General features: G+C 37.9%; 2 protein-coding genes across 2 annotated transcripts; one reads left to right on the top strand and one right to left on the bottom strand.

The window, feature by feature from the left end:
* The first annotated feature begins 51,990 nt into the window (after nucleotides 1–51,990).
* LOC145000213 (phytoene synthase 2, chloroplastic-like) lies at nucleotides 51,991–53,947 on the top strand. Its single transcript, XM_078959406.1, has 6 exons — nucleotides 51,991–52,352; nucleotides 52,434–52,484; nucleotides 52,574–52,746; nucleotides 52,822–53,057; nucleotides 53,301–53,493; nucleotides 53,596–53,947. Exons 1-6 carry the CDS (start codon nucleotides 52,055–52,057, stop codon nucleotides 53,758–53,760), a joined length of 1,116 nt encoding a protein of 371 aa, XP_078815532.1. The 5' UTR covers nucleotides 51,991–52,054; the 3' UTR covers nucleotides 53,761–53,947.
* Nucleotides 53,948–66,253: 12,306 nt separating this feature from the next.
* On the bottom strand, nucleotides 66,254–69,575 carry LOC144999970 (serine/threonine-protein phosphatase PP2A-2 catalytic subunit-like). Its single transcript, XM_078959113.1, has 11 exons — nucleotides 69,283–69,575; nucleotides 68,764–68,820; nucleotides 68,602–68,685; nucleotides 68,451–68,522; nucleotides 68,291–68,362; nucleotides 68,144–68,184; nucleotides 67,912–67,978; nucleotides 67,160–67,351; nucleotides 66,991–67,080; nucleotides 66,795–66,902; nucleotides 66,254–66,645 (listed from the first exon to the last, which is right to left on the bottom strand). The coding sequence occupies exons 1-11, from the start codon at nucleotides 69,373–69,375 to the stop codon at nucleotides 66,580–66,582; spliced, it is 942 nt and encodes a 313-aa protein (XP_078815239.1). The 5' UTR covers nucleotides 69,376–69,575; the 3' UTR covers nucleotides 66,254–66,579.
* Between the last annotated feature and the right edge of the window lie 2,514 nt (nucleotides 69,576–72,089).

Here is a 72,089-nt window from a genome sequence, read left to right as displayed (position 1 = left end):
CCTAAGCAATCCAAGATCCTCCTAGATATTAGGCTTGGATGAATTTAAGTTTCCCAAACCCTAAATTTCGTCCACCCCATTATCTATAAGGATACATAGCCCAAAACACTACTATCACACATTCGACAGTTTATGCCCCTTTATTCAATTAACCTCTTTAACTCACCAAATTAATTCTTAATTAATATATGACTTATATTAATCAAATAACATTATCAATCCTTTAATATATTATTCTCATAATATATTAACAATAATATTTCTTCTCTCTTAACAAATCATCCTGTCAAGTTGATATGGTGAAGGCAACCCAAAAGGCCCATGCACAACCGGGTCAAGTACTTACCAAATATAGTTACAGCCTTAGATAATAATCCAACAATTTCGCCCTCCACTAAAGGTTTCTTTGGCTGAATGGAACCTCCAGGCGAACCCAATGCACTCCCAAATGTGGAGTCAGAACTAAGATCAATCGGGAAGGTAGTAGTAAATGACAGGGGAGGTGACGTCGCAAAATCAGGGATCACCGCTTTATCTTTCTGGACAGATGATTCGAAATTGTTGCCAAGAAAATCCCTGATGCTTCCAAGAAGCCTGGCCATAGATACAGTCCTGTGCACTTTACGAGGATGAAGACCCACATCGTGGAATTTTGTCTCCTCATTTGACAACGGCACAACACGCAAACTTTGCCTTTTACGAACAAGAGTAGTAACTCTCCCAACTTGTACCCCCACAGGCAAACCAGAAGGGGCAGAAATCAACGGATGAGCCAGGGAAACAACCTCAATGGCCGGCTGGGAGGGCAATGCAAGCTCGCTAGAACTAGCATTTTCCCCTTCCACCAAGAGCAATCCAGCAAGCTCTCACATGCGCCTATAAGACACAGGAGGGGGAAGAGTCTCTAGAAGGTCGATCTCCCGGTGATAGAGCCTACCCCAGTAGTGACCGCGCAGGGCCATCTCCAACAAAATCTCGGCTTCAACACATATGAAAATAAAAGTTGAGTATAAGGATTCGTAAGATAATGTTGTTCTTTCTCCCTTTTTCCTTTTTCAAGAAAAAAGAGGGGAAGGGGAAGGAAAATACAAGTGTATATCGCATCTCACAACGTATAATTATACCATCTTCCCACGAGCTCACCAAGTGGCACTCATACCAACCGCTACAAGAATGGAATCCTCCCAGTTCTTTCCAACAACATTATTGTTTCCTAATCTCATGTCGAGGGTTAGGTTACTCCCGAAGAATTTGGGAATATGATCAAGAAACTCTCGTGTTTTAATAAATCCACGCCCCACAAGGTCGCGGTTAACCCAGAGCCATTTCCTTTGCCAATTTTTCTTCGGGATGTCCTGTTCAGAGATTAGTTGATGAATGCCCCACCTTTTTGACAAAGTAAGAACACTAGAATTCGTAGTTGAACAAAAGTAGAAACTAAAAACCCAGAAGGTGGGGATACAACCCAAAGATCGACAAACCAGTTCAAAACCAACGATTGAGTTGATGGCGCTCGAAGTCAACTCATCAACAGAGAAGCCATAGTGGTCCACGATCATGTTGAAGAAATTAGATGTCGGCACACGTAATCTCACTTTGAATAAAGGGATTGGAACCCCCACCTTCTCTTGAGGGCAATCGTAGATTGATACCCCCCTTTTTGGAATCATTACACCATGCTTTGGTAAGAAACCAAAATGGTCCTGCAGGAGTTGGAATTCCTCAACAGTAGGGACTCTACCATGACGATACATTGTCTGGAACATATGAATGATAGAAAAGGAAAACTCGCAGAATACTCAAGTCAAAGCATGGGAAGCAGAGATAAACAGTAAGAATGAACGGTCTTGAAAGGGGGGATACATTGATGGCACTAACAAGAGCCCGTTCAAAGTTAGAAATGATCCTAGGCATTCACATGTTGTGAAATAGGCTCGAATGTCGATGCTATCAAACCAAATCAAACGCCTACAAGCCTAAGGGACTTGTTAACATATCCCTCATAGGAAACGTCAAAAAGAGAAGTCAAAACTAGTACCGAGATTGGCATGAGCTGAAATCAGTCGGACCAAGTTCGAGGTCAAGGTCGGACCTTCGCCAACGCGAAAAATACAGACATGACAGCTATGGTGCAGAGCAACGCTATAACCTCCTCACCAAGGAATAACACATCAGCAAGCATGAGACCATTCAGAGTGTCCCACGTGCTTGTCAAACGATAGTCACGATCTCTATAATAACTAACAAATCCTCCTCTAGCCAATGAGGAGAGGATGCAAAAAGGGCGTGACGAAGGGTCTTCCAGTAGGAGCCTGCCACGTTACGAACCATGAAGGAATGTCCAACAAAATCCGTTGGATCCCACATTCCCCTCAAACCTGGTATAAAAGGAGCCTTCTTCCTCATGAAGAGGCGACATAACTCTTTTTCCTATGAATATAATTTCTCTTTTAGAACAAAGACTGATTAGATCGTCCGAGCTTCATTGTGGTAGCCCCTCCCGGACGTCGACTAACGATCTATCTTCCATTTTTGTACTGTGATATCAGGAGAAGGCGTCTACAGAAACCCACTGGCAACCTCAATACAATCATCTCCAGCATATCACAACAATAACCAACACTTTCATTAATGTCATCGCAAGGAAATAAGATAAGGCAACTACGTAAACCAAATTTCGGTTTTATTGAAGTAAATGAAAATTTGGAACTTGTCTTTACAATGCATGGAATGAAAAATTAAGTTTCTAAACGTCTTCCAAAGTAATAACAGTCTATTAAATTATCCTAACTCCCTAGTAGTAGCTCCAAATTCTGACCATCGAACCACGTGACCAAAGTCCATTTCACACGATCAGATTTAGCTCACTTTGTTTAAGCTTACTTCTTTATCTAAAATCATGCAATACCATCAAAATGTGATCATCACATTATGTATTAAGAGTCTAAGAATACGAACTTATTAAGTTAGATAATGGATGTATAGGAAGTAGAGTCATACAAATTTACTTTACCATCTTCACGATCTTTCAGCTCGTTTGGGCAGCTTCGCTTCGAAAGTCCCTTCAGTTGGTAGTAGAAACAAATGGACTCATTGGGGTCAACATGTGGAATGATCTTAGAACGAGCTTTTCTCTTTACCATACGATCAAATAGTTTGACCTTGGCCTATCTCTTTAGATTGGGAAGAGAAATATTATCTAGATTACTAATGTTACCATTGTTAATGTCCATGGAAATATTTGAATTAGACCTTATAAGCATTTTTTTCTTTAGCTTTGTTCTTAAGCATTTCTGCTTCAACAAACATCAACGTATAGGTTAGATCAATTAGGGTCATATCAAGATTCATCATATGAAAGTTCTTAACAAACTGACCATATGAATGAAAAAGAGAAAGAAGAAACAAATCATTGGCTTGCTCCTTTGGGAATACGTTACCTATTCTCTCTAATTTGCCAATGTACAATTTCAATTTCATAACATGCACACACACAGAATTTCCTTGTTTATGTTTACATGCCAATAAGGCTTGAGTTGTTTCATATCTTTCAACTTGAAAAAATGTGATGTTGGGAGAGTCATAGCAAGGAGTTGGAGTAGCTAAAGAGAGACGATGTCCAGTTTCACCATTTGCTAAGGAAGGGACAACATTTTCATCTTGCCTTGAAAGTGGAAGACCATCTCTAGAAGATTGACGAAAACCATTTCAATAAGAACGAGGAAGATCATTTCTATCTTTATAACACATCTAAAATATGGGAGAAGAAAGAATTCAATTTAGTTGATTTTAATCCTTAATTATTAACCCAAAAATTAATAAGGCTAGGATCCATATTTTCGATTTGAACTTTGAATAGGGATGTCGTAATCAAATTCAAATCTATTTTAGGTAGGTAAGGCTTTTACTAATTTTACTATTATGAATCTCCTATATCTTTTGAGATTCATTGAATCTTATCAATGACATGTTTAATCTCGATTATGCTACTACCAATTGTGACTCGGATGTCGAGGATCATAATTAAGATGTGAATAACCATGCAACCCGCTCAAACACCCTTGATCAAATTATAATCTCTCATTGATGTGCCGGTTAACGACACACGCTTAATCAACAATTATAAACACAAGTTGTTTCATCATTTCATATTTATAGTCCCAAATTAGTATGTCAGTTAACCATGTACACTCCACTAACGAATCAATAAAAAAATGATTTGTGTTTCCATGGATTAGCATACACTTCACATTTTTTCTAAAGTAACTAGAGCTGTGATTTATATAAAAAGGTTCCAGTACTTTATAGCATCATACATTTAATGAGGTTATGTCCTATCAAATCTGTTTGGGCTAACGATCATCTACTATACAAGGGAGCAGTGGATGAGAGTAGACACCCATCCAACTATTATTTTATAGGTTGTTTCCTTATCCCCCCCCCCCCTCTTATAGTATGGTTTCGTGAATGAGGCGTACTAGCGATTTAATTGGATTTTATTATATTTATAATATATTAAACATTTAATCATAAATAGCATATGTGTATTTTAAGACTTTCTAAAACACAAGGTTTAAATATTAATTATCTAAATTAATTATATAATTAACTAATCAATTTAAACCTAACATGTATTTATAATTATCTTTTAATTAGTAATATAATTAAATTTATTATTAAATCCATAAGATAACTCAAGTTAATTAATCTTATAAATAAATATTATCTTTCCAAGATTATCTCCAAATATTTAGGGTTTTATTTTAATCATCTAAGGCATCAAAAATCAAATTTGACATATTAAAAAACAGATAATTACCAAAATTAACCACACAAATCAGATTAGGCAGCAAAATCCTGAAAATCGGTTTTAGACTGGTTTCACGTCATGACAGGCCATGTGTCACGACGTGAGAACAAATTTTTCAATAAAATGATTTTGTTCAGTTCATCTAATGTAAAATCAATGTTAGACACAACATATGCTCTGATACCACTGAATGGTTTTATAGATTACACAACTAATGTGCTTGTGGAATTTAACTTAACACTTAAGGCCACATGCAACTTAAATATCTATGTCATACACTTTTAATGCAACATACTATGAACAAAAAAATCTAGTACCCTAATATAATCAAAATATAATACAAGGATTAGGGTTACATACCTTTGATTTGTTGTAATAAACAAATCACTTCAATCCTTCCTATGAAGAACATGGACAACTAGCACCAAAAGGATGATGCCTCTAATGGCTCACACTCAAACCCTAGAACTAGAAGACAATTGAGGAGAGAGAAGGAGAAGGAAATTTGATTTATATACTTCTACAAAAGAATAATAACGAAAATATAATCTGAATGGTTCCTATGTTTAGTATTAGGTAACTTAGGGACAAAGCAAGATTTGAATGAATTTAATCCCAATCCAAATTATTTCCTTATATGCATCCAAGGGGCTTCTGAAAACCCCAAGGAGGCTCCTAAAATAATCTTCCCTTGCATGATTCTATGATTGCTTTTTTTTTCAACTATTAAACAATTACAATTCGCCCTTTACACCTTTAGTTAATTTCAATTAATTCCAGATTAATTATGATTTATAATTAATCAATTCTAATTGATTTCATATTAATTTATTACTTATATAAATCAACAAATCAATTATTTAACAACTGATCTCATATTAATTTATTAACCACATATTAAACTATCATCCCAATTATCTATTTCCAATTAATATATTAATAACATAATACATTAACAAATCATTTCTCATAATTTCAAATTAGTTTATTAATCATATAATAATCTAATAAATTATCCTTTCTCAAAAAATGTCATTCTAACAAAGTTCTAGTTACGAAGGCAACCCAAAAATGATTTTGCTTCTAATTACAAGAATATACGAATTTAGTTACTAGATTAGACACATTAATCCAACACATTAATGATTATTATGGGGTATGTCATTCCTTCTCCAAGGAGAATTAAAGAAAAGATCCAACGTAGTTAGAATTCAAGATTCCATTATATGACATTTTTGCCTCATTTCCAATCTAACATTTTGATGTTGATTGATTTTTTTAGTTTGTGGTGTTCCTTGGATTTTGTAGTTTTTTGAACCTTTTCATTTGTTTTTTAACAGGGGAAGAATGAAGCTAATTATGTATTTTTTATTCATTTTTGTAACCTTGATGAGGTATCTATTCTTTTTATAGGTTTTTATATCTTTATATATACTTATATCAACCAGAGATACTAAAACCATGTTTTTGTTTCTCAGTATGCAAAGGAGCATCTTACTACACTAGCTGACAAGTTTGGTTCATCAGTAACATACATCCATGTATACAACTACTTTTTACTTCCATAAACTTGTGTTTATTATCACTCATTACACATTTCCATGTACTTTGATCAAGTATTGTAAGAACTTTTCACTATTTTAGTATCAACATCCAACTCTTTGTTCTTTTGTTCTTTCAATACTCAGTTGTCATTAAAAACCTCACAAACATCTTTCGATGTATTTGAACAAGGTATCATTGTTCTTATTAATGAATTCATAACTTTGAACGTATAGGATACTAGTTGCTTATTTGGAAATTATAGATAATAATCTTCTATAAACAAAAGTAAAAAAAAATTAAAAAATCCTGAACCACTTTTTTGTTTTAGCGTTTTTACATTTATTTTAATTATTTTTCCTATTAAAGCATTTTACCTTGAAAATTTAATATTGTGAGTGTTGGATTTTTAATAGGATTAAGCCTATCAAGGGATACTGATGTCACTTTTTACTCCCTATCGACCACTTATTCACTCACTATGACCTTCCTCACCATAGACACATACTCACAACACCATAAGATGGGGGTATATACTAATTTGTTGTTTTGTATTTATTTCATTTCAGCGGATATGGAAACTAAAATCTATAAAAGCTTTATTTTTTCCATTTCTTATCATATACAAAGCAAAGAAGGATGTAGGGAGGTACATGTACAGGGGAATAGACGCATGAAGCTTTAAGTCACTGTAGATGTAACATTCGAATCCATGTATTTTTCCTTTTATTCCTTGAAATAAAAATGTAATTGCGAAAGAGGTCCCTTCGTATGCTGGGCGTACGTCTATGTCCGCTTAGCGTACATGGGTAGGTTGGAATCGGGAATCTGAGCGAAGTGTAAGCAGCGCGTATGTAGCCAAAAGTTAAAACCCTAAATTTAGGGCATGAGCCATATTTAAACACATTTATGACATTTAGACCCTCACCCATATCAGTCTCAACTGCTATTAACGTCCCTAAAACCCTAGTTTGCCTTTGAGAGTGATATTTGAGCTTGGAAGTAACTTAAGTTGCCTTTTTGGTGTGTTTGCAAGGAGAAGAACTTGGTGATAAAGTTTTAGACGTGGTTGAGCTTCAAGATCCTGAATTTACATCATTTTAGGAAGCTTTTGAAGGTAAAAAAACTCATACCTTGTTGATCCTTTTGATAGTTAGAGTTAAGGTTTGTTTATACGCTCATTTTGGAGCCATTGGGTCCTTTTTTGGGAGTTTGGCAACTCCGGAAGCAAGAAATGCTAGATCTTAGTCCCTATGATGTGTTAAAAGCATAAAAATGTTATCTTGGTGGTTAATGTGAAACCATGAATCGATCTAGGTCCTTAATGTTAGCTTTGATGAACAAAAATTGATGTTGGACTCCCATAATACATGCTAAGGCATAAAGTTGACAACTTTTGCCCTAGGACCCCCTTAATGACTGAGATCTGGAAGTTAGATTAAGTGGTTGTATGGATTAAGCACCAAATGGCTAAAGGTGTTGAGAAGCTCAGTACACTGAGCGTACCAAGATGTACGTAGCATTTACTACATGGCGATCGAGTACAACGAACGTACTGACATTACGCCGTGCGTATGCCCCCAGTGGGATTTTGGACTTTTGTTGGGATTTGGATCATTGGGTCTTAGATGGTTTTGGGCTTTGACCTGTTTGGAGTAGGAGGGTCGTTGACTTCTGTTAATGGGCCTTAAGTGGTATAGTTGGGCCGTTTGGGCCTTAGAACCTGTTATGTCATTTGGGCCAAGAATGGTTAGACCCATCATAGGAAAGGAAAATGGCCCTTTATCTTAGGATTTTGAACGTAGGGTTTACACCCATTATTTGGGATTATGACTTAATTCTGATTAGGGATATTTGTTTGTGATAGTGTGGGACTCTCCTGTTCAGCAACCAAGTGTCTTGTTATTTCCAGCAGACTGAGGTGAGTCTTCTCTTTACGTTCATGGGTCGAAGGTACCAATACCGGTGCATTTCGTATGGAAGACCATGGGGGTAGCCCATGGCCCTTGAGTGTAAAACCAGGATTTGACCCTCGGCTTCGCAAGGAAAGACCATGGGGGTAGCCCATGGCACTCATATGTAAGACCATGACCTGGACCTCGACAATGTGAGTAAAGACTATGGGGGTAGCCCATGGCACTTGCATGATTACTTTTAGTATGTGGTATAAATCAGAAACTCACCTAGCTTTTGCTTACAGTTTATATTGTGGTTTCAGGTACTTCCGGTACTAAGGGGGAGGGCCCGACTTGATAGCGCAACATTCACTCCTCACCATTTTTCCGCATTTTGACATTTTACTCTGATGATTTAACACTATTATTATCAAATGATTTTGAAACAATGTGACTATTGTAACCTTTTGTATTGATTTAAAAATGAGATTTTTGATCCTGGTTTTTGGATTGTTACAGTATAAGGGGAGCTGCAGTGAACTATATTAGAGGTCTTTTCAGGATTTTGATGGCGAAAGGTGAACATTTTCAAATCTTTTTTATTTTTGATAACTAAAAAGTGTTTAATTTTAAGATTTCGTTGCGTTTAATACACATGTATATAATCTTGGTTAAGAAGAATGATTTAGAAATTTCCCAGCCAGGTTTATCAGCCATTAGTGGATTACATGGAAAATAACAAGGAAACCACATGACAAGTAAGAAACAAAAGTCATTCTCAATTGTTCAACTAAGGTTTAATGCAAGAAATAACAACGTATTCCCATTATTTACTTGATTATAGCATTTTACTTTCATCTTTCCTACACATCATTGTGCCTTGCAAAATCTATCGCGTTATAGCAACGCCATCCAAATATAAAGCAAATTTCACAACCATAATTTGATATATTTTCAAAAGTGTAATGTCCCTAAAAAAAATGGACCTACATTGTTGTAATTGGGTAGATATTTTTAAAGTACAATAATTTAATAAAAAAAAGTTGAAATCATGTTTGTTTGTTGAAATAGGATACAATGCAAGAAATAGAAGCATACTCCCATTATTATTTTTTTTATCATAACATCCTACTTTCATTTATCTTAACACAATGTTGTATTTTGCAAATTCTATCAAATTATAGTAATATCATCTGGTTTTAAACCAAATTTCGGTTTTATGAATGAATACATTTTTTTCAAAGTGGAAGTACACTGTTATAATTAGGTTTACATTTATGACTGGTGTATGGTATATTTGCAAATTCTAAATGCCATATTTGATTATTTCCAATCAGAATATGTGTAACATCCCAAAAATACAAATAAATTTTTTTATTTTTAAACCATCAATTTTACACATAATTTTCCAAAATTCATCATAGTAAAATGTATCACAATCATCAAAGTAAAATAACAATCATCAACGCAGAACATCACCAGGGAAAGATGCGTAGTCAAGTCGAGTCTTTCCCTTTGGAACTGGAAGTATCTGAAAATGTTTAAACCACAAAACTGTAAGCATAAAGGTTAGTGAGTTTCCCAAAATATCACATACCATACATAACATTGGTCGTAGCCCTTCATAACGGGCCCTGCCCACGTCTCGGGCCCCTCCCATTATACAAACGGTCCCGACCCAACATGCAAATGGGCCCAACCCAACATACAATGCAAGAGTCACAAAGATAACTAGCATGCTACATAGTTTAGTGAGAAGAATCACCTGTCTCATGGAATCAGATAAACCATAGCTCAATGCCCCGCAATAAGTGCTATAACAGACCTAACGAATCAAGAAGGTCCAATTTAATGAACGCAGATTCAGGCTAGTCAATTAAGATATAATAAGCAATAAAAATGACTTCTTGATAGAAGGCTATCAAGGATAAATAACCTTAACCAAATTTATTGAATATATGACAAGGATTATGTACACATAAAGAACATTGAAATTCGGCTTCGTATGAAGAAGTTATGCTTCTTTGAAGTTTTGCGATTAAACCAACATGACTCTTCGTATTGAGGAAAATAAATTTTTGATAAATTAATTTTCATCCTAAGTGATCTAAAACAATTTTGTAATACCCATAAAAATCAAGCCAATTTAAAACTTTTTAAATCATTCAAAAACCATTTAGTTATTACAAATATGTTTTTAAAATGGTTTACACATTAGAGTATCCTAGAATCAAATCATAAAAACATAAGGAGGTGCATGATCACGCATTCGCCTTCCCGCGATCGTCTGAAGTACCTGAAACAAAATCCAAAACTATAAGCCTGAAGCTTAGTAAGTTCCCCCAAAATATCAATGCCATACAATCATAATCATATCATATAAACAAACAACATGCATAATGAGCCTTCAGCCTGACTGGACTGTCTCGCACGCCTTCAGTCTATTTGGACCACTTTTCGAGCCTTCGACACGTCTGTACCGCCTTTTAGGGCCTTTAGCCTATCTACAACGCTCGACGGGCCTTCGGCTTGACTAGTATGCCCTCTCGGGTCTACAGTCTATCCGGTCCGCCCAGGGTATGTTGGCCTTCAACACAAAGCAGGTTCATCTCAACCCAACCCCCACATCAAATAATCATGTGCACATAAATATCATACGCTAGCATATATAGCAGTCAAACTGATCTAACATATCACTAATCATAGCAACATCCTATAACCAGAATCCAGACCTAACTGGTCACTAACATAGCATCATCCTATATACCAGGATACCGACCTACCATATCACTAAGCATATCACCATCCTAACTACTAGGATGCAAATCAATAAGCATATCATGCAATAAACCCGGATAGTGAGGACAACTCACCTCACAATGTCGATCGAAGCTGAAATGTCAAAACTCCAGAGATACGGCTTCAAACACCAACACCTACAACCACCCATGATCCATTTCCATAAATACCAAGTTTACCAAAAATACCCTTAGAAGTCAACTGGTCAACCTTTGGTCAAAGTCAAAGTCAATGGTTAAGGTCAACAGTCCATGTTGACCCAACTCGTCGAATGTAGATCACTGAATCGTCAAGTCCTTCTAGAACTCGAGAAATCATGAAAACCCTAGTTAACTCGCCAAGTTTCCAAACAACTCATTGAGTCGATGCGGTGTCCAAATGTCGGAAAGACCCTAAGTGGCTCCTCGATTCGCCTCACTGACTCGTCGAGTACATGCAGAAACCAAAAACGGTCAATCTTCATTCGACTCGTTGAGTTGACCCTGCAACTCGTCGAGTCCCTTAAGTCCATTTCTCATTCAGACGTTTTTAAGCCACCCCAAAGCTCCAAATTATAGATCTAGCCTTCTAAGGCATAGTTATCATGTAAAGTTGCAAACTTTACGCGCATGCAAATTCTTAAAGGCCAAGACCAAGCTAAATAAGAAGTTCTAGATAAGAAGAACACCATTACTTGCTAAAGGCTAGGACCTTATGATTATAAGGGGCTAGAGGAGTCTAGATCTGAATTTACAACTTCAGATCATGCCCAAAACTAGAAATAACCCACCACCAACTAGAAATAGCCCTAAACCTATGCATGAAGAGATCTAGCTAGAGAGAACTCAAGGTATCGACTTGTTACCTACAAGCTCCTTAGAATTCAAGCTCTCTTCACAAAATCCACCTTCCAAGATTCTTAAAACACAAAAATGGAGAGTAGGAGAAATTAGGGTTTTCTGAGCTCAAGGGAGACGGTAAAAGGGGCAAATAAAGGCTGATGACCCTTTCAATAGGGTGTAAGAACCTAGAAATTAAGGTTTCATCTTCCAGTTCCTACTCATCGAGTTGACTTCCACCGACTCGTCGAGTAGACCTCATAAGTCACGCAGGTTGACTAAAATTATACACGACGAGTTGGGGCCTCCAACTCATCGAGTAGACTTCTTTAATTGCATGGAACCCCTAAAATCTCATTCTCAAAAATTGTAATGTTACAACTCTCCCCTACTTGAACTAGGCTTCTTCCTCGAAGCCTGCTGCAGTGGACAAATCTGGACAATGCTTTAGCATTCCAGCCTCCGGCTCCCAAACCTACTCGAATTCCCTCCGATGTTGCCACTTGTATCTTCACCAAAGGTACCTTCTTGCTATGAAGAACCTTTACCTCTCATTTCAAGATGGCCACCAGCCTCTCTACGTACTTCAGGCACTCATCTCCCTTAAGATCACCCAATGATGCCACGGTGTCCTTTCCCGACACGCACTTTCGCATCTGCAACATATAGCAAGTGCTATGAATCTGGCCGAGCTCCTCCAGGAGACCTAGTCGATACGCTACCTTGCCAACCTTGGAAAACCCCGAAATGGCCCGATGTATTGGGAGCACAAATTCCCTTCTTCCTGAAGCGGATCACACCCTAAAAACCTGGAGTTCTTCCCAGAACACAATCATGGATCATATGCGGCTACAAATAATTCTCTGCTGGAGAATAGAATATATATTCTTTCAAAGGAACTCATTCAATGACCGAATTTTCAGAGATAACACGAACTACAGGAGGCAAACTAGGAGAAGAACCCTTATTGTGCTGACAGGATAATGCTTCCTTTAGCTCCGGATTCTACATGTGGCAATAGCCAACTGCTAGCGCATAAACACAGACACCTATGACTTGCCCCATCAGCCTCGGACTGGAATATTAATAGGTCGAACCCAATTAATCACTGAATTGAAATTCTCAGGTTTTTTCGGCCTATCGCCTAAACCCCACCACTCCTCGTGGCTTCCGTGCCTACGAATTACGGTCGGCCCGCACCGGGTATCTTGGCCTATTATCGGAACCCTACTGCTCCTCTCGAGTCTTCATGCCTACAAATAACAATCGGCCCGCACCGGGTATCTTGGCCTACTTTCGCAACCTTACTGCTCCTCTCAAGTCTCCATGCCTTCGACTTACAGTCGGCCTGCACCCGGTATCTTGGCCTACTACATCGAGTAGGACTGCCTCGACCCTGTCAACACAATGTGTTGTCATAGATAATTAGGAGTAATATCTAACCCGGTTCTCAGAACCTGACAGACATAGACGCTCTAACCCAACAACCCTCGATTTCCCGTAGATGACATCATACCTTTTTTCCTGCAATTCGTGATTCTCCATACAAACAAAATGGTTCCCCCTCTTACCTTACCGACCTCTAGAGTGCATGCCTCCAACGAATACACTTGTGATCCCCAACGCAATTTTCCACTATAAGCCATCTTGAAATGGCCGTCCATGAATCCACCCTAAGTTTCTGACTGAAACTACCACAAATCATGCAGAGAAGACCCTCAAACAGGTCAATAGCAAAACTTTCACAATCTGAATCCATATGATACACCAAAACCTTAGTATAACCTCTGACTCTTTACCATGCCATTACCAATCTCCAGAGTGACGAAAGAAGATGATCAACCAAGAAATCCCACATTACATCTGATCCTTAACAACAACTTGCAAATCTATAAGAATACGGGGAAAACATTTTCCTGTATTCATTCTGATACCAGACTGATACTCCCCTCAATCTTTAATACTTCCGATAACCTATCGATGTTGTCACCTTCTCGTCATTGGCCCATTCCTTCGGGCCTGAAGGTACCCAATTTCCTCTGCTGCCCGCAAGGCCTAATCAACGTTCCTCACATCACCAAACAAGCATCAAAATATTGAAACTCTACCTCACATGATTCCCTTCTTGGAACAAGTTGCTACTCAAGAGTTTACAGGCTCTCCTACATGACCACTGATAGATCCTAAGGGAACTCCATAGGTGATACCCAGAAAGAACAGATAACATACAGTTCCACAGGGTATTACCACAAAGCAGCATGCTCAAAACTAGGAAACAAACCTATTGATTGCTACAGCATAGCATCACACGCAGTTCCTAAACGTATTTCTAGCAAATGATATACATAGTCTACATCATGACTGGCCCGCCTCACCGGGACAACAACCTATCTGGACCACACTCAGAACCTTTAGCATGTTTAGACCACCTCTCTGGGCCTTCAGCTTATCTGGACCGTTCTTTAGGCCTTCAGCATGACTGGTACTCCCTTCTGGCCTTGAGTCTATCCAGACCGCCCTAAATCTGTTGAGCATAACCTTGGATCCATCCTGGTGCCCTCACCCATATAACTAGTTCTCCCTCACGTGGGGTTTCGAACTCCTGATCCAATCTGCATACTATAATCTCGGTCTAACTCTAGATCTCATGTTGACCATCCACCCTCTTGGGAAACCATGGTCTGATTCCTGACCCGCGTATCCACCACATATGCTAAATAACTCACACACCCGTGCTGAATGTACTGTCAAGCCCTGGCAGCTAAACAAAACCCTCAATGGCTGATGCTCCATCTGAGAATTCCTAATTCTCCCCCACTTGGGATACTAACCACTACCTACTGTGGTGAAATAGAAACACAACATAACCATACCTACTAGGTATTACCATACTTAACCAAGGAGTGATTAACCCTGGAATGAATAACCTACGTAGAAAAACCCTTCCGACATGGAGCAACCGAACTTCAAGAGAAACCTGAATCCCAGCTGAATACTTCTAAATCTCCAAATTACAACTACTGACCCTGGAATCATGATTATCTATCCTAACTTCTCATCCTCAATGCATCCTTGGATCCTAACCATCTACAACCCTTCAATACTAAATTCCTCTGACCCACCTATATCCTAACGTCTTATGCATAAGGAATAGATTGTTCACAATATAATCATAAACAGTAAGATAAAAGGTAGAAACATACCAGCAACCACACCAGGTTCTGTCCTGGCCTCCGCGGTTGTAAGTTGGAACGCGCGTCTCTGAGCCTACAGAGGCTCTGCTATACCCTAACCCTCGTTAGTAATCCTTAGTGTAGCCGGTGATGGCGCCTGCACTGGCCTAGCAGTAAGCTGTGAATAATTGGTCTTCACGTGACCAACCTGATGGCAGTGGTAACAAATCCTCATATCCTTAACCGGGGCTGGCTGGCGGTAATACCTCATAAAGTGCCCGTCTTTGTTGCATTTGTGGCATGTATTACCAGATCTGCAAACCACCGAGTGACCCTTCCTGCACTTGCCACAAGTGAGGCCTTGTTGTCCTTATGTACTAGAATCAGCGGTCTTAGACCGCTTTGGCACCATTTGTGACTACGTCGGGGTCTACATCTGCTCCTGCAACTGTAAGTCGATCTCAAGCTCACGCCACCTAGTAGCCTCCTGTAACTCCAGCAGTGTATCATAATGATGGGTAGCAACAAACTGAGGATGTCAGTCTTGACCATGCTCAGATAACATGCCATCTGAGCCTGCTCATATGCGAACACCGAGCAAAACATTGCCCTCTCTGTGAACATACGGGTAATCTCCGTCACAGTCTCGGTATCCTATCTCAACTCCAAGAACTCCTGAGCTAATCGCTCCCACTCGAACCGCAGAATGTAGCGAGCGTGGAACATATCCCTAAACTTCTCCCAAGTAACCGCAACTCTTTGATCATCTATGTAAGACCCAGTCATCAACCTCCACTAGTCCTTTACCCCGGACCTCAGCAGGTTCAGGGCACATCTGACCTTCTGGTCTTAGACCGCTTTGGCACCAGCTGTGACTACGTCGGGGCCTACCTCTGCTCCTACAACTGTAAGTCGATCTCAAGCTCATGCCACCTAGTAGCCTCCTGTAACTCCAGCAGTGTATCACAATGATGGGTAGCAAAAAACTGACGGATGTCAGTCTTGACCATGCTCAGATAACATGTCATCTGAGCCTGCTCATATGTGAACTCCGAGCAAAACATTGCCCTCTCTGTGAACATACAGGTAATCTCCGTCACAGTCTTGGTATCCTGTCTCAACTCCAAGAACTCCTGAGCTAATCGATCCCACTCGACCCGCAGAATGTAGCGAGCGTGGAACATATCCCTAAACTTCTCCCAAGTAACCGCAGCTCTTTGATCATCTATGTAAGACCCAGTCATCAACCTCCACCAGTCCTTTGCCCCGGACCTCAGCAGGTTCAGGGCACATCTAACCTTCTGGTCAGCAAGACATATGCACGTGAAGAAACATCCCTCCAGATCGAACAACCACCTCATGGCTACAATCGGGTCCTATATCGCATCAAAATTCATGGGCTTTGTGTTATCGACTTCCATGTACTGAAAAGCCCAACTAGCTCCTCCCCAGGCACCGTTACAACTGTTATGGCATCCGTCTCAGCAATGGCTGCATAGCGCTCATCAAAGTATTCAACCATCGCACTCTTAATAGATCCAAACAACTCCAGCAACTGTGCCCAGAACAGTGTAGCAACCTAATCATGTAGGATCTCCTGAATCATGACATCCTTCTCATCTAGTCTCAACTTACCGATAGTCTCGGGTACTGCTGGTTCCTCCTATCCGCCATCTCCTGATCCTGATCTAGATCCAATCACAAATTGTCTAGTAACCACCATGTTTAAAATATGCCAATAAGATATCAGATAATATGCATAAACAATAGGGAACCTACTCCCAACTAAACCTTAGGGGTTGTGACTTCCTTGCTACTTGTATGGGTCATGTACTTTCAGTAGTACGGGCCCATACTACCTTCAATACCTACCCATATTTGTCTCAAGTACCATCACAACGCCCTAACAATATACATAAACATGGAGAGCGCTCAATCCTCACTCCTAGAGGAATGCTAAATATCTCATACTGGCCTACCGACCTCGCACAACCCACCCATCCATGAAACTTCCACCAACCCTACAGCACTAGTGTATGCTAGCCATACATAATGTTGGACCCTATTGAATGTCGAATATCCGATCCTACCCTAAGCCCTTAATCCGACGAGAACAGCAAATAAGGCCAAACCAAACATTATTAGGCTACAAGATCTTAATTATATACAGTTATGATGCATACACTAAGCAACTACAGTAATGATGTCAATTTCATATAAGGAAAAACCCTAGGCTATCATGCATCATATAATCAGGTAATTATATCATGCAATTCCTGAAGATCCCAAGCCTAGTACTAGCATGTAGTTCTAACATATCACAAAATCAAATAATCTGAAAGGTATTTTAGGGTCTATTTACTGGCTCCGGCTGATCGTACACTTGCATCCTCCTTTAGTATTTTGAAAACTATTTGAAAAATCATTTTAAATTTTTTCCCGTAGTTTGAGACTGGAGACACGCGAGTGTTTCCTCCAATTAACTCAAACCAAGGCTCTGATACCAACTTGTAACACCCATAAAAATCAAGCCAATTTAAAACCTTTTAAATCATTCAAAAACCATTATGTTATTACGAATATGTTTTCAAAATGGTTTAGACATCAGAGTATCCCATAATCAAATCATAAAAACATAAGGAGGTGCACGAGCACGCCTTCGTCTTCCCACGATCTTCTGAAGTACCTGAAACAAAATCCAAACCTAAAAGCATGAAGCTTAGTGAGTTCCCCCAAAATACCAACACCATACAAGCATAATCATATCATATTAACAAACAGCATGCATAATGAGCCTTCAGCCTGACTGGACTGTCTCGCACGCCTTCAGTCTATTTGGACCGCTCTCTGTGCCTTTGACACATTTGTACCACCTTTCAGGGCTTTTAGTCTATCCAGATCGCTCATCGGGCCTTCGGCCTAACTAGTATGCCCTCCCGGGTCTGCAGTCTATCCGGTCTACCCAGGGTATGTTGGCCTTCAACACAAAGCAGGTCCGCCTCAACCCAACCCCCACATCAAATAATCATGTGCAGATAAATATCATACGCTAGCATATATAACAGTCAAACTGATCTAACATATCACTAATCATAGCAACATCCTATAACCAGAATCCAGAGCTAACTGGTCACTAACATATCATCATCCTATATACCAGGATACCGACCTACCAGGTCACTAAGCATATCACCATCCTAACTATTAGGATGCAAATGAATAAGCATATCATGCAATAAACACGAATACAAATCTGAAAAGGCTAGACATTGGTGCCTTCGACCCTATAGGTATAGTAAGGACAACTCACCTCACAATGTCGATTGAAGCTGAAATGTTAAAACACCAACACCCACAACCACCCATGATCCATTTCTATAAATACCCAGTTTACCAAATATACCCTTGAAGTCAACTAGTCAACCTTTGGTCAAAGTCAAAGTCCACGGTCAAGGTCAACAGTCCATGTTGACCCAACTCGTCGAGTGTAGCTCACTGACTCATCGAGTCCTTCTAGAACTTGAGAAATCATGAAAACCCTAGTTGACTCGCCAAGTTTCCAGACAACAAGTCAAGTCCATCCAAATGTCGGTAAAAACCCTAACTAAATTATCGAGTCACCTCACTGACTCGTTGAGTCCATGCAGAAACCAAAAACAACCAATCTTCATCCGACTCGTCGTGTTGACCCTACAACTCGTTGATTCCCTTCATTCTATTTCTCATTTAGACGTTTTTAAGCCACCCCAAAGCTCCAAATTGTATATGTAGCCTTCTAAGTCATAGTTGTTATGTAAATTTGCAAACTTTACGTGCATGCAAGGTCTTAAAGGCCAAGACCAAGCCAAACAAGAAGTTCTAGATAAGGAGAAGGCCATTACATTCCAAAGGCTATGACTTTATGATTACAAGGGGCTAGTGTTAATGTCGAAGTTAGTTGTGAGGTTTCAAAGGTCAAGGGATAGTTTCGTTAGTTTGAAACTTTATTGTAAGGGTAGTTTAGTGTTGAATCCTATCATGTCTAAGCCAATATATTTTTTGTATTCTTTCTAGTTCCCTATAAATAGGTGTTCAGTACTTGAGTTAGATAAGAACTTTCCTGTAATTGTCTATTCACTCTGTACTCAATGATAGCATAATCGAGCCATACAGATTGTATTTAGATCTTGTGTTCATCATTTCCATATTACTCTAATTCTATAATTCATACTCGATTACGCAACTACTACATTTGGTATCAGAGCATGAATCATTCTGCAATGATATGATTTTCATTTGCGTCAAAAGTATTTTGAGTCTAGCTCTAGATTCAAAAGTTTCTGCACTTTTGAGTTTGAAAATCTTCTTAGATCTTCAGTTGTGATTCGATTATGCGATTAGTTTGTTTAATCGAGTGTTTGATTTGTGTTTTCTGTCAAATTCATCTGCAAATTTTCAAATTCCTGAAGCTTTTCTGAAATTCTATCCGTACATCAATGGCGGATTTCAACATGAATACGATGACGTCCTATTCTCATCTGCTTGGTTCTTCAACCAAAATTCTTATGCTAATTCCTGAATTCTACGATTAATGAGTTGATCGTATGGAACACTACTTGAACGGTATCGATGAAGAACTGTGGAACTATATTCTCGATGATGTTCGTGCTCCTGCTTCTGTTCATAGCATTGGTACTTCTTCAACAGATCAAAATGCCAATGAACAAACGGAGAGATTGTTCAAGAACGAGAAGAAGTGTATGTGTGAATTAAGAGGCGCTCTTCCTCCAGTTGTGTACAATTATGTACGAAGCTGTAAAATCGCCAAATAAATTTAAATACTTTGAAAGAAAAGTATCAAGGTAGTGAGAAGACCAAAATCACTTCAGTGAAAAATTGTCTGGTGGAATTAAGAGAGTTCAAATAGAAAGAAGGTGAATCTATCGAATTGTAATATGATCGTCTGAATGAGCTCATCTATAAGTGCAATCGATATGGAATCACTAGGTCAACTATGGAGTCTAATATCACTTTCATAATCAGGTTCACAAGGAATGGACGAACGTTAGCTTAATAGTGAACACCCAACAAAGTTTTGATTATTTCACTTTGAATGATCTTTACAATTTGTTGAAAACTCATGAAGCCGAAGTTAATGAAATAGTTGAAGAGTCGTAAATTAGTATTGGTGGTCCACTGGCTCTTGTTTTGAAGATTCCAGGGAGAGAAGCTGAGAAAGAAAGTGTTGAGAAAGAGAATTCAGAGGATGGAGGTCTCATTGTTAATTCAGAAGAAGAAGTCGTAGCTTTTTACTCTAACAATCAAGTAAAGAAGTTCTTTAAGAAACCGTTTAATGCAAAGTCTAAAAAAATTGATGGAAAGGGAAACTTTGCTACGAAGACTATGAGCGAAGAGAAGAAGATGGAAAAGAAGGAAGTTCGTTTTGATGATGAGGAGGAGAAAAAGCTAAAAGGAGACTCAGGATTCGACTGCCATTATTATAATGGAGCGAATCATGTGGAGAATGACTGTATGCTGAGAAAGAGGGATGAGAAGAAGAGTAAGATAAAAAAAATGAGGCTTACTATGTTGAAAAATTAGAAGAGGTGCATGCAAAAGTGAGGTTCATCTCTGGTGGCCAAAGGTGTGGATGAAGACGAAGGTACATAGCAGATTTGGTCATCTGGCTCAGATGATGAAGAAGTGTGAAATCCTACCCATGGAGCGATGTTCACTATGCATGAGGATGAAGAGGAAGAGAAGATAACAGGAAAATGCTTTGTTTCGACATCTTAGCACAAATCGCCAATGACTTCTCAGGTACATTCTCTTTTGCAATCTTTTAATATTCCCTCTAGTGCATATGATTCGATACTTTCTGAGTTTGATGCAGCCATTACTTATGTTAATAATCTACTTATCTATGCTAGTAATGATGCTAAGAAGTAAAACACACAACTTTTAGAAACCCAAAAGATGTTGGATTCAAAGAAAATAAAATTTGAATACTTAGATATGCATATCACAAACTTGATGTGTGATAGGGATAGTCTTAATGCAAATGTTAAAATGTTGTTAAAACAGTGAAACATATATTGTAGCTCTGCTAAAAGATTTTATGGAAAATTAACAATTTTACATCATTCTTCGGATATTAGCAAGGAACAACATAGGAAACATTTGTCCTTTTTGGTATTCAAAAGGGAAAATATTTCCTATGATTGTGAAAAACTATTGTTGAATTCGATAAAGTACCACAGATAATAGATTTGCTTATTGTATTGTTAAAATTGAAGAATGTCTGAGCCCTGATGAATTAGTTGATATTGTAAATGATACTTTGACCAAAAATGAACAAATTAAGATTTTGAAAAGAACTGAGAAATCGAAATCTGACTCTTAATCTAATTTTTTTCTGATATCGAGGATGATTCTGATGATATTAGTGAAAGACATGTCTTAGTGAAATTGAGGAGGAGGAAGTTATCGATTGTTCTCAGTTGCATGTCATTAATGTCACATCACTGGCTAAAGGCAAAGAAAAATGTGATAATTCTAAGGTTAAAGTTGACACTACTCAACCCTCAACTTCGAAAGTTCATGATCTTGATCATGTGACTGTCGAAGATAGTCAAACAGATGGTGATGATGATGAGGATGTGTCAAATGAAACCACAAACATGATGAAGTTTCGAAGGAAATTGCAAGAGTTGTCGTTGATCAAGTCTGTGATGAAACTGAGAAATTCGACAAGATAATGAAGGAAAACGGTTCGCGTTATCTTGAAACACGATTCAACAACTTGGTTGAAGAGGATAACAATAAAGCGTCGAAAGAAGGATTTTTGCAAATCAAACCACTGTCGAAAATAATCTCACAAAGAATTCTTACACCTTTCAAAGAAAAAAACCACAGCTAAAATGGATTGAAAAATCTCAAAATTCAAATAAAGTTCCAAAACAAGTTGAAAATGTTTCCAAACATGTAAATATTAATTCTCAAGAGTTTAAGAAACAAATAGAAACGATTTCGAAAGAAATTGGAATTTCAAAAAGACAAGCTAGAAAGAAAGTGTATTAGCAAGTTGTTGAGTCTCGAAAGAAATCATTTGATTTGATAAATAACTCATCTGAATAGAAAAAGTCTAAATCCATTCAGAAATCTTTTTCAAAGAATATTGAGAACAAGAAAGATCCCGCTCTAACTAAACAAGTCTTGTCTCAAAATAAACCACAACCTCAGGTTTCGAAATCTAACTTTCAAGAGTCAAAATCATCATTTCAAAATAATAGTCAAATATCAAATGAGAGATATTTGCAAATCATCAATCAACAAGAAATTCAAATACAAATCATCACACAAGATTCTCACAAAATCATTTCTCAAAACAAATCCAATTTTCAAATAATTTGAAGAATTATCAAAATCATGTTTATTCACAAAAAGTTTCAACTCAAAAGTTTGATGAAATTAATATTTAACGAAAAGTGACTTTTACACCAAAACAACCAAATTTTCCAAATCCTCTTGCGAAAAAATTTTCCAAAGTTTCGTATGTAAAAGGAAATCCAGATGTGAAAAACATTAATCATTGGATTGAAGGAAAGGGAAAATCGTTTCAATCAACGAAGTTCTCTAAAAAACAAATCAAGGAAACCTATGAAAAGTATTTGAATGAATCTTCGAATGGAATTTTTTTTCTAAATATTCACAACAACCAAGCAAACAGTGGAGGCCAATTTCGAAAGCAAAGGTGAATGAGAAATGTTCTGATAAGCAAAAGGCGAAAGTTTGTAGAAACTATCAACTCGTAAATGATTACATTTCTTTGAGTTTAACTAATAAAGTGGACCTAAATGATAGTCTCAAATCAAAAGTTTGTAACTGGTTATTAGGATCTTCAATTCATAATGTTTTCCAATCTAATCACCAAGGACCCAAACAGCCTTGGGGACCTAAATTCTTTCACTGATTGCAGGTTTTGTGTGACGAGCAATATGATGACAAATGGTACATTGATAATGTTTGCTCTCGCCACATGACTGAAAAGAAAGAAAACTTGCATGATTATCGAAGTCATGATAATGCTAGAGTGGTGATCTTTGGCAACAATAACAAGTGTCGTGTCAAAGGTTATGGAAAAGTAACGAATGGCAAATTCATAGTGAATTGGGTAGCATATGTCAAAGGTCTTCAACATAACTTGATTAGTGTTACACAACTAGTTGTGGGTATTGGTAATCAAGTGGTGTTTAATGAAGAAGGCAGTGTTATTTTGAACATTGACTCAAAAGAAGTATTGCTCAAATACAAAAGAAAATGTGATATGCTCACTCTTGACATAAAACCCATTGTTAGTGTTCCTTCAGTATGCTTACATTCGAAAGCTTCATCAGATGTCAGCTAGCTTTGGCATCGAAGACTCTCTCATTTGAATTTTCGAAATCTCAATAAATTGGTGGTACATGATCTTGTACGAGGTTTACCTATCTTAAAGTTTGATAATGATACTTTATGTGCATCTTGTGAGCAAGGAAAGCAACATAGACAAGGTCATCCAATTGTCATTGATTTGAAGATTGTTGAACCACTAGAACTTCTTCATATTGACATTTATGGACCATCGACTATTGAAAAAATCAACAAGAAACGATACATTTTGGTTATTGTTGATGATTTCTCACGGTTTACTTGGGTATATTTTCTCAGGTTAAAATCTGAAAATGCTCAAACTATGATCGACTTTATCAAACATATTGAAACAAGTTTAAAGAAAAAGGTTCAAAAGATCAAGAGTGACATCGGCTCAGAATTTAAGAACCATGTTCATGATTCATTTTTAACATACAAAGGAATTTCGCATAATTTTTCTTCGCCATACACGCCTCAATATAATGGTGTTGTTGAAAGGCGAAATCGTTAACTTTGCAAAGCGGCAAGAACAATGCTAACATATGCGAATCTACCTCAATATTTTTAGGCTAAAGCGGCCTCAACTATATGTTTTACTCAAAATAGATGGTTTATTCATCGTTGTTTCAACATCACTCATTATGAAATTATAAATAAACGTAAACCTAATGTGAAATTTTTTCATGTTTTTGGGTGCAGGTGTTTCATTATGAATCTCAAGGATAATCTTTCGAAATTTCAGTCTAAGGCTGATGAAGGAATACTTTTGAGATATGTACACAATTCGGTTGTATACAGGATGTTGAGTAAAGGAACACACAAAACTAAAGAAACGTTCAATCTTACTTTCGATGATTATCATGTTAAAAGTGCTAAAAAATCTTTCGAACAAAAACCAATTCTTAATGAATCAAATGACGAATCTCAAAGTGTAAATTTTTTAGATTTTGATTATGATTTAATATTTGGTGTTCCTAACAGGGTTATTGTTGCTGAAATTCATGTTGATGATAATCGAGTTCCTGAAGCATCAAAGCATACTGATGATTCGACAATTACTCAGGATGATGTTGATTTAAACTCGACAACAAATTCTCCAGTTTATAACAAAATTCTGCCAGTTCTACAAATTGATCAAGTGGAGGGGGGCACTTGAATTCGACTACTCATGTTGAGGAGGAACATACTTTCGAGGGGGAGAGAGGCAGAATGAATGTTGATATCGAGGGTAAGCATCCTAAAGATAGTTTCGTCGAGGGGGGGCAAAATGAAAATCAACCAAATATTTCAAATAATCAAACAGGAATTTTTCATGATTTAACGAATAATGTGTCTATTGTAGGTTCATAAAATGATGAAACATTCGAAGACGCACCATTAGAGTTTGATCGTACATATCCACCATCACAAAAATGGACATGAAATCATCCAAAGGAACAGGTTCTTGGTAATCCTCAAGATGAATTTTTGAAAAGAGCTCAACTTCGTGCTAAAAATCAGGTACTTAATATTAATCAAGAATTTTGCATGTTCAATGTCTTTATTTTGAAAATTGATGTAACACCCGTAAAATTCGAGCCAATTTAAACTTTTTAAAACATTTAAAACCATTAAGTTATTATCATTTGTTTTCAAAATAGTTTAAGCATCAGAGTATTCCCCATAACCATATCACACAAATCATAGAACATGAGGAGTGGTACGATCATGCCTTCGCCTTATCACGGTCTCCAGAAGTACCTGAAACAAAACACTGAACTGTAAGCCCGAAAGCTTAGTGAGTTACCCCCAAAATACTGATACACATACAGTCCACACAGCAATATCAACATTAGCATATCACATCAATAAAAACATAACAGCATGCATTGGGTCCACAGCTTTACAAGATGGACTACCCTAGGCCCTCAATACGAGTCTGGAATGCCTACCGGGCCCTCAGCTCGTATCTAGAATGCCGTCGAGCCCTCAGTATGAGTCTGGAATGCCTACCGGGCCCTCAGCTCGTATTTGGAATGCTCCCGAGTCCTCAGTATGAGTCTGGAATGCCTACCGGGCCCTCAACTCATATCTGGAATACTCCCGACTCCTCAGTATGAGTCTGGAATGCCTACCGGTCCCTCAGCTCATATCTGGAATACTCTAGTGTTTTTTGGTTACCGCACAGAGCAGTACAACCTCAACCCATCCCACATAACATGTCGACATGTAACAAATAAATGTACATATAGGTAATCAATCAGTATCACAGGCTACAGATCTACCCGACTAGCATATCAACTAGCATACATTAACTCAACTCAACATATCAACAACTACTAGGTTATCAAATCCAATGGGCCGGCCTTGGTGCCTTAGACCCCATAGTATAGTGAGGATAACTCACCTAGCACTACTAAAGTCCCGCAGATACAACCCCAGCTGTTGGTTGATAGATTCCCGCAGTGTCAACATAAAACAATACCCAATTAATAATTGGGTTCCAAGCCCAAGGTCTAACTCACACCACAAAATCCCAAAAGTAAAATAATGGGCCAAAGTCCAACATATGGCCCAATTTTCTAAATTGGGCCCAGACCTCTACATGGTCTTTCTTTAAGGCCTATCCCATTATTCCAATCCAATTCCCATGATCCAATATCACATAATCATGAAGGCCCAATTATGGCCTATCTATGGCCAAAATTTCCAAATTGGTCCCAAGACTCTTACATGGACCTTATCCTAAAACCATACAAGTATTTAGTCCATTTACTTATTCTTGAAAATCCCGTTAATAGTCCATTCACCAAAGCCCAATAGGAAGGCTCAAATCAAGGCCCAAGTGAAATTAGGGTTTCACATAAAATGAGAATTAGAGTTAAGTGTTTCTTACTTAACCTATTATGGATTTAATCCATTAAGTCCCTTACTTTACTAAATAATTCATATGGTGTGATTGGGCTTAATACACAATTCCATTCCAATGACCCAAATGTGGGTCCCGATAAGCCCAAGCCCATAATCCCAAAATTAGGGTTTTCACATGAAATGATGATTAGGTTTAAGTGTTTCTTACTTAACCCATTAAGGACTTCATCCATTAAGTCCATTATTGTCTTAAGTTAGTTTGCCAATGATTATTATTTAATATTTCAAGTTTATTAAATAATTCTCGTGTGTGTGTCCCGATCGATTTCCCACAAATTATGGTTTTATGCCATTTGGGTTTTCCAAACCCTAATTAGGTTTTTTTCCAACCCAATACTAGCCCATTTATCAATTTGTTGAGCTTTTAGGTCACTTAGAGCTTTATTGGGCCTATTAAGCCTACTAGAAAATTATTAAGCCTATGGGGTTTTATTGGGTTAATTAGAGTCCATTAGACCTATTAGTGTTTCCTTAAGCCCATTTGGATTCATTGGGCCCATTAGGGCTTCTTTGGACCCATTAGGGATTCATTCACCACAAACGAGTCAACACGATGAGGCAAAGCACACCGCCACCCGACACGGTGGCTGGTGGTGGCAAGAGGCGGCAGCTACCACCCTAAATCGTACACACACACTAAAGAAAATACACCCACCCATGGTGGCAGAAAAGTAACATCCGGCCTACAACCATCATGGTTGGCTGCCATGGTGGTTCGATTTTGTTTTCCGACCAGCCCAAAAATGCATACACACGTCGACATTCACAGAACCACACACACACACACACATGCAAAAACACCCACCACATCCCTTTGTCGATCTTGAAGGAGGTTGACGGCAGCAGTCGAGCGGAGATGGAAACAACTCTCATTAGTGATGGTGGTTATGCATCGACAGGAAAGAGAAGAAGGGGAACGATCGGGTCAGCAGCAACATTAGCCACACAGCAGTAAACAAGATAGTTCATCAGCCTCCGGTGGTCACTCGCTGCCCACCGCGACTCCAGTAGCAGCACTGAGGCGGTGAAGAACATGGCTAGGCGGCAACGGTGTTGACAGCGCCAGCGATAGACGAATGGCCATCAGCAAGATCTGAACAACGTAGAAGAAGAGCGATTGGAGCGGTCTTGACCTCTTCAGAACAGTCTAGCAGCGGCGAAGAAGCGATGCTCAGTCCTCGTTGGCAACTCCGACTCCAACAACGAAAGTGCAGCGGCGATTGGGGGTAAAAGCAACTCGACAATGACGAAGGATCACTCGTTGTCCCCTCCCCCTGGTGGTCTTCAACTTCTCCAGTCATGGCGGACGGATTCGTTGGTCTCGGTTGGCCTGAACAAGCGACATGGTGGTGGCGCCGGAGTTGAGAGATAGAAGATGGCGACCGATTGAAGATGAGCGGGAGGTATAATAGGAAGGTGATGGCTGAAAATAGAGTTAGGGTTTAGAGAGAGTAGCGATGGGTTTTATACCCGGATTCTTTTGAATCTTTCCCATAACAACACAAATGGTCCCTCCTTGCCATATTTCGTTCAAAACTGATACCTAATTTACTATTTCAACCCCTCCTTCGGAAAATCCTTACTAATCAAGTCCAATATTTACTTTTTAACCCTCTCTTCCATAATTTCTTTTATATTAAGCCCCCAGAGGTCCAAATATTTACATTTAGCTTCCCGAACCAACACTCCTCCAATTATCATTCAATTTTTGGGCTATAATAAAATACAACAATAATAGAATTACTTTCCGGGACTCCTACTTTACTATTTAATTACTCCATTAAAATCGGGATGTTACAATTGAACCAAAAACAGTCAAGATAGCTATGGGAGATCTTGATTGGATTGTTTCTATGCGATCTGAGTTGGCTGAATTTGAAAGAAATAAAGTTTGGCGTCTAGTTCCTAAACCAAAAGATGTCTCAGTGATAGGGTTAAAATGGTTTTTTTTAAATAAAACTGACAAAGAAGGAAACATTGTTCAAAATAAGGCTAGGCTTCTAGTTATGGGCTATTCTTAACAAGAAGGTATAGAATATGAGGAAACCTTCACCCATGTCGCAAGACTCGAGGCAGTTCGAATATTTTTAGCCTATGCAGCACACAAGGATTTTGATGTCTACCAGATGGATGTTAATTGTGCTTTTCTCAATGATGAACTTGAAGAGACGTTGTATGTTGAACAATGCCCAGGTTTTGTTAACGAAAAATATCCTGATCATGGTTATATTTTAGACAAAGTTTTTTATGAGTTAAAACAAGCACCAAGAGCCTACTATGCAACTCTTACCAATTTTTTAAAGCAATAAAAATTTAAACAAGGATCAGTTGGTCCCACTCTCTTTCGAAAGAAAGTTGGGAATCATCTTATGCTTGTTCAAATTTATGTCGATTATATTATTTTTGGCTCTACTGACCCTGTTTTGTCAAGAGAATTCAAAAATTTAACGAAAAGCCAATTTGAGATGAGCTTGATGGGTAAGATAAACAATTTTATAGGATTAAATATTCGTCAAAGCAGAGAAGCAATATTTATTAATCAAGAGAAGTATACACGAAATGTGCTTAAAAAGTTCGGAATGACGAATAGCACAAAGTTGAGAGTACCAATGGCTGGTGGAACAAGGCTTAATCCTTCGTTGGATAAACCAGCAGTTGATCTCACATTATATCGAAGCATGATAGGTTCGTTACTTTACCTCACGGCAAGTCGACCTGATATTATGTTTTCTGTCTGCATTTGTGCTAAGTACCAATCCAATCCCAGGGAACCACATCTAACTGCAGTCAAGAACATATTTTGTTATCTCAAAGGAACAACTTCATTAAGATTGTGGTATCCTTTGAAGACAGGCTTTTTCATACAAGCATTTTCAGATGCTGATTTGGGAGGTTGTAATCTTGATCGCAAAAGCACAAGTGGCAGACGTCAACTATTGGATGGGAAGCTTGTAAGCCGGCAATCGAAAAAAGAAACATGTGTTTCGATGTAACAACGCAAATTTTCAAATAAAATTTTCATTTAAAATAAAGTAGTTTCATTCAACCAATAATATTTATTTCATATTTCATATCAAATACATATATAAAATCCCCAAGATCTCAAATGGCAGCAGTGTGTATGCGTCATGCCGGCGCCTTCCCACGGTCCTCGCTAGTACCTGAAACACATACATAACAACTTGTAAGCATAAATGCTTAGTGAGTTCCCCAGTATACGACTTACACACATACGCCTTTCCAGGCCCTGACCTTCCGGTCCACAATACATTGCCTTCCGGCCCGTAACATAATCGCCTTCTGGCCCATAACATATTGCCTTCCGGCCCGTATCATATTGCCTTCCGACCCATAGTATATTGCCTTCCGGCCCATAACATTTACGACACATAATACATTAAATATAATACACATAGCACATACATCATACATCATACCTGACCTTTCTGTCACATAACATATCGCCTTCCGGCCCGTACAAACATACATATCATGCATAGCATCTACCTTTCTATTTATAGCATAAATAACACATATCATATACGACCTTCCGGTCTCACAGTCATACCCTTCCGGGTGAAGTATAGTGAGAAGACTCACCTCGTGGATAATGTAAGCTAGCAACTCCTGAAATCTCTCGCACTCAATCCGCCGAGCTACAGACTCCCTATGATATCATACATCCCATATTAATACTCTTACCATTCAAGACACTGACCCTAAGAATTTACATGCAGGTCAACGGTCAACTTGACCGGACTCGGCGAGTGCAAAGGCGACTCGGCGAGTCTAGACGTCCTCACCAACTCCTGATGTTCCTTTCTACTCGTCGAGTATCCCTCTTGACTCGACGAGTTCCTTGTGGAAGAATCACGGGGACACCCCGACTCTACTCGCCGAGTCTGAAGAACAACTCGGCGAGTCCCAGTGAATCTTCAAGCTACTCGCCGAGTCTGCTCATCTGACTCGGCGAGTCCATGCCATGCAGTCGATCAACTGCTTCCTGAAACACGCATGGTCCCGAAATACACACTCATGGGACTATCTGGACCTCTAAACATCCTATTACTGGGGTATAAACACTTGGGTAACAACATAATAATCCATCTAATCATCAAATGGGTTCTATAAACCCTAACTTCATATACACATCAATCACAGAAGAACGAAATCCGAGATATTACCTGATTGATTCACTTTCTGTGTCCCCAATCCTCAGAACGTGATTCTCTTGCTGTTCCTTTAGCTAAACCTTCCTCTTCCTTGCACACAACTCTTCCAAACCCAACAATGGTCTTCAATCCTTGCTCCAGATGCACACAATCGTTCTAGGGTTCTTCTCAGAAAGCAAAAACGAACAATGACGGCCTAAGAGGCGTTATATACGATCCAAAACCAAACGGCTAGGGTTTCTGCTGAACAGCGTCGACTCGCCGAGTCCCTAATGGACTCGTCGAGTCCAGTCGCGAATCTGTGACCAAGTCTGTGGTCCTACTCGGCGAGTCAGGCACCAACTCGCCGAGTCCCCTCCTAAAATGCCCCAAAAATAGTTTTAAAGCAATACCTGAAATTTCGGGCTGTTACAACTCTCCCCCGCTAGAACTAGACTTCGCCCTCGAAGTCTCACTCTGCGAATAACTCCGGATGAGTTAAAACAAGCACCAAGAGCCTACTATGCAACTCTTACCAATTTTTTAAAGCAATAAAAATTTAAACAAGGATCAGTTGGTCCCACTCTCTTTCGAAAGAAAGTTGGGAATCATCTTATGCTTGTTCAAATTTATGTCGATTATATTATTTTTGGCTCTACTGACCCTGTTTTGTCAAGAGAATTCAAAAATTTAACGAAAAGCCAATTTGAGATGAGCTTGATGGGTAAGATAAACAATTTTATAGGATTAAATATTCGTCAAAGCAGAGAAGCAATATTTATTAATCAAGAGAAGTATACACGAAATGTGCTTAAAAAGTTCGGAATGACGAATAGCACAAAGTTGAGAGTACCAATGGCTGGTGGAACAAGGCTTAATCCTTCGTTGGATAAACCAGCAGTTGATCTCACATTATATCGAAGCATGATAGGTTCGTTACTTTACCTCACGGCAAGTCGACCTGATATTATGTTTTCTGTCTGCATTTGTGCTAAGTACCAATCCAATCCCAGGGAACCACATCTAACTGCAGTCAAGAACATATTTTGTTATCTCAAAGGAACAACTTCATTAAGATTGTGGTATCCTTTGAAGACAGGCTTTTTCATACAAGCATTTTCAGATGCTGATTTGGGAGGTTGTAATCTTGATCGCAAAAGCACAAGTGGCAGACGTCAACTATTGGATGGGAAGCTTGTAAGCCGGCAATCGAAAAAAGAAACATGTGTTTCGATGTAACAACGCAAATTTTCAAATAAAATTTTCATTTAAAATAAAGTAGTTTCATTCAACCAATAATATTTATTTCATATTTCATATCAAATACATATATAAAATCCCCAAGATCTCAAATGGCAGCAGTGTGTATGCGTCATGCCGGCGCCTTCCCACGGTCCTCGCTAGTACCTGAAACACATACATAACAACTTGTAAGCATAAATGCTTAGTGAGTTCCCCAGTATACGACTTACACACATACGCCTTTCCAGGCCCTGACCTTCCGGTCCACAATACATTGCCTTCCGGCCCGTAACATAATCGCCTTCTGGCCCATAACATATTGCCTTCCGGCCCGTATCATATTGCCTTCCGACCCATAGTATATTGCCTTCCGGCCCATAACATTTACGACACATAATACATTAAATATAATACACATAGCACATACATCATACATCATACCTGACCTTTCTGTCACATAACATATCGCCTTCCGGCCCGTACAAACATACATATCATGCATAGCATCTACCTTTCTATTTATAGCATAAATAACACATATCATATACGACCTTCCGGTCTCACAGTCATACCCTTCCGGGTGAAGTATAGTGAGAAGACTCACCTCGTGGATAATGTAAGCTAGCAACTCCTGAAATCTCTCGCACTCAATCCGCCGAGCTACAGACTCCCTATGATATCATACATCCCATATTAATACTCTTACCATTCAAGACACTGACCCTAAGAATTTACATGCAGGTCAACGGTCAACTTGACCGGACTCGGCGAGTGCAAAGGCGACTCGGCGAGTCTAGACGTCCTCACCAACTCCTGATGTTCCTTTCTACTCGTCGAGTATCCCTCTTGACTCGACGAGTTCCTTGTGGAAGAATCACGGGGACACCCCGACTCTACTCGCCGAGTCTGAAGAACAACTCGGCGAGTCCCAGTGAATCTTCAAGCTACTCGCCGAGTCTGCTCATCTGACTCGGCGAGTCCATGCCATGCAGTCGATCAACTGCTTCCTGAAACACGCATGGTCCCGAAATACACACTCATGGGACTATCTGGACCTCTAAACATCCTATTACTGGGGTATAAACACTTGGGTAACAACATAATAATCCATCTAATCATCAAATGGGTTCTATAAACCCTAACTTCATATACACATCAATCACAGAAGAACGAAATCCGAGATATTACCTGATTGATTCACTTTCTGTGTCCCCAATCCTCAGAACGTGATTCTCTTGCTGTTCCTTTAGCTAAACCTTCCTCTTCCTTGCACACAACTCTTCCAAACCCAACAATGGTCTTCAATCCTTGCTCCAGATGCACACAATCGTTCTAGGGTTCTTCTCAGAAAGCAAAAACGAACAATGACGGCCTAAGAGGCGTTATATACGATCCAAAACCAAACGGCTAGGGTTTCTGCTGAACAGCGTCGACTCGCCGAGTCCCTAATGGACTCGTCGAGTCCAGTCGCGAATCCGTGACCAAGTCTGTGGTCCTACTCGGCGAGTCAGGCACCAACTCGCCGAGTCCCCTCCTAAAATGCCCCAAAAATAGTTTTAAAGCAATACCTGAAATTTCGGGCTGTTACAACTCTCCCCCGCTAGAACTAGACTTCACCCTCGAAGTCTCACTCTGCGAATAACTCCGGATGTTGCTCCCGCATTTCACGCTCCGGCTCCCAAGTCATCTCTGATCCCTTCCGGTGTTGCCACTGAACCAACACCAGAGGTACCTCCTTGTTCCGCAGAACCTTGATCTTTCGATCCCTGATAGCTACTGGTCTCTCGGCGTAATTCAGGCTCGCATCCACCTGAATATCCTCTAACGGAACCACCGTCGATTCATCGGCTATACACTTCCTCAACTGTGATACGTGAAAGGTATTGTGAATCTGTCCCAACTCTGCTGGCAACTCCAACCGATAAGCTACCCGACCTACCCTTGCAATTACACGAAATGGACCTATGAACCGGGGCCCCAACTTGCCCCTCTTTCTGAACCGGATCACTCCCTTCCAAGGAGAAACCTTCAGGAGAACGAAGTCGCCAACCTGGAATTCTAGCTCGGACCGGCGTCTATCCGCATAACTCTTCTGTCGGCTCTGGGCGGTCAATAACCTCTGCCTAACCTGCTGAATCTGCTCGGTCGTCTGAAGTACGATCTCTGTACTGCCCATCACTCTCTGTCCCACCTCTCCCCAGCAAATGGGAGTCCGACACCTCCTACCATACAACAACTCAAAAGGTGGCATACCAATGCTCGAATGATGGCTGTTGTTGTAGGAAAACTCAGCCAAAGGCAAATGCGCATCCCAGCTACCCCCGAAGTCTAACACACACGCTCTAAGCATGTCTTCCAATGTCTGAATCGTCCGCTCGCTCTGACCGTCTTACTGAGGATGGTATGCGGTACTAAAATGCAGTTTAGTACCCAGCTCCTCATGGAATTTCTTCTAGAACCTGGAAGTGAAGCGTACATCACGGTCTGAAACAATCGAGATCGGCACTCCATGCCGAGATACTATCTCTCTCACGTATAACTCCGCCAACTTCTCCGCTGATGAACTCTCGCTAATGGCAAGGAAGTGTGCACTCTTCGTCAACCTATCCACAATCACCCAAATTGCATCGACTCCTCTGGCAGTTCTCGGCAATTTGGTGATGAAATCCATCGTAATCTGTTCCCACTTCCACTTAGGAATCTCCAAGGGCTGCAACTTACCATGCGGTCTCTGGTGCTCGGCCTTAACCCTACGGCAGGTCAAACACCTCTCAACGAACCAAGCGACGTCTCTCTTCATGCAAGGCCACCAATATTCCTTTCTCAAGTCCAAATACATCTTCGTAGCACCGGGATGGATCGAGAAGTTCGATCTATGAGCCTCCTCCATCAAAGTAGCACGCGTACCGCCCACGAATGGTACCCAAATCTGACCCTGAAACGTCAGAAGTCCACGTCCATCCTTAACGAACTCCGAAACTAACCCAGCGACCCGCTCTTTCTTCTGCATTTCGGATCTCACAACCTCGGCCTGTGCCCCACGAATAGCATCTAATACCGGAGTCATCACCGTCAGTCTCAGACATACGTCTCGCAATGGAGTGCTCTCCGCCCTACGACTCAATGCATCGGCTACCACATTAGCCTTGCCTGGGTGGTATAGGATCTCACAGTCATAATCCTTAACCACGTCCAACCATCTCCTCTAACGCATATTTAGGTTGGGTTGATCCATCAAATACTTCAAACTCTTATGGTCTGTGTATATAGTACAACGAACCCTGTACAGGTAGTGACGCCAAATCTTGAGAGCGAACACTACTGCCCCCAACTCTAAGTCATGCGTGGGATATCTCGCCTCGTGAGGCTTTAGTTGCCTCGATGCATAAGCTATCACATGGCCTCTCTGCATCAACACTGCACCCAGTCCCGAAATCGATGCGTCGCAATATACGACAAAATCCTCCATTCCCTCCAGGAGAGCTAATACCGGGGCTTCGCACAGTCTCTGACGAAGTGTCTCGAAGGAAGTCTGCTGCTCGGGTCCCCATGAGAATGTAACACCCTGCCGGGTCAACCTGGTGAGTGGTACCGCGATCTTGGAGAAGTCCCTAATAAACCTCCGATAGTACCCCGCCAACCCAAGGAAACTCCTGATCTCGGAAGGTGACTTCGGTGCCTCCCAACTCATCACTGCTTCTACCTTGGCCGGATCGACCAATATCCCTGCCTGATTAACAACATGTCCAAGAAATTGGACCTCCCGCAACCAGAAGTCACATTTGGAGAATTTTGCATATAGCTTCTCCGACCTCAGTACCTCAAGGACCTCCCTCAGATGTCCCTCATGCTGCTCTCTAGTCCGCGAATACACTAGGATGTCGTCGATAAATACGATCACAGACCGATCCAGCATCGGCCTGCATACCCTGTTCATGAGATCCATGAACACTGCCGGGGCATTGGTGAGCCCGAAAGGCATCACCACGAACTCATAATGCCCATACCGCGTCCTAAACGCTGTCTTCTGGACGTCCTCATCCCGCACTTTTACCTGATGGTACCCTGATCTCAAATCGATCTTGGAAAACCAAGATGCCCCTTGCAACTGATCAAATAGATCATCGATCCTCGGTAACGGATAGCGGTTCTTGACCGTCACCTTGTTCAACTCCCGGTAATCAATACACATCCGGTGTGAACCATCCTTCTTCTTGACGAACAGAATCGGTGCTCCCCACGGTGAGCTACTCGGCCGAATAAATCCCTTCCCCAGCAACTCCTGGAGTTGCGAGGACAGCTCTTGCATCTCCGGAGGTGCAAGACGATAGGGCACCTTCGCAATAGGTGCAGCCCCCGGAACCAGATCGATACCAAACTCTACTTGCCTCGCAGGAGGTACTCCCGACAAATCCTCGGGAAAAACATCTGGAAACTCGCGCACCACTGGAACCTCCTCCACTGTCCTTGGTCTCTCGGAAGTCTCCCGCGTATCCATCACATACGCCACAAAACCTCTACATCCCTGCTGTAGGCATTGCCTCGCCCTAGCGGCCGAACAAAAAGCTGATCCCGAACGGGTACCCTCGCCGTATACCGTAAGAACTCCCCCACTAGGGTCTCGTATAGTCACCAGCTGACGCTCGCAGTCGATGACGGCGCTAAATCGGCTCAACCAGTCCATGCCCACGATGACACAGACATCCCCCATCGCAATAGGAATTAGCTCTATCGGAAACGCAACCCCGAAAATCTCTAGCACGCATCCCCGAAGAAACTCCGTGGCACAAACCACCCTCTCGGCCGCAATAGAAACGCTCAGAGGCCGACTTAACGGCTCACGACTAATGCCGATATGTTGACTAAAATCTAACGATACAAAGGATCTACTCACACCCGAATCAAATAACACTAGAGCAGGCATACAGTTCACAAGAAAAGTACCTACACATACATCAACATAAGCATAACATTTCGACTTTAAAGTAAATACGTGAATGATAGCATACCTGCCACAACATCGGGCGCAGCGCGGACCTCCACCGCAGTCAGCTGAAAGGCTCTCCCGCGAGCCCTCGGGGCCTCGACCTTCGCCGGTCGGGTCTCAGTAGTCCTGGTAGTAGGTGTAGATCCCTGACGAAGCTGCGGGCACTCGGCCTTCCAATGGCCTGTCTGGTTGCAGTGAAAGCAAACCATAAACCCCTTAGGGCAATCCCTGGCAATGTGTCCCTCCTTGCCACACTTGTAGCAACCACCAGCTCGACACGCTCCCTCATGACCCTTGCCGCACTTCGCGCAAGTGCGGCCCTTTGGACCTCCCATCCTCGAATCAGCGGACTTGATCCGCTTGGCTGCCGGCTGAGACTAAGCCGGCCGCCGATCCACCTGCCGAGACTCGGCCTCCTCCCTGGCCTGGGTCTCCAACTCAATCTCGCGCTTCCTGGCGTTCGCCTGAAGCTCAGTGAAAGTACGATAGGTGGAGTTTGACACAAACTCCCGGATATCCCTTCTCAAAACGCCTAAATACCAGCTCATCTGTGACTGCTCCGAAGACACCAGCTCTGGGCAGAACATCGCCCTCTCGTGAAACTTCCGTGTGACCACCGCAACGGAATCAGTACCCTGCTTAAGGGTCAAGAACTCCTGAATCAATCGTTCCCTCTCCACTGGGGGAACATACTCGTCCCTGAACATCTCAGTAAACCTCTCCCACGTCACCGCTGTAATTTCCGCCAGAGTGAAGTTCGCCGTCACGAACTTCCACCAATCCTTCGCTCCCAGATGGAGCTGGTTCAAGGCGAACCGTACCCTCAGGTGCTCCGGGCATGAGCAAGTATAGAAGCACCCCTCAATGTCGGCGATCCACCTCATCGCCGCAATCGGATCCTGCATCCCATCGAACTCAGGGGGTTTCGTGTTGCTGAATTCCCGGAATAGCAACGAATCACCCCCTTGCGGCCTAGCAGCGGCCACAGCTGCGGTAGCGGCAGCGACTGCAGCTTCAGTTAGTGCGGCGTACCGCTCCTCAAACTCCTCCATTAGGGTGGTCTTAATGGACCCAAACATCTCCGGGATCTCAGCCCGAACCGCCGCAGCTACCTCCTCCTGAATCATCTGACGAATCTCCTCGTCACTCATACTGCTCGAACTCGCTCCGTGGCGTGTCGTAACCATAATGTCTCTGAAATATAACATAAGATTATCAGAGACTCCATCAATTACTATTGCACTCGATAACGCAACCCTACTCGGTCTCCGACATCCAGGGATTCTTACTTGGGTCGCCCGCCGACCCGGTGTCTTCGGTAGTACGGGCCCAATACTACCGACCACACCGTATCAGCATTCGTCCCAAATCTTCCTCCCCGAACCCCGAATAGTGAGTACTCTACTTTTAATATGCACTACCTACCTGCACGCTACCGAATATCTCATATAAGCAATCTTCCTAGACTAAGGCATCACAAAACAGGCCATTCTAGTCCTATCATGTATACCTAGTCTTCTAGCATGCATAACAATTCATAATTCAGTGCATAACATAACATTGTAAGGTATTCTGGGGATCTTTACCGTTCGGGCGCTGGCTGATCGTACACACTGCTTCTTTCTTGTTTACCACTTTACCATTTATAAAAGTTTATGTATTTATATTTTTTTTAAAAAGATTTTTCCTCAAATCCTCGGTTTGAGTTCAGTTACACCCGAAGGTACACCCGAATCCCTCAAACCAAGGCTCTGATACCAATTGTAACAACGCAAATTTTGAAATAAATTTTTCATTTAAAATAAAGTAGTTTCATTCAACCAATAATATTTATTTCATATTTCATATCAAATACATATATAAAATCCCCAAGATCTCAAATGGCAGCAGTGTGTATGCGTCATGCCGGCGCCTTCCCACGATCCTCGCTAGTACCTGAAACACATACATAACAACTTGTAAGCATAAATGCTTAGTGAGTTCCCCAGTATACGACTTACACACATACGCCTTTCCAGGCCCTGACCTTCCGGTCCACAATACATTGCCTTCCGGCCCGTAACATAATCGCCTTCCGGCCCATAACATAATCGCCTTCCGGCCCGTATCATATTGCCTTCCGGCCCATAGTATATTGCCTTCCGGCCCATAACATTTACGACACATAATACATTAAATATAATACACATAGCACATACATCATACATCATACCTGACCTTTCTGTCACATAACATATCGCCTTCCGGCCCGTACAAACATACATATCATGCATAGCATCTACCTTTCTATTTATAGCATAAATAACACATATCATATACGACCTTCCGGTCTCACAGTCATACCCTTCCGGGTGAAGTATAGTGAGAAGACTCACCTCGTGGATAATGTAAGCTAGCAACTCCTGAAATCTCTCGCACTCAATCCGCCGAGCTACAGACTCCCTATGATATCATACATCCCATGTTAATACTCTTACCATTCAAGACACTGACCCTAAGAATTTACATGCAGGTCAACGGTCAACTTGACCGGACTCGGCGAGTGCAAAGGCGACTCGGCGAGTCTAGACGTCCTCACCAACTCCTGATGTTCCTTTCTACTCGTCGAGTATCCCTCTTGACTCGACGAGTTCCTTGTGGAAGAATCACGGGGCCACCCCGACTCTACTCGCCGAGTCTGAAGAACAACTCGGCGAGTCCCAGTGAATCTTCAAGCTACTCGCCGAGTCTGCTCATCCGACTCGGCGAGTCCATGCCATGCAGTCGATCAACTGCTTCCTGAAACACGCATGGTCCCGAAATACACACTCATGGGACTATCTGGACCTCTAAACATCCTATTACTGGGGTATAAACACTTGGGTAACAACATAATAATCCATCTAATCATCAAATGGGTTCTATAAACCCTAACTTCATATACACATCAATCACAGAAGAACGAAATCCGAGATATTACCTGATTGATGCACTTTCTGTGTCCCCAATCCTCAGAACGTGATTCTCTTGCTGTTCCTTTAGCTAAACCTTCCTCTTCCTTGCACACAACTCTTCCAAACCCAACAAGGGTCTTCAATCCTTGCTCCAAATGCACACAATCGTTCTAGGGTTCTTTTCAGAAAGCAAAAACGAACAATGACGGCCTAAGAGGCGTTATATACGATCCAAAACCAAACGGCTAGGGTTTCTGCTGAACAGCGTCAACTCGCCGAGTCCCTAATGGACTCGTCGAGTCCAGTCGCGAATCCGTGACCAAGTCTGTGGTCCTACTCGGCGAGTCAGGCACCAACTCGCCGAGTCCCCTCCTAAAATGCCCCAAAAATAGTTTTAAAGCAATACCTTAAATTCCGGGCTGTTACATTCGATTTCCACAGCAGAAGTAGAATATGTTGCTACTGCAGCTTGCACTTCGCAAATCATATGGATACAAAGTCAACTGCATGATTATGCAATCAACGTGAAGAATATTCCGTTGTATTGTGACTCACAAAGAGCAATTCGCATCTGCTATAACCCTGTGCAACATTTGAAAACTAAACACATTGCTCTTCGTTACCATTTTATAAAAGATCACGTTGAAGATGGAAACATAGAACTTCATTTTGTAAAGACCACAGTTCAGCTTGCTGATATCTTTACAAAACCCTTAGATAAAAAATCGTTCGTGAGAATTCTGAATGGCTTAGGAATGATCGATGCGAATTCAGTTCCAAGACTAATTTCTATAGAATGACAAAGAGGAGGAAAGATTCTGATTCAACGGTTACTATTCATAATTCAGTGGTTACAATTCACAGTCAATGCTTCAACATGCTTCGCTTTCAACATCATGCACACTGGTTTGAAAAATTCTTCGCTACTTTTGATAATTTCCTAATTTCATAACTTAGGTACATTTTTTTGTTTGTTATTTTTTCTTTACAAAACAATAACAACAAAAAGATTTTTTTTATTTTGGCTTTCCTTTTCAAAACTCAAAAAATACCAAAAAGATTTTCTTATTTTTGTAAGTTTTCATTCAAAAATCCAAAAATATTTTTGTTTGTTTAACTTTTTCTTATGTAGCTTTTCGCAAAGATTTTTCATGCCTTATGCTTGCTGCTTTAGGGAAAGGTATACTTTCGAAACTTTGTACTAGTTAAGATGTCCCTAGAAGCATGTTGCAGCATGTCGACCCAAGCCTCCGTAACGCTATGTGTTTTGAAGCCTTAATGGTTTTCTCATCCTGAGAATTCCTTCCCAATCAGGCTATATTCACATTCGTTCTCGAGCTACCTTACTCTTCTTATTGGAGTTAAGAGTTAACTGCTTGGACCATATATAGAGGAGGTACATTGAATTCTTAAACCAATCTCTTTCATCTCAAAGTTCTTTCGTGATCACACACAATGACATATACCCAAGACATCTCTGGTATAAACCAACCAGGTTATAAGTATGTAAACATTCTGTGTTAATGATCTGGATTCATGAAACCGTGATGAAAGTGAAACCTAAAATTTCGAAACGTATACTGAATTGATGGGGAACTTTGTTCCATAATTTAACGAAACATTTGTTTCTGTACCAACTTTAGATACTCCAAATCATTTTTTTATTTGTGTGGTCTTGCTAAAATGTTCGAAACTCGCGACTTTTTTACCCAACAATATTCAGTAATAATTTTGATTTGTGGAATATGATTTCAGTGTAAGTATATTTCTAATTCCTTGCTACCTGATAAATTTTTCCAAAGCATACTTTTCCCTAACAACACTGGTTAAACAAGTAATTTCAGTTACAATTTCTCACAATTATGTTTTGTTGTGACATGTAACGAAATTTTCAAACACCCATGAAGCCTTATAAAAGATGCTCTTCAATACTTCTTAATAAGGATTGTACTTCACGAGAAACCACACAAGTTGTTGATTAACTTTCTTGATAATTAGCGAAGTGATCTTTTCCTGGGATCTAACTGCATTTATGTCGAAATTTTATTTTCAAAATCACAGAATCAAAAAAAAAATTGTTTCTCATCTTTTTCTTTGGCACACATTGCACTCACAAAATCCTTAAGGTTCTGAGTAATACCAACTCAGGCTGAAGATTTCACAAGTCTGGCACATGACTTCGCTTTTAAATCCATTAGTGAAAGAGCCTAACCTCTGTGCCGAAGGTTTTTTATACTTATCCATAGTGTACATTCGAAGAGACATATGAAGTGACGGTTTGGTTACTTTGTGATTTTCTACGCAAAAGTACTTATCACTTTTCCTCACATAGCGTGCTTTACGGCGACTGATACGATTTCCAAGGCACATGCGTGGCAAGCCATTAAAGACAACCGTTTGGAATTCAAATTGTGTCTACATATAAAAAGGGAATTGGGGATTTTATTCCAACTTTATGCTCACAATACGATTCTCAGACGAATTATGATTTTATTCTCTCTGTTCTTCAAAGTTCTTTCAAAAACCCTAACAATGGTTGATCATCAATCGCAAACCACTAATGATGTTTCGTCTCAACCTCTTATAAAGATTCAAAGCACAAACTATCAAGTTCAAGGAGATGAAAGTGTTTATCTGGAGGAGTTACAGATGCTCATCGTTGCCCTCAAGAGTTTTGTAATGTTGACTGTAATGTTCAATTCGTTCGCTGTTCCTCTTTCTTGGTTATTTCTTGTTGGTTCTACAGCAACATACAACAAAACAATGATGATTGTTACTTTCCAACTGGTGAATGATAAGAAGTTTAGACTGTCAAAGAAGCTATTTGCCCAGATTTTGAACATTCCTAATTCTGAACCTTTTTACAAGGTTACCAATGAGCAAGTGATTCACATTTTCAATGAGATGGGTTATCAACCTACTCTCACCAAGATTAGTGAGTTCAAGAAATTTAGGTTGCCTTGTATTTGGAATTTTCTTTTTGGAATATGTCACTGGTGCTTAACAAATTGTAGTGTGGGGTTGGAGAAAGCACATTTTGAGGTCTATGTGGTAGTGGATGGAATCTATTGCGATTTACAATTAGATTATGCTACTCAAATATGGAACGAATTTGTAAAGAGTATTGGGAATACCAATGACAATGATGGGATTTCTTGTGCTGGGTACTGAAGTCTCATACTTTAGTTTATTTATAACAAAGAAGGTATTCAAGTGCCTCAAAATGAAGAAATTGTTGTGTTTTCTTTGTATCAATTTCCCAAAACAGTTGAAGATAGTATTGATATCTTTCCAATTGTTGCTCGCATTCCAGGTTCAATGTTGATAAAGGTAGATCCTTCGAATCATGTTTTGGTGACTTATTTGCAACAAATTAATACATATGTTGAAACTGGGGTTTTATTATTGAAGACGACAGAAGGTTCTTCAAAGAAGCGAAGAGGATCTAAGAAGGAACCACAGCCAAGTCCTTCGAAAGTTAGCCCGGTTGCAAAAGTGGCTAAGTCTCCAAAGAAGTTTATTGTCAAAGAAAAACTTTTGAAGAAAAGCTCAATGCCTGCAGTTACAGAAACTGCCAATCCTTCGAAGGATGTGATACCTTCAAATTTCGGTGTTTTGAAGAGACTCAAGAAAATGGCTCACAAACCTCGTCATTCTCCTGAAAGATCCGGAAGCTTTTCACCATCTTTTTTCAGAAAGCCTCAAATTGGTCGAAAGGGTGTTGTCATTCGCGAAATAACCATACCTATTTCTCCACAAACGAAGAAAATTCGAGCAAAGGATATGGCTACGAAAATATCCAAGAAACAGAAGAAGCAAAGGAAGCTATTGTTGCAAGAAGACTCAAGGGATGATGAAGTTGTACCTGAATCTCCATTGAGAAATGATCAGACAGGAAATTCTTCACCTGTGAGGGATTCTCCAGTTAAGTCGAATCTCGAGGAGACTGGAAATCCTGATGGCACTGTGAAAAGTTCTATAGTGGACACAACCATCAATCAAGATCAATAACTGAATATTTATACTCCTAAGCAGATAACTATCAGACCACCCGAAGTTTCGTTTACTGAATCATGTCATGAGGAGGTTCAAACTTCAGGCATCACTGCAAACGTATATCTGATACAGATGAAAATGTCAACAAGGGTGATGGAGTATCGAATAATGAAGCCCAGCATGATCAAGATCAAAGTAATCTGAATATCATTATTTCTTCAACTTTCAAGACTTCTACCATTAATGCTACCACTTCTCTACCGTCATTTCACACTATCATCTCAACCTCCACACATTCACCTACTTTTGAAACCATTATGCAACAACCGATTACATCTTTATTCCCATCTCAATCCACCGAAGAACCCAGAACAATTCATGACGATGAAACAGATGATGGAGGGTTTGTAGGTTCCTTTGTTGATATCGAATTTGATCCTGAAGAGGAGAATATTCCCGACAACATGCTGATGTCTAGGAAATAGTTCAAGATCTTAAACCGAAAGCTCAATTATTTACTCCAACTACAAGCTAATGCAGGGGGTAAACATTCGGTATCTGGTATCGAAGTGGATGTCATGCTCAAAGTTCAAGAGCTTCGTCTTCTAAACAAACTTGATCAGGCTGACAAAAATAACGATTTAAGGGTCAAGGCTCAATCTGAGACCTTTAATGGAGAATTGAAGGAGTTGAAAGCTGTTGCGAAGAAACAACATGTTCTTTTCGTTCAAGACGTAAAGACGGTTTAATAAGATGTAAATCGAAAGATTAAAGAGTTATGATCAGACATTGCAAAGGAGATAAAAGATTTGACAAATAACTACTCTTCTATTCTCGAGAAGGTAGATATTATTTTTGGTGCAGTAACAAAAAATTGCTCAGTGTTACAATTCCATTCTTCCGAAGATGGTTGCACAGGCTGAAGTTAAATCAAAGAACTTTGGGAAGATTGATTTGCTTTTGGTTGAATTGAAAGCGATGGTTTTGAAATTTGGTTCTTCATCATTATTCACTCCTGAGTTTTTAACTTAGAAATTTCGATTACTTGAGTCAAAAATTCATTATGAATTGGCTCCACTCTCGAAACTCCTCAACTTACTACCAACGGATGTCGCACCTGTTGTCACAGGGGTGAAAGGGGGAGAAAGAAAAACTGTTGGTATAAGTAAAGGAGAAGGAGCATCTGGAAAGACAAATGGAGATACAAGTGGAGATGCGAAAGATGTAGGAAAATTTCTGACTACTCAAATCCAACATCTTTGCCAAAGAAGACTGATCCAATTATTTTGACAATAATAACAACAAGACCTCTAGCAAAAGGGATTGTTATTGGTGTTTCCAGTTCTTCTTCGAAACCTACACCTACTGAAACTGATAAAGGCAAAGAGAAAGGTGTTATTGTTGAATTATCAAAGGAAGAAAGAAAAGCAGCTATTGAAGATGAAATGGAAAAACAACGTCATATGCAAAGTATTCGCAGGCTTCGTCAAAATGATCCTCGAACTATGAATAAAGGTGATCCAAGGAAACTACATAGCTATGAGAACACGGAAGCTATGGTAGTACATAGGGAAATGTTTGATTCTGAGAAGAAACTGAAGAGCAGTTATGCAACTAATAATTCAGATATGGATCAGTTAGACTTTCCCATCAACAAGATGATGTTTATCACTTCACAATATCAAATTGTTGACAAGTTCGAAGATAAGGAAGAGTTCAAGAAGCTAAAACTTTGATTTCATGATGTAATTGGGAAAGAAGAAGAAGAAGTTTAGTCACTTATCAAGATAGTTCGAGTTTTGAGTATCTCCAAAGATGTTCTATTCGAGGGTGTACTTCAAAATTTTCGATATCACGTGGTCAAAGAAAACAATACCAACTTCAACTTTTCTGTAGCTGACTAAATGACTTAATCTATGTCGTAAAGATTCTTAAGGTCAATAATGAAACAAAACTTCAGGTTACAAGCAATGAATAATATCAGTTGGGTCTTGCTCATATCAAGCTATTCAATAACAACTATTACGATTGTTTAGCCTTGGCTGATGTCGAACTAGATTTGACAATAGGTAAAGAGATTACTGTACCTCAATCATTATTGATGATTCCTATGAATCACTGTAAGAAGAACAATGAAGGAGATAAAGTTGAATTGAAGAAGGTGATAAATTGGTTTCCAGAGATTTGAAGTTCTATGCATCAAGCTATCCAGATGTTGATGACCTAGGTTCGATGCTTCTCACAAATGGGGAGAATGTTGATGTCGAAGTTAGTTGTGAGGTGTCGAAGGTCAAGGGATAGTTTTGTTAGTTTGTAACTTTATTATAAGGGTACTTTAGTGTCGAAGCTTATCATGTCTAAGCCCTTATATTTTTTTGTATGTTTTCTAGTTCCCTATAAATAGGTGCTCAGTACTTGAGTTAGATAAGAACTTTCCTGTAATTGTCTATTCACTCTATACTCATTGAAATCATAATCGATCTATACGGATTATATTTAGATTGTGTGTTCATCATTTTCATATTACTTTGATTCTGTAATGCATACTCGATTACGCAACTACTACAGCTAGAGGAGTCCAGATCTGAAGTTACAACTTCGGATCATGCCCAAAATACGAAATAACCCACCACCAACTAGAAATGGCCCTAAACCTTTGCATGAAGAGATCTAGCTAGAGAGAATTCACGGTAACGACTTGTTACCTTCAAGATGATGCTAAGATGAACTAGAATCAGATCCACCAGCTTCTCCTTTCTCCAAGCTCCTTAGACTTTAAGCTCTCTTCACAAAATCCACCTTCCAAGCTTCTTAACACTCAAAAATGGAGAGTAGGCACGATTAGGGTTTTCTGAGCTCAAGGGGGATGGTAAGGGAGGCAGACGAAGTCTAATGACCCTTTAAATAGGGTGTAAGACCCTAGAAATTAGGGTTTCATCTTCTAGCTCCTACTCGTTGAGTTGGGGTCCAACAACTCGTCGACTAGACCTCATAAATCACGCAGGCTGACTAAAACTCTACATGATGAGTTTGGTCCTCCAACTCGTCGAGTAGACTCCTTTAACTGCATGAAACCCTAAAATCTCATTCTCAGAAATCGGGATGTTACAAATTCGTAGTAGTCACAAAACCGAGAGCATGCATGTAGATAACGACCAAATCTGACTTCGTGAGAGGAAGTTGTGATTTTTTGAAGTTTCCATGTAGCAATGTGGACACAGAAACCAAACTCGGTATCAGTCGATTGTTGGGAAAAACAATCTAAACGAGAGTCGGAGATCTCGTTAATAGGACTGCACTGATATAAAGACAACCTAGAACGAATGTTGTATGAGAGGGTTATGATTTTTATATAGGCTGTAACAATCTAATCATCTTAAAAAATAGCTTTAAAAATAAAGTAAAAGAATCTAAATAAAAGTTGCGGATCTCATCGATAGCTACGTGTGGATATAAATAACATCGAAAACGGAGCTCGTATAAAGAATATATGATTTTTTAAGAAAAAACTAAAAATACACGTGTGCACGGCGTGCCCGGACAAGATGTGCGAAGCTCACTAACACTCCACTAGATTTCCACCATGTGTCACACTCTGCATGGAGCCACATCACCCACCGGACAAAGTGCACGACATGCACAGACAGGGTGCATGGCGCACTTCGACGTTTTTGGCCCTATAAATACCCTTATTTGCTCCTTTCATTTTGCACACCTTCCCAATGATTCACTCTCAATTTTGTGTGCATTTTCCCTTAGTTTTTGGTATTCGAGCGAAGCTCTGAGGTCCTTGATTGCTCAGTAAGTAGCAGTTATCAATTAGGAGCTCTGCTAGCATAATTTCCAGACTTTTTTCATAAAAATCTATGTAAGTTAAGCTACACTTGTATTGCTTTTAATGTAACTTATATTTATAGCCATAGTTATTACTGTGAACCTATAAATAAGATTTTTCATTCATTCCAAGTCATTATACTGATTGATCTACTTACGGCGATGATTTCTAGGCTAGATTTAGTGAGGTGTTTAAAGTGGGATTTCCAAACAGTATACTTTATATACCAAACAGACCCTACCTCCGATATGAACCTACCTGGTTGTTCCTTACTTGATAGATCTTGATGTAGACAATAGTGTTAGTAAGGAATCTAGACTATCATTAGTCACCAAGAATATAAGACTAAGACTTAGTGATATTCGTACCTAGGTAACATCCAAGGAAAAGATAAAGTTCTAAGGCGAAGTTCTGCTTAAAATTTGAGGCATCCACTTTTATCAAGGGAGTGGATAGTTACTTTCAGCTTACATATAGATATCAAGTATTTAAGTTGCTTAGATTTCGTTTGTATTTATTATATGAGTTCTTGATAATTGTGCTAAATGAGATAATGATTTTACTAGCAGTAAATTATATATGTATTTTATTATACTTATATTGTATCAGGTAAAAAGGATAGAGAGAGAAAAGAGATAATATAATGGTGAGAAACCATGTCAGAGATTGAATAGTGGTAAGAAACCATACCAGAGAAAATATAATGGTGAGAGACCATGCCAGCGATAGAATGGTGGTGAAAGACCATACCTTAGATAATATAAGGGTGAGATACCATGATCCAACTAAGAGTCGTCATCTTGTAGAGTATTGATGACAACCACGAAATTTTCTAGATACACTAGTGGAAAACTAGATGAGTCGCAATCTATAGTTGTTAATGAATCATATTATTCAGGAGTATGATCGTATGTTCAATCGAGTACTCTATCCCCCTCGTGATTACTTTACTGACATGTATTTCTAAGGAATCCCTGTGGCAATGTTGTCTACTCATTGTCACATAAATCCTCTAGGATAGGAGCTTGAGATTATCATATAAGATCAAAGAGTGAGAATAAGGGGAATGGGTAATTGGGATTAATATGTGTGGTGTGTTATATAAACTTAAAACGATATAATAATAATATTATTATTATGGGTTAAAAACCCTATGTCCTCACCAGACTCCTAAGTCTGATCCACTCAGTTTCTTTGTATCACATGTATCGGTACAAAGGTATAATTTACTGAGAGATGCAAGGAGTATAGGTCATTAGTTCAATGAGTTATTGTAAGAATTGTAATAATTGCATTTATGCTTATGTTTTTTGTATCAGTTATGACATCCCAAAGCGTATAATAATCAATGAAAAAAATTTCTTCAAAAATACTTTTATGGGACAAGTTCCGCATTTATAAATAAACTATGTTTTAAAATAAGCATAAATAAAAAGGTATTTCCCGGTCAAGAAAATTGGGGATGTCACATCCAACCTTATTTTATATTCTAAATCGAACAATCTTGACCAAAAGTTAACCCAAGTCAGCAAGTCAACGGGTCAAGGTCAAAGTCAACAGTCAGCATCACCATCAGCCGACCATCACGTCGTGACCAGCCCATGGCCACGTCGTGACAAACACACTCAACCCAATCCTAAATCTATCGCGATTCAACTTAGCCAACTTAATCTCGATCCAAACCCTCATCGTGTCGTGATGATCAAGTCATCACATTGTGACATAGTCAGTCTAAACAAATAGGAAATCCCCCGTCATCACATCGTGACGAGGAAGTTATCACATTGTGAACTGGGTTTTTCTCAGCCAAAAGGCTTTATAATGTCCATTACAACCTAAATATCGATGCTTTTCATCCATGCAAGTCCATTATCAATCTAAGAATCAAACCAGGTCAAAAATGAAGAAACGTCACCAAAGATCTCATTCATAGGTTCAAAACACTATCAAATTCCAAATCTGAACCAAGTAACACTCAAAGGACCTCAAGGATCCATAAAGTTGCACAGTTTATGGAATCCCACCATTACAACTTGACCAAACTTGAAGACAAAGGGATAAAAGCTTAGATCTAGCAACCTAGAGCAATAAATTTTAGGCCTTGAACACTTACAAAGGTCCAGAGATGCCCAAATAAAGTCCCAAAGCTTGTCAATATGCTCACAATAATACCAATGCCTTCTTCTTCCTTCAAAAGCAACCAAAAGCACCAAGATGAGCTCAAAATGGAGGAGAGGAATTAGGGTTTCTTCAAAGGGCTTAGGAGGTGATGGAGGCTGAGGGTGAAGGAAACCCTAGCCCCTCACTTCCTTTAAATAAGGTCTAAGTCCGAAAATTAGGGTTTTCCCATGATTAGGTATCACGTCGTGACGAATCATAATGTCATGTCGTGACACTTAAATGAGACTTCCCGTCACTTGCGGCCATGCCACAACGTGACAATGCTTTCCTCACATCATGGCCCACCCAAACACATATTTTACTTAGAATTTCATACCTCAAGGATCCGGATGTTACATTTTGTTTTTTATTTTTGTTGATAATATCAACTTTTTTTATGATTTTTGTTATTTTGTAACAGGACCAGATAAGTTGGATAGGTTGAGAAAGTAAGTGGAGCACTTCCAGAAGCATATGTAAAATACTGAAAAACTAATTTTAATAATGATGTTCATTGGGTTAATAGGTTATGTAGGATCCCAATGGAAATAGTAGAGGCTCTAGATTCATTGCTTTTCAACTCCATATGAGGCTTCTTAAAGGTTCAGATTTCATGGCAATGGCCAATTTCAGCAGCCTGTGTGTATGAGTGTGTTTTAGGAAAAAATAATAAAAAAAATACTTCAAGAAGAAAACATGAAACTAGAATGCTAAAATAAACAAGTCAATGGAGGCATGATGCTATTTCCAATATATTCTCTTTGATGTGGAACTATGTTTTAAATTCAAAATGCATAGTACCTTTGACAAAAAAAAAAAAGGTTTAGATGCAGAAGGATAAATGATCATGTGTGTTTTTTATGTTGTGATCATTTTAGGGATAACATTCTACTTTTTTCCAACGAGACTTTATCCAACTAATCTTCAAATGAATATATGAGGTTTATTACGCCTACCTGCTGCAACTTCATTATTATTCATATATGCACTTAAGTAGGTTTTTTTGTTCTTCTTTTATGTCCCAATGTTTTTGGATTCAGTAGTGTGTGTTGGCCTTTTCTCTTTACGTTTTTGGTGTTTCTTATTAATTTCTCAGTTTGACTTGAATTGTTTATGACAGAATTACGAAAAAGGAAAAGCAGCCGAGTGTGCACATTATCTTTCAAAAATCATATTGAGTTCAAAATTTTCTAGCTTGGCTCTTTGACACGTGACATTTTTCTATGATGTTTACCATTTTTTTTCAACAAATCAACCTTAATTCAAATTTTGAAAATAAAAATCGTATCCTAATAACATTTTCGAAATATATGATTTCTATTTTTCAAAAATTATATTGAATCTCTCAGATTTTAATGTATCCAAATAAATTAGGGATACATTCTCCTAATTACCTTCTTTATTTTTTTTATTTTTTTGTCTCTATAATAATTTTTAACATACCCACTAAATCAATGATACGTTCTTCTAATTACCTTTTTTATTTTATTGTCTATATAATAAGTTTAAATATATAAACCGTGGTTTTCATGGATTATAATCTAATATTAATTATAAAAGAAATTAAATATTCTTCTAATTTTTTGTTCTATTTATCTTTTTTAGCCATATGAAAGGGTGATAAGTATCAAATTTTGAAAAAATAATACTACTTTAAGACACTTTTAATCATTTCACATGGTTAGCAAAATAAATAAAAAGAAAAATAGAAGGATATTTAGTTTCTCTAATTATAAATACAACTTGGAATCGTTTTACTAAGAAATTTGTAACAGATTTAAATTACCATTTTGAAGAGTTAGTTGTTTCAATATAGCATGCGTTTCCCATAAAAATAATAAATTTTCTTTGTTTTTTCCTTTTTTCTTATTAATAGCATAAATTGGATGATGACAAAAACTACGTGAAAGCACCAAAGGGCAACAAAGGGAATCAAAGGTTACAAAGATCCTTAATTCGGTTACGCATATAAAGACATTTTCCTTCATCCGATAAACCCAAAAACTCAACTACTGATGTGATACATTACTTAAAAGGAAAAATTGGAATAATCATGACATAAAACAAATTTTTTAAGAATATAACAAGTTGATTCTTGTCGATATTTGCTATTGTTCGATTTGTCATATACAAGTAGTAGTCATTGCCGGCATTTCCAAAGTCCATCAAGTATTATTAAAAGAGATCGAGACTACAGTAACCCACACAGATATAATCAAGAAAACCCAATGCCATTATAAAATTCTTTGTAGTGTTCGAATGATAGAGACATTGAAAAGGTGATAAGTTCTATATTTACATGTCACCCTATATATATGTTGAGTATACAATAAGAGGGTTCATTCAAAGACATTTCTTGGAGATTATCCCACGAAAAATATCGATCTTTTGAAAACACATTGAGACTTTCAAATGTCGTCTGCGGTTTGCAGTGTAGGATCAGTTATCAACAATGCCCGAAACTTGAATCGAGAGTTCACGATAACAGCTAGGGTTGTAGCACCGAAGAGACCAACTTTGCCTGAATTGTCGTTGAAAGGCATTCCTCACACTGATCTTCATGTCCGAGAGATCGTTCAAAGACAGTTGTACACACGACACAGCGATCATAATCTTTGCAGAAAACCCGAGTTCAATCCTGAGTTTCTTGAAGATGCCTATGATCGGTGTAGAGATATATGTGCTGAATATGCCAAGACTTTCTATCTAGGTGCGATTCTTGATTCTAAAAAATTCTCTAAAATGGAAACTTTTATAGATTTGGTGCTAAGTGTGCTTTGAAATTTGACAGGAACAAGACTTATGACTGAAGAAAGACAGAAAGCCGTATGGGCTATATATGGTAAGTGCATGTATGAAAACCTAATTTATCTAATCTTTTTCATGTAGGTTTGTTGTTATAAAAGATCAAAAACATAACTTGATCTACAGTTTGGTGCAGGAGAACAGATGAACTAGTTGATGGCCCTAACGCCACCCACATGAGTGCTACTGTTCTTGACAGATGGGAAGAGAGACTCGAAGATCTCTTTAATGGCCGACCCTTTGACATGCTTGATGCTGCCCTCACAGACACCGTTCAAAAGTTCCCACTAGACATTAAGGTAATACCCTAATCACTACAATCAGCTTTAAAGCTTATAAGCTTCATACGTCTAAGTAATTTTTTTGGTTTTCAGCCGTTCAGAGATATGATCGAGGGAATGAGAATGGACACCAAGAAAAGTCGCTATGAAAATTATCAAGAACTTTACCTATATTGCTACTATGTTGCTGGAACAGTTGCTCTGATGACTGTTCCTGTCATGGGTATCTCTCCGGAATCATCATCACATGCATCAAGCATCTATAATTCTGCTCTCAGTCTTGGCATCGGAAATCAGCTCACGAATATCCTTAGAGATGTAGGAGAAGAGTAAGTTTTCCACATTGTTCCACATCAACAAGACACATCATATGCATGCATGCTCTATGCCTCTATACATTTTGGAGATAGATTATATATCTTCTCTCGTATAGTATTAGAGCCGAGGTCTATAGCATAGTCTATCAAGAGCTTGTTGGTGTCCCCCATTGGCTATACAAAGTTTCATCAGCCTCTACACATATTAGAGTCTACCTTTTATCGTGATCTTAATTACATTTCATTTTGTTTCAGTGCATTAAGAGGTAGAGTGTATCTTCCTCAAGATGAGCTAGCCCAATATGGGCTATGTGATGACGATGTTTACTCAAGAAGAGTGACTGATAACTGGAGAGAATTCATGAAAGGGCAGATTAACCGGGCTAGGTTTTACTTCAACCAAGCCGAAGAAGGAGCTTCCAAGCTTGACAAAGATAGCCGATGGCCAGTATGTTTATATTTAAATTTCAAATCTTTATTACTCGATTATTAATTATCCCAAAAAAGTAAATAAAAATGTCTGTTTTTAATTCGGACTTTGTGATTGCAGGTGTGGTCATCGTTGTTGTTGTATCGAACTATCTTGGATGCTATTGAGGAGAATGATTATGATAACTTGACAAAAAGAGCTTATGTCGGTAGGACTAAGAAACTTCTCATGTTACCTTTATCGTACACAAGATCTGTATCAATGCCCGGCTTCGCCTTCCATTAGATTTTAGGGTTGTACATTCGTGTCAATGGGATATAGATACATGTCTTTCCAGTTATACTGTTTGAGCATAAACTGTATATTTGGTCACAGAGTCTTAATTTCGATACATAGAATGTCCTTGTGAGTCGTTTTTGTATACATACAATTAAAGAATCTGTCTACAGAACTTTTAAATGGATGAACTCTAAACGGCAATACGTTTGGCAGTTTTTAGTAGTTTTGGGGGTAATATTTCATTGTTTATTTTTATTTTTTTCCGGGCACAAGTGAAAATAACCCAAATAAATAAAAACGGAGAAAAAATGTGGCATCGCTGCCAAAGACTTTTAGCCCAATTGCATCACGTGTTGCCCTCCATCCACAAAAGGTTTAGGTTATTAAATTTGTTGGCTTGAGAAAAGGCTTGAAAAGTCCACCATCATAGACAAATTTGAATCCGAGCTATCTTTATGGCACTATTAGAATCTGGACTTTCAGCAACGGAATCATCGACGGATTTAATCCCTAGCCAAATCAGCGACGGATTTCCGATGGATCAACAATGGAAAGTATATAAAGTGATAAATAATGAAATGCAACATTTAGCGAGGGATTACCGATGATTTAGCGTGGGATTAGATAGGGATTAGCGACGGAAATAATCCCTAAGTAATGTCTTCTCGAAAATAAACCCTAGATCAGTCGTTATTATAATTTTCCGCTTGCTTTTTCAGATCCCTCTCAAGGACTGTTGTAAAATCCAACATTTATACTTTCTAATGTTTGTTCTAGCTTCAAGTTCTTTTCCTTGTAGTGTATTGATGCAAAACAGGTTGTGTGTTTTACTAGCTATGTGACTTGATAGAACATGGTTATGTATTCATATTGCACCTTTTCATGGGCTCTGGTATGCCTTATTATATTCACTAAAGGACCATATTAAAATCATTTATGTGTTCATTTATGTGAATATTGTCTTTTTTCATGCATTACATTTAAACATACTTTGGTTTATTCATTCATTTCATTTTGGTGTAGCAACTATATGGTAGTTAATGAAGGATACATTAGCTCTCTAACATTTAGATTTCCATGGATGCAATGCACAATTATGTATGCTTATTTTTCTTTTAACTTATTAACTAATATGAGCAATATATTTATAGCAATGCACTTTCATTATTTTTTTCAATCAAGACATTATACTCTGAAGAATATGCCCAAATATGATACTAATAGTTGTTTCATATGCGGATGTCATTCATAAGATAGAGTATACTTTACATTATTAAACTTGCATTGGATCCATAACACAACTTACGCACAATGTTGTGGATGAGGTAATAAACTTCTAAATTTCTTGTTATAAATGGAAATTAATATATCACTCAATCGATTTGATGTTTAATTAAGTGTAAACTTTGTATTATTGCTTTGTAGGTTATTGTTGATCTTAATCATGCTGAGATGAAGGAAGAGCACATAGGAAAACATGAAGAATTTGAGACAAAAAAAAAAAAAAAAAAAAAAAAAAAAAAAAATAGCCAAGATTATTCACCTAACTATAATTTGATACTTTTGATTTTCGTAATTGGGTTTCAACACTTGGAAATCAACCATGAATTTTTATTTTGGTAATCAAATATTAATATTTATTATGGTAGTTGAATGTTGAATTTTTTATTTTGGGGTATAAAATTTGACACACATTTGTAAAATCATGTTATGGAATAGTGACAGATTCGACACCTATCAGACAGTTGTTAAAACAGAAAACTTGTTCATTACTAAAAATCAGCTGCGGATTGGCGACAGACATCAGAGACGGATTAACATCGGAATCTAGAGGCTCCTTGAGTGTTGTGGTATCGCTAATCCTTCGTTAAATCTGTCGCAAAATCCGTCGCCGACAATTAGCGACAAGGGTTTTTTCGACCGCCAATTTCCTCATTATTCCGTCGCTGATAGCCTTTAGCGACAAATTAGCAACGGAATTGTTCGTTGTTGATACCCCAATTTCTAGTAGTGTGGAAATCAAAAATTTTATCTGGAGGTCGTGTTACGCTAATCAAAGCAGTCCTTGAGAACCTCCATATGTATTATCTTCGCTCTTTAAAGCGCCGGCTAGTTATTGAAACTCTTGAAAAGATTCATCGTAGATTTCTTTGGGGGTAGCAATGGTGGTAAATCGAAAATAAGATGGATCTCATGGGAAAAGATCATAGATCGAAAGAAAAATGTGGGACTTGGAGTGGACTCCAGGGGCGGATCCAAGGGGATCCCGAGGTAGCCCGGGATACCCCTCAAATTTTTTTCGGTAGTGTAATTTTTGTTTACGTATCCCTCAAAAAAAATTTGGTATAATGTATATATACGCATCCATCCACTTATAAACATAAACAAACAGTTGGTCTGCTGGTTAAGGCTTTGGCTTATTCAAGCAAAGGTCTTGAGTTCTATTCTCGCTTCTTACATATTCTTTGTTTATTTTTGTTTCATTTCCCTGTTAACAAAATGGTGGTGGAGACTTTGCACATATTGTAACTTGCTATAGGGAGCTATCATTAGTGGTATCCACCACCTGGTGGGCAAGCCAACATATTACTTGTCAAAAAAAGCATCATGGGTGTATGGAATAACATTGCATGTGCAATTCGTGACATTCAGAACATTGGATCATGCCACAGTGATATAGTAAAGAGAGTGATTCGATATGGAAACAACACTCTTTTCTGGATGGACGAATGGACCGAAAATAAGACTTTAAAATAAAATTTCCCGGATCTCTATAAACTGGAGAAAATAAAAAAAATGTAAAGTGGCTGATCGCATTAATACAGGCGGATTTGAGTGGAACTAGAGAGTAGACATCAAAGCTGCTGGTATGTATCATGTAACTTATTCTGGAGATATCCTCGTTTCACCCAAATAATATGGAGGACACTTGGAAGTGTGATCTAGAACCTAATGGGAAATTTATTACTAGTATAATCAGGTGCAAGTTTGAAATATCCCTCCCTTGTCTACTCGATTCTAAAATTTCATGGTTGAAACTGGTTCCAATCAAGATCACGTGCTTCATATAGAGAGCCAATATGGGTTGAATTCCATCTACTACAGCGCTAAAAAAAGAGGGGCATTCCTGTCAAATCTGAGCTTTGTTGCTACTATAACGAAACGCTGGAGGATTCAGACCATATCCTAGTCAGTTGTCGATTTGTTACTATCACGCATGACTGGACATTGAAGTACTGGTGTGGAATTGATAACCAAAACTTTACTCGGTGGGCGAATTTCTTAACTTTGCTGCTTCCTTAGGACACTACCAGAAGAAAAAGAAGATGCGGGTAGTTATTTGCTATGGTATGCTCTGGTGGATTTGGAAAGTTTGAAACGAGAAAAAATTCCAAAACATATACACCTCTCACTAAAGAACTAAAAGAAAGAACATTAATTCAAAGGAAATTGATCATTGGCATTAGACTAAGAAGGGATATATATATATATATATATATATATATATATATATATATATATATATATATATATATATATATATAATCCAAATAGACAACTGGAGTACATCTGGATTCAAATAAAAAATAAAATAAACTAGTAATTATCTAATATCTAATATCTAATGTGATTATCCAATAATAAAACGATAACTCCTTTACTAAAACGATAACTCCTTTACTCATTTACTCCCCCTCAAGATGGATCGTGAAGATTACGAACGCCCATCTTTCCAAGTAAGAAACGAAAACGATCCGCTCCAAGCGGTTTGGTAAAAATATATGCAATCTGATTAACAGTGGTAATGGGAAGCGGGTAAATGTCACCAGACTCGACTCTTTCACGAACGAAATAACAATCTATTTCGACATGCTTAGTTCGTTCGTGAAAGACGGGATTATTAGCAATGTGACGAGTAGCTTGATTATCACAATAAAGAGGCGTCGGACCAGATTGAGGTGCCTCAAGATCACGCAACCATAGAAGTTCACTAACGGTAGTCGCCATAGTTCGATATTCAGCTTCTATAGAAGAGCGAGAGACAACAGACTGCTTTTTCATCTTCCAAGAGATTGGAGCTCCTCCTAAAGTTATAAAATAACCATTCTTGGATCTTCGAGTAAGTGGACAACCAAGCCAGTCTGGATCACAAAAAGCAGTCAAAGAAAGATCTCCTTTAGATGGGAAGAAAATGCCTTGACCAGGAGTCCATTTCAAATAACGCAAAACATGGTGGGCTGCATCTAAGTGTGTTTGTCGAGGAGAGGAAACAAATTGACTAAGACAATTAACAGCAAAAGCAATATCAGGTCGTGTCACCTATAAATATAAGAGTCGTCCAATGAGTCTTCAATATTGGTCGGCATCCACAACCGGTGAGTCAACTGCATCATCGAACCGAGTATTTGACTCCATTGGGAACGAACTTGGACGACATCAAGACTATTAGCTAAAATTTCCATAGCATATTTTCTCTGACTAAGGACCATGCCATCAGAAGTACGTGCCACTTCGATACCAAGAAAATATTTTAAAGGTCCAAGATCCTTGATGCTAAATTTTCCATCAAGGTAGGTTTTGACCTTCTCAATTTGATCAGCATCATTCCCATGAAATATGATGTCATCAACATAAATGAGATCCGCAACATAAACAGTCTTGGTTCTGAAGATAAATAAATAGTGATCTACTTGAGAATGTCGAAAGCCAATGCTGAGAAGCGCATCAGTGAATTTCTTGTACCAATTGTGTGATGCTTGTTTGGGACCGTACAAAGATTTATTTAGACGACACACACGAGAATCTCCTTCTTTCGCAAACCCTTGTGGGATCTTCATATAAACTTCTTCAATAAGGTCTCCATGTAAGAAAGAGTTGTTAACGTCTAACTGATGGATTAACCAATTCTTTTGCACAGCAACAGCTAGGATTGTTCTAACAGTTACTAACTTAGCAACCGGTGCAAAAGTCTCGTGAAAGTCAACGCCTTCAACTTGTGTAAACCCCTTTGCAACCAGTCTAGCTTTGTACCGTTCAACTTCTCCATATGGTTTGTATTTAATTTTGTACACCCACTTGGAATCAACAGCTTTCTTTCCCGAGGGTAGTTTGGTCAATGTCCAAGTGTTATTACTTTCAAGTGTCGAAATCTCTTTCTGCATAGCATCTCTCCATTGGGGATACTTAACTGCCTGCGAAAAATGTTTAGGCTCGTTTTGGATAGATATGGCAGCCAAGAAGGTTTTATGAGCATTAGAAAAAAAAAATTATAAGAAACAAAATTAGATAAAAGGTGTACCATTGAGGTTGTTGTATTGGAATGGTCAATGGAAGATGGCAAGTCAACTTCAAAATCATTATACTTTTTTGGTTGAGTTTGAGTTCTCTCAGAATGTCGAGTTTGTTCAACATCAGAATTTTCATTTTTGTTGGGTCTCGTGTCACTACTGTTCCTGTAATTAGGTTGCACATAATCTGAGTTTTGTGGCCTTGGCTGGTCTGCTGTGGGCACAACAAGCTCCTTGGAATTGGGTTGTTGTTGCTCGATGTATTGTGGCTCATTAAGAATATAATCAGGTTGGTTACTTGATGACTGTGAAGTCTGCTTTGTAATCTGATCAGATTCGTCCTTTTGGAAAGAAAAGTGACATTTAACAAACCTAACATCTCTAGAAACAACAATATTTTTGTCATTCAAATCAAAAACTCGATAACCTTTTTGTCCTTGTGGGTATCCAAGGAACACACAAGGTCTCCCCCTTTCTTCGAAATTATCGTTTCCCGCTTTATTTTCTTTGATATATACCAAACACCACAAAAAACGCATGTGTTCATAGTGTGGTTTATGCCCAAGAAGAATTTCATATGGGGTTTTATTTCCAATGGCTCTTGAGGGCAACCTGTTTACAATGTAAGTAGCAGTCATTATGCATTTACCCTAGAATTTTATTGGGAGATTGGCTTGAAACCTTAATTCTCTAGCTATCTCAAGTAAATGCATATGTTTCCTTTTAACTACCCCATTTTGTTGTGGGGTGTGACCACATGAAGTTTCAAGCAAAATCTCATTTTCTTCATAAAATTTCAACATGTGTGTGACACCCAAATTTTTTTGCAAAAATTTTAAACTTTTAAAACCCATCTTAAATTAAATTAAAACAACTGAAATAGTCATAACATAATCCATCAACTTAATAATCATATAAAATAAGTGCGGACATAATAATAATAATAAGGTCCCAACAAAAATAACTAGTAGCGATGTCCCGGTGCTCCATGTCAAGCCTTAGCCTCTTTAATCTTAACACCTGAAAAGTTATAAGGGAAACCGTAAGCACAAAGCTTAGTGAATTCAAACACAGACATTGTACTAACATTCATATCTACTAACCCTAATCCATTTTCCAATTATAGTTGTATAATAAGGGCAAAGAACGAATCAACGCCAATAATACAAGAAGGAAAATAACTAGTAGCGATGTCCCGGTGCTCCATGTCAAGCCTTAGCCTCTTTAATCTTAACACCTGAAAAGTTATAAGGGAAACCGTAAACACAAAGCTTAGTGAATTCAAACACAGACATTGTACTAACATTCATATCTACTAACCCTAATCCATTTTCCAATTATAGTTGTATAATAAGGGCAAAGAACGAATCAACGCCAATAATACAAGAAGGACTTGTAGGTTTGAACCGCACCGGGAAGATCCCGTATCACTTGGCCCTAATCACCGCACCTCACAATGAGTATTACGTTGGTGATCTAACCTACCCACCACACCGGTAAATTTGTATCCTTTGGTGGTGTCCCCATATCCATGATTAGTTCCATACAGTGCACATGTACGAATTAAAACAATACTTCTATAGCATGCTTTTATAATAAATTCAAATAATCACACACGAGCTAACTAGCAAACACAATCATCAATACAACGGTGTGGGAGAACTCAACTTGAGTGAGTAGTAAGGATAGCTAAAAATCAAATAATGCTACCAAGCTTGAGCAAACTTCAAAACCTCACCTAAGAAGGACTAAAGGTTAGAAAGGAGAAGTAATGAAGCTATGAGTTGAGAAAAGAGTAATCACAGCAAGGTCTCTAAAACAAACCTGCTGTTCAAAACGGATTTACTCCAAAATCTAAAACAAAAACATAGCTTTAACTAAATTTTATAGGAAACTATGATTGCTCATGATTCCACAACTATAAAGAACTCATTCTAACTCCAAAATATGAATTAAATATGAATTTAACAAAATGGTGTATCACTTCTGTCTCCAACAATACAGTCAAGTGATGTTGGCAAATTCTACCCAACTTGTGAGTAGAATTCGTCCAAACCAAAATTAAGAGAAGTAAAGGACATACAAATGAAAGTCTCAGAGTTTGAATTAAATTAAAAGTATCTCCTAAACTCCATATATAAATTCACATTGTGGACAATCACAGCACTAGCAAAAGCTAGTGACTGCCCACTGATCTGGAGTGTGGATCCATTCTAACCAATTTATAATTGGAAATAACACCCCATCTGCTCCAGATCTTAAATTCATAATATAAGGAACATATATAAACTTGGAATCACTCTGGATCCTTTTCCAATCCTTAGAAATGATGAAAACAAAATGACATATCTGAACAGACCCAGATCAGACCTAACAGCAAAGATGCCATTCTTTCCCATAGATAAAGTCCTTATCATTGAGATTGTCCTGCTTAAGAAAGTTAGCCAACTCAATTTGTGAACTTTTGGAACTGGTTTGGGGTCCTTTTGAGTTCTAGAGCTCAAGATATGAGTTTTACAAAATGACTACAGATCTGATGGAAAACAGAATCGTAGCCACACATGATTCCTTTTTGGCTTATCCATCCTTCTCCCTTTGAAACACATTTTAAGATGTGTTCATCATCCCAATTTATTCCCCATGATCACGATGGTACTAAAAATGGTTAGGTATCATTAGGATTTCATTTTTCCACAAGATTGTAATAACAATCAACATGAAAATGAACATAAAGCACATAAAATCACCATTCTCCCTTTTAAGGTTTCCATGATCTTTTGCCACATGTAATCCCCTAGATCCATCATCCACAATATATGGGGTGAAGATAGGATCTTGAGATGATGTACAATATACAATTACAAATCAAATAAGAAGGAGAAGAAGTGAAGATGAAATCATAAAACTAGAACAAGGTTATGAATCAAGTTGTAAGAAATGATAAGGAGGTTCATACCAATATGAATCAAGGCTAGAAATGAACAAAAATTAAGCTCCAAACAACAGTCTCTTGGTTTCCCTTGATCCCAAAGAGAGAGAGGACGATTTGAGAGAGAGAGAGGGAGGGTTTAGAGTGTTTTTCTTGTGTGTGTTCCAAATGATTCAATTAACACATTAAGTACTATTTAGTAGATGGACTTTGCAAATAGGCCCATAGTCCATGGACTTCAATAAAAGGAGTTTACAAGATGATCAAAAGAGTCCAATAACATAAGAAATCAGACATTGGTTAAATAAATTAACCCAATGTTACAAGGATAATTAAATTAAAATAACCAAACGTACCGAGAAAAACCGGGGCGTTACAATGTGATTTGAAACAAACTCACCGCCATTGTCACTTCTGATTTTCTTAATCTTTTTCCCAAATTGTGTATTAACCATATTGTGAAAGGCTATTAAACTAGTATTGGCATCATATTTGTTTTTAATCAAATATACCCACGTTGATCTACTATAATCATCAACTATTGTGAGAAAGTAATAAGCTCTTGATAGAGAAGGGACTCGATATCCACCCCATATGTCACAATGGATTAAATCAAAACAAGAACTAGTTTTTATTGAACTATCAGGAAAAGGAAGCCGAGTTTGTTTTGCACGAATACAAGGATCACAATTCTCAATGCTAACAATACTACCTATTGAGTGAATATGTTGAAGTTTAGTGCTAGATGCATGTCCTAATCTTCTATGCCATATTTCTGAGTCAATCTTGACTACCATGACTAATGTAAAGACCATTTTCACATTTCCCCATGCCAATCAGCTTCCTCAAGTGTAAGTCCTGAATGAAACCGGAATCTGAGAAAAATGTCATGAAGCAATTAAAATCTTTGGTAACTTTGCTAACGGATAACAAGTTGCATTTGAAATTAGGAATGTATAAAACATCATTCAACTTCATGTTGTTGGGCAATCGGGCATCTCCTATTCCTTTAACGGGAATTTTATCTCTATTAGGAATGCTAACTGGAACGCCATCTTGTGGATGTGTTAAGTTAGTGAGAGTGGATTTTTGACATGCCACATGTTCAGTTGCCCCTGAATCGATTACCCAAGGTAACCGAAATTCAACCTTACCTGCCATGTTGACCTCCGGTTTTTGTACTTGCATCATCAACTTTGTGTATTGCTCCAGACTAAGACCAGGGATAGGGCTGGTCTCCATATCGATGTTGGCTACCTTTGGTTTTGGGCGATTGGTCCATTTTTTATCAGTAGTAGTCTTGCATCGAGTGTCCCACCACTCTCGATAACCAATCTTTTCGAAACAGCCTTCAATATTATGTCCATTCTTTCTGCAATACTTGCACTTCATGCCTTCACGGTTAGTATTCCTTTTCTCAACCGGGTTCTTGTCGGTAGTGATTTGAGCACGCATCTGATAAGCTGATGCATCTACATTGGGTTTTCTAGTAGCTGAGATATTTGGATGTTGTTCATCTTCTGAAACCAAGTGGTAAGTAGCTCCAAGTGAGGGTATAGGTTTAGTGCTAAGGATCTGAGTTTTCACGATTCCAAAAGTGTCCTCAAGACCCATTAAGAACTCATAGACACATTCTTTGTCTCTTGATTCAATGAGCCTTTTTCCAATGTCACAGGGGCATTTGCCACAAGTGCAAGTTGGTATCGGTGAAACAGAGAGAATTTCATCCCAGATTTTCCTCATCTTCGTGAAGTAGGTTGAAATAGAATCAGATCCTTGTCTGAGGATTGTTAGGGCACGTTTCAGTTCATAAGCACGTGGTGCACTTTCCTTTCCAAATCTTTCTTCCAGATCATCCCAAATCTCCTTGGCGGTGGTAGCGTATTTTACATTATTCCGGATATCTTTCTCCATAGTTGTAGTAAGCCATCCCTTTATCAAGGTGTCACTTTGTTGCCAGGTCCTGTACTCATTCGTTTCTTCAGTCGGCTTTTCAATGGTTCCATCAATGAAATCGGCCCTGTTCTTTGCTAGGAGAAAATCTTTCATCTCCCTGGACCAGTATGCATAATTGTTGTCACCAAGGTTTTCATTGACGTGCACTTGTCGTTGATAAACAGTGGAATGGATGTAAAATGGCGAGTTTGGATCTGATGACGGGTTGGTGTTGGTACCGGAGGCACCCGCTGGACTGTCTCCTGACGTTGCTTAACAGGATGCAATATCGAACTAAAATAAAGAACAGTAATTCAAAGGAAATTGATCATCGGCATTTGACTAAGAGGGGATATATATAATCCCAATAGACAACTGGAACTAAAATAAAAAATAAAACAAACTAGTAATTATTTAATATCTAATGTGATTATCCAATAATAAAACGATAACTCGTTTACTAAAACGATAACTCCTTTACTCCTTTACTCCCACTAAGATTGTTGATAACATAATGATGATGGTGTTTCTCTAGTGTAAGCATAGAGGGGGTAGAAATGATATTAAATGGGTGGATTGGTTGATCTCTACTTTCTCTTGTTTGTAATTTTCCTTTGAACTTCTTTTGTTTTTTCTTGCCCCTTCTAGCTCCTTGCTAGGTTGGGCTTTTTATTAATAAATCTACTTTATCGTTTCCAAAAAAAAAAAAAAAAAAAAAAACAACTTTAATTATAAAATGAAGTTAATTAGTCATTAAAGGAAATAAACCAACATTACAATTACAAAACCCATTTTTCTTCCCCTTTTACCTTTTAAATTGGTGCCCCCTTAGTGTATCCTTCTTGGTTGACGAGCAACAAAAGAAAGAATTAAAATACAACTTTTGGTGTTGGTTGTATACCGGCATTCATTCCAACTCTGTTTGGATACCGATAGAGATAAATCAATCGTTATTATTGTTCTCAAACATTAAAGTATCCATACTTATTAAATAATCAATTTGTTGTTTTTTCATGAATCATGTTAAGTTTTAACTAAATGCAACTTTTGGGGATTAATTTTTGTGTAACTCTTAATTCGTCTTATGTGTTTGTTGCTTAATTGTTTTTTTGAACAATTTACTGAAATTTTTTATGTGGTTTGTTCAAATTTCACGTTTGGTTTTTATCTTTTTTTTTGCACTCAGACAGTCCCTATAGTTTGTTTTGGTTGCATTTTTTGTCCCTGAACAACTTGAAATGACTTTTCTGCCCTTTATATTTATTTACATTTTTTATCAGATTTCTTTTTTCTCGTTCTTCTCACCATAGAAAACCCAAACTCTCTCTACCACCACCTCCCGCCACCTCTGTCGGGCGATCCTTTTAGCCGGCGCCGCCTCGTCGGACCTCCACCTTCACTGTTAACGACACTTGGTACCAGATCGGAGCTCCCTTGGAACCCTTGACGAACTAGGGTTTTCAAAAAATGTGAAACCTTCGGAGTGGATGTCGGATCTGCCTAGAAACATCATATTGATGTGCACGTCGGCGAGAGATGAGGTGTTATGACAAAGATTTAGAAAAACAAAGAAGACGAAGATCTAGTGGACGGAGATGCAACCTCCAGTGGTGGTTAGATGCAAGTGCGAGTATGAGTGGGTCACATGTCTCTAAATCATTGATTTCTTTAATTAATAAACAATAAGCAAATAATAAAAAAATTGAAAAAAAAAATACAAAAGGCAAAATAGTCCTTTTAACTTCTGCCAAGGACAGAAAACAAAATAAAAACAAACCATAGGATGGTCCCTATGCAAAACAAAATATAGAAACCAAACGCAATGTTTTTGCAAACCACTAAGGACAATTTCAATAATCTGTTCTTATTTTTTTAATCAACCAATTCTGTGTGTAGATATGTTATGTGTATCTACATTCACACATACATATACTTAAAGAGTTTTATAGAGTGTGGAATTCATACGCAAACCAAAATGTTTCTAGTATGCTGCAATTGACCTCCCATATAGACCTCGAGATGGTTGACATATGCCACTCAGATAGTGCGGTTTAACATTTTATTTTTGAGAAAAAAACAGCAGTGTTGTTATTTTTGAACTTCTGCATGAATTTCAATTTACTTTTACCCCATCCCTTCTTTTTTAATCAAAATGCACTTTAATCCAATTCGGGGAAAAAAACTACTCACCATAACAAAGATTCAAACTTTTATCAAATAAACAGTCACCCTCTCAACATCTAGAAACAGATCTAATAGGGTCCAAGAAAACTTCACAGATGTTTTCATGGATTTATATTTTTGGGGTTCTCAAGCAAGAAACAAAGTACTTTTCCACATCAGCAGAGAAAGAGTAACTATCCAATTTTCAATAAACTTGATAACAAATTAATAGCAAGCATTCTTAACTAGCTGTCAAAAAAGAATTATACCAGCAAAAAAATAAACAAAAAGAAAAAAAAAAAAAAAGGACAGCAATGATTTATAGAAGCTTTTCCTCTACAAACAGAAATTTGAATGAAAAAAATGAAGGAACCAAAGAGATGTGGTAGATGAAGAAAAACCAGGATCCCATTTTTTGTTTCCCAGAACTTAAAATCAAGATTCAAGTATGTCTTTTTTTGATATGATTTGCTTTTTATTTCCCTTTTCATGAAAATAAAAGTTCTTGAATCATAGGAAATAATCAGGAGTCCTACGTGTCACATCTGGTTCTCCCCTCCTTGGAGCTGGCTCAAACTGCAATTTCCAAAAAAAAAAAAAAAATCATCATTTTTATGTAAGTTAAGCATCATATAATTTGTAACACAAATTACATGTAAATATAGTGTAAGAAACTATATGTAACTTTATAGTAAATAATAATTAAAAAAAAAAAAAAGACAAACCTGAATGAATGTGTGACCCTTGCAATCATCTACTTCAAGAATGGAAGCCATATTCCCACATCGGTAGCAATAATTAGGTGCACTAAATATAGTCACAACTTTTTGTTCCTATTAAAACAAATTGATTAAAAAATAATAAAAAAAAAAAACATTTTGTAACAAAATTACATGTCAAAAAAAAAATTAAATCCCTTACATGGCCCCAGTTGAACCCTTCCATAACAAGCTGGTGGGCCCTAGCAATGAGCTTCAAGCTATTGGTATGGTTAAATTGCTCAGATATGTCCTGTCATAAATAAAATAAAAAAAATGAAATTTATAAAATTATAATTTATAAAAAAGAAAAATGAAAATATGAGAAATACTTGGCCAAATGTATATCCAGCTCCACGTGGAGAGATGCCCCAGCCACAACGATCATCAGGATCAGACCATAAAAGGTCACACATGGGGCCCTCATGAGGCACTTCTTGAACTCGATCAAAGTTTCTTATGTTATCAAGTGTTTCGATTGAAGGAGATAATCCTCCATGAAGACAAAAGATTTCAGACTCAACCTATAAATAGTAAATATATATATATATATATATATATATATATATATATATATATATATATATATATATATATGTATGTATCATAGAGAGAACAACACAAGGGTAAAATGGTCATTGACTATCCAAGTTAACAAAACAAAAATAAGGGAATGTTTCCGGTTTATACTTAAAAGTTCACGAATAAACAACTAAACGGTAATTATTATCCGGTATCGTTGTTTGGACACAAGGGTAAAATGGTCATTTGCTAAACAATGCATCATTATTTCGACAGAAGGGTAAAACGGTCATTTACTAACCAAGTTAACAAAATAAAATAAGGGAATGTTTCCGATTTATATTTAAAAGTTCCTGAATAAACAATTAAACAGTAATTTTTATCCAGCATCTTTGTTTGGACAGAAGGGTAAAATGGTCATTTATCAAGAGAACATGTTAACGAAATAAAATAAGGGAATGTTTCTGATTTATATTTAAAAGTTCCTGAATCAACAATTAAACAGTAATTATTATCCGGTATAGTTATTTAGACAGAAGGGTAAAATGGTCATTTTACTAACCAATGCAGTGAGTGGAAAGTAGTCAAATAGATCCGTAAATGTCTTCCACACGCTAGCATTACCATATCTACAAAAAAAAATTAAAAAAAATCAAGTTTGGCGAATTTTAAGGTTAAAATTACCTTAGACACCTCTTATCATTCATTATTGAAGGGTATATTAGATTATATACAAATAATTAAAGAACGTTTTTTTTTTTGAAAATGATGATTAAAAGAATGTAGGAACTCACTTTCTTAGGCATTCATCATAAAACCCATAAACTTGAGTGATCTGGACAAACATAAACATTATAACTTATGTTATTTGATATATTTTATATCAAATAATACACATTTAAATGAATAATAAATTAGAACTACATTAAAATAAAATATACCTGCCTACTTTCATGGTTTCCTCTTAAGATAGTAATTCGTTGTGGGTAACGCACTTTGAGAGCCACCAAGAGCTGAATGGACAAAAAACTCATATGAAAATAGATGAAATTACAAAAATACCCTCATAAGTTCACAAAAAAGTATTGGTGGAAAACTTACAGTCACTGTTTCAACTGAGTAATAACCACGATCAACATAATCTCCCATGAATAAGTAGTTTGTATCAGGACACTATATAAAGAACAACATAATTAGCTCTTATAAGTTAAATCATATCAATTTATCATCATTATGATTACATAACACACACCTTTCCACCAATCCTAAAAAGCTCTGCAAGATCATGAAATTGTCCATGAATATCCCCACAGATTGTCACTGGGCTTTTAACAGGCTGAAAAAGACATGAAGAAACAAATCAAAATTCTTTAATCTCATATTTTGGTATGATTAAATGATAATGAAAAGATACCTGGACATTGCTTTCTTTCATCAGGATCTCCTTCGCCTTATCACATAATGACCTAACCTGAAGAACAGGAAAAGGGAAACTACACGGGATCACAACAACATTTGATATGATTGGTTAAAGGTGATCGGATTTAAGAATAAGAGTATATTGTACAGCACATACCCCATCAATCGACAATGAACATTAGACAATCATATCCGAATTTCAATTACTATAATTCGAAAAAAAAATAAACGGATGTATATCGCAAATTAAATATATTGTTCATGCACATATGCATAAAATATCTCATATATATAATCTCCAAAGGATTTTCATTGGAAATATCGAAGGAATTCCATAATTGAAAGAAAAAAGCTTCGTACTTTACGCAATAGATCTGACCCAAGCAGATCTGCCTAACTCAAATCTATTAACCCCGTAAATCATCTCAAATCATCAGATTAATCACAAACGAAACCCGCAAAACAATCCATCCCTAAATCAAAACGATAAAAACGAGATTTGGAATGTAATAACCTCTTGTTCGGACAAGGGTTTGCACTGCATGAGCTGGGAGATATGTTCGTCAACATTGCGATTAACGCGCTGCATAACTGGATCGAAGCTCATGATTTTTTGAATTCGTGGCCAATCGAAGGATTTGTTTATTCAAAATCTTGTGGATGGCGAAACATAACCAAAAGGAAAACGATGAGCGAGTGAAGAAGACAGTGGGGGAGCGATGGGATTGGGTGGTGGTGAAAACCGATACAAAATCGTAAAAGAAAGAATGAAAATTGAAACCCTTGACTTGTTATTTTGCCTTTTTTCTTCGATCACCACAACCTTTTCCGGTTTTCTAAATATTTCGAAATTTGAAAATAATAATAATAATTATTATTATAATAATAATAATAGGCTCCCTTGTCTTGTGATGGAGCTTATTTGGGGATTTACGGTTTAATTCAATTTCGTATTTCGAGAATTGGAATACCCATCTTTTGACATGGTAACTGGTAAGTATTCAGTTTTACATGGATCTTTTAAAAAATAGAATAGATATAGATTTGTTAAGACAATTAATTTTTCGGTTTGTTTACATTTAAATAACAATTAAAATCAATTGTAGCACGTTACATCCGGTCATAACCAGCCATAATGATTATATGTAATATTTCAAAAAACTACGTTACCTAGATGTGTTCAAAAAAAAGATAATTACTCAGATGGGAATAAACCGAAAAGCTAAGAGTAAATTACATAAATGGTCCCTGTGGTTTGGGTAATTTGTGAGTTTAATCTCTAACTTATTTTTTGGACAAACTGCAATTTTGGTCCCTAACTATTTTTTTTCATAAATTGATTGTTTTTCATTGTATCTAATTTTTTTATATAAGGTTATATATTTAACTTTTAAATTTAAAATGTTCCTTTTTTTCTTATTAACACCAGATTGCCAAACAAGAATAAGACTGATATTGAATTGGTATTTATCAAATGGCTTTGCTACATTTTCAACTTTGTCCAGTGTAGATGTGGTCAGGGATTTCTCCAAGGATCGTAAATATGTATTCACTTGTAGTATTTTTGTATAATTATATTTTTATTCTTACACAATTTTGGGCTCATTTTTCGGAGATTTTATAAGAATCATAGTATTAAAATAAAAGCTTTTTTCGCAATGGCATTAAGATGTTCATTGGCAATATGAAACTTTACCTTAGAGGGAAAAGAATATGTGAAAAGGGTTTTTTAATTTGAGTTTTTTTTTATGAAAGTTTCCTGGTTTAGGAAGTTGAGACGAGAAGACTGGTTTCACGATATGTTTATTTTTCATATCTCCAAATGGACAAAAACAATTATTATAATTCTATTTTGATTGTTTCATTTTATTTTAAGAGGTTCTTACATGACATGTTGATAATGCATAATCGGTTGATCAAAAATGAAAATTGGATGATGATTTAAATTTACTTCTTTTTTTAATTCTACTTTTGTTTCCTTTTTGCTTGAAACTGTCCAAAATACCCCAACAGACACTTAGATTTTGATTACTTTGTTTATAGCAGTGTATTTTTATTCACTCTAAAAGTATTGGTTAATAACTTTAATCTAAATATTCTTCTTATAGGAAGAATTAGTGGAAGGGCACATTGTAATGAATACCAAGAAAGAAGCAATCATTTGAATTGTTGATTCTTTTCTTATGATGATGAAAAACAAGTTGTACTTTTTACTAGCTAATGACTTAATGTAACTTGGTTGTATAAGGAAATTTACATTAATGAATTAAATATACATTCATTATTATATTTATTACATTTAAGTATTTAAATATTATATGGAATTTAATAAAATGGAAAAACCCACAAAATGACATATCGATATAATCTAATCTAAATTTACCACAAAATCATTATCATACATACTTATAAAGCTAGTATTTTTTTCTTGAATCTCATGCATTTGAAACCCTCATTCTTTTTTCCTTTCACCACATTCATTTGAAACTCCTATGACTTTTCAATTTGTTTATAATAATAATTATAATTTGGTAATTCGGTTAAACAAATATTAACTCTAAAGTGTATTCATATATAAACTAAATTTTAATATTAAAATAATATCTTTAATTCTACTTATAAAATTATGTTTTTTTAACTTTCAACATATTATACTTAATTTATTAGTTTTAATATATTGCTGGATGTAAACCATTATCATTTTAAAGGTATAACTTTTGAACAATTTTTATAAAATACTTAAATTATTAATTAAAATATAACATTATAGGCTCAACTTAAATATAAACTTTATTTAACTTAAACAACCCAAAGATTATTTTATAAATAGTTAAAAGTGATAAATTGTAGTGTCTTTCTAATAATGATTGTAAATTGGTTAATAAGGTAAAATAAATATCAAACCTAAAATGTAATCATAAATTGACTAAATTTTAATTTTAAAATAATATATTTACTTCTATTTATAAAGTTATGTCTTTAAATTTTAACATATTATACTTAATTTATTAAATTTAAAATGTTGTTGCATATAAACCATTATCAGTTTAAAGCTACAATTTTTGAACAGTTTGGACAAAATACTTAAATTGTTAATTTAAATATAACATTACAGTGTCAACTTAAATATAAATTTCAGTTCCACTAAAAAAAACAAATAATATTTTTTTAAATAGTTAAAAATGATAAATTATAGTGATAAATGCAAAAACTAAATTGTAATATCAGTTTAACTAAAATATTTCCTAAATATATTTATATAATCATTAAAAAATTTCAAATAAATAGCTTAAAATAACTTATACTAACAATAGTTAAAAA

This window comes from Lactuca saligna, chromosome 6 (assembly GCF_052625555.1).
Source record: "Lactuca saligna cultivar CGN05327 chromosome 6, ASM5262555v1, whole genome shotgun sequence".
Lineage (NCBI taxonomy): Eukaryota > Viridiplantae > Streptophyta > Magnoliopsida > Asterales > Asteraceae > Lactuca > Lactuca saligna.
The sequence above is the reverse complement of the archived record's forward strand: the minus strand, read 5'-3'. Positions and strand labels throughout refer to the sequence as shown.

Bases quoted from the DNA above. Each gene is read 5' to 3' on its own strand.
- LOC144999970 (XM_078959113.1), bottom strand. From the start codon at position 69,375: ATGAGCTTCGATCCAGTTATGCAGCGCGTTAATCGCAATGTTGACGAA. The intron at 68,523-68,601 runs GTGTGTGTTATG...TTCTTTATATAG, and splicing joins TTTTTAGGATTGGTGGAAAG to TGTCCTGATACAAACTACTT. The intron at 67,081-67,159 runs GTATTTCTCATA...TATTTATGACAG, and splicing joins CTGGATATACATTTGGCCAA to GACATATCTGAGCAATTTAA.
- LOC145000213 (XM_078959406.1), top strand. From the start codon at position 52,055: ATGTCGTCTGCGGTTTGCAGTGTAGGATCAGTTATCAACAATGCCCGA. The intron at 52,485-52,573 runs GTAAGTGCATGT...CTTGATCTACAG, and splicing joins AGCCGTATGGGCTATATATG to TTTGGTGCAGGAGAACAGAT. The intron at 53,058-53,300 runs GTAAGTTTTCCA...ATTTTGTTTCAG, and splicing joins CTTAGAGATGTAGGAGAAGA to TGCATTAAGAGGTAGAGTGT.